The sequence below is a fragment of the Amblyomma maculatum genome, chromosome 6, assembly GCF_055883805.1.
Source record: "Amblyomma maculatum isolate TAMU_Amacu chromosome 6, ASM5588380v1, whole genome shotgun sequence".
Classification (NCBI taxonomy): Eukaryota; Metazoa; Arthropoda; class Arachnida; order Ixodida; family Ixodidae; genus Amblyomma; species Amblyomma maculatum.
Window position 1 is genome coordinate 6,638,662 of NC_139349.1, and position 60,948 is coordinate 6,699,609.

Below are 60,948 nucleotides of genomic sequence, written 5' to 3' on the forward strand. Positions count from 1 at the left end.
ACTTGCCGGATACTATTATGAGACATCAATACCGGGGCTGAAATGGGTCTTTTTGCCATTCTATTAATTTCAGTTTGGTTTGGTCTCAGGCTATAACCGAAGGCGTAGTGGGGGTCTCGGGAAATTTCGACTGCCTGTCAGCAAGTAAATTTGCGGAGTGGAAAGGAAACAAATGAAACAACATAACAAATGAATGTTTATCAGCGTAGCTGTCGTGGTATCGTCAGTCTATTACAATTTAACTCTTAATTTTAAGCAAAAGTAGTAGACACATTTGTGGCGCCTCCGCTACCTACGCCGTTTCTTACCATTCAGCAGTCATTCATTCCCCGCTGACAACTATGGTTAACGATATTGTCTTTGAAATTAGTGGCATGGTTAAGCCGGCGACGTTTCTCCAATGTGTTTCATGATCGACAGTTCCTACAAACTATAATCCGACCAAATAACTATTTAACTAAATTCTGTGATCAATAAGCTGGAATATTCTCATTCGCGAATCCAAAAATCCATTGCAGTGTTTTCTTACTCACTGGTATTCATTTGATGTCGCACGTGACACGATAGCGTATCATGACTACAAGGACACACACTGGGACTGCACACCTTTTTATTGAGGAACGTGCAAATCGTAGGGACTGGCACATTTAACCGTACAAATGTAGAGAGTAGCAATGCGTCGATGTTCTTAGCAAGTGAACGGAAAACACACTACTCTGTGCCCCGTAAATTGTGATGTTCTGTGCACGATTATGCCCTCACGTATCCCCCTCCCGCCTTGGTTATTTACATCACCAGTTTTTACATTCTTGTAGTCAAAATTATGGATGTCGTTTCGTGTGTAGCTTCCTTTCACGGTAAAAATGAGAACCTTTACGAGGCCCAACCTCACCGTTGGCCGCATATATAAGAGAAGTCGCGCTTTTGAGCCACGCCGTCTCTTCACAGTAGCAACACATACATAAATCTGATCAAACTTGTTCTCACGAATAGCCTTCATTTCCCATAAAGAAGGCAGTTTATCACAAATACCACATTTTAGTCGTTTTTTATATATCGTACAAGTCAAAGTAAGTCGCTTCAAACGTTTCGCGAACATTTTGCGCCATCCTCGAAGCAGTGCTACCCAATGGCCTTCAAATGTTACGGAGATCTCATGGATAGGCAGGCAGCGTGAGCAGTGTGTTCGTGCCTTTGCGCGTTATTATACGACAAGTTGTTCAATGCTGCTTCCTGTGTGCTCGTTTCCGCGTCTCAAAATTGTTAAATGCTGATCCCTGGGTGAACTTTCCCTCGTCTCGAAGTTGTGCGGCAGAGTATGCTGTAGCGAAGATGCGGATAGATTGGATGCGGGTTACACGGACTTAGCCGCTCGAAGGCTGCTTCCCACTAGAGGGTGGTTTCACATTAGAAGACATCTTCCTCAGCTCGGTCTCGATGGGTTGGAAGATGGTACGCGCGAAGTTGAAGACGTCAGTGGCCGTCTTAGAGATGCTGTCCTTGTTCTCCTGGGCCCAGCCCTGAAACCGCGTGGCGGCCATGTTGTAGCTCACGGGAAACTTGTCCGAAGCGTGCTGCACCTGGCCGCCTACAAAGGAGAGAGAAAGAGACAAAGCAATGTATGAAAATATTGCTGCCGAATCCCGCAGAGGACATAAGACTTCAGTCTATCTCATTCAAGACATCTTGAATGAGCGTAGAGATGAAGACACGGGCTGCATTCGTGTGGTAGTAGTGGTTGATACTGCACAGCTTCTGATGCGTGACATATTCTCGAATACCTGCCCTCGCACCGCGAACCGAGCAAGCATAACAACCAGCCATTAGCTATCACAGTTTGCCAGCAAATACAAACGTTGTACTAAGGCGGCGGTAGATTGGCACATCTCTAGTCTGGCTCCGGAGCAGATTGTTAATTTTATCTTATTTCATAACTTATACCACCTGATAACATGAAAGGCTTGACAAAAATTACAATATTTGTATCATGGTGGTATAAACTATGAGGCAGAAACTTGGAGACTATCGAAAAGGTTCGATTTTACATTTACGACGCCGTGAAGCGAGCGGGGAAAAGTAACATGATAGGAATAACGCTGAGGGACAGGAAACATATATATATATATATATATATATATATATATATATATATATATAGTTCGAGAACAGCCTGTCGTTAATGGTTTGATTTTCTATGGCTCAAGTCGGAGAGAAGGTAATGCGGGTAATAGATAATTAGCAGGTGTTCTTGTTTGGGGTACTGAAATAATTCCAAGACAAGCAAACGTAGTAAATGATGGCAGGTAGTACAGATGGGTAGATGAGATTAGGGCAGAAAATTAAGAAAGTTGAATGTGATAAGCACACAGAAGTACAGCAAGAAAAAAAATGGGGGGCGGGGGGGAAGGAAATGCGCATTTTATTCGCATTGACAAGCTGGTCATAGCACGGGAAGGGCAAGTAGAATTGGTGATTAATGAAAGTAGCCATTTTCCTACATTGGGCGTAGATTATGATCTACTACAACTATTTTATAAACATAACTAGCGATTGCGCGTAATACAAATAGCTTTCCTCTTTTCGTCCTCTTTAACTCGGGTTTTCTGCGGCGAGCGCTGTGACGAGACGAAAGTTCTTTGACTTACTGGCCGTCTTGATGGCATCGAAGAAACCTCCGGATGTCTCTGGCAGAGGCGAGGCTGCTGCGCCCTTGGAGGAGGCCGAGGAGGAGCTGCTAGAGGACCTGGAGTTGCCGCCCTTGGGTGGCGGTGCCGCCCTTACCGCCGCACACGCAAAAAGCAGCAGCACGAACAGGGCAGTCGTGTTCAGCGCATGAATCATGCTTCCGCACTGTGAAGGACACGGATACCAGTCTGTTAACTACAAACTACCAAGTGCAGCGCCTGGAAACGATTACATCGATTACATATGATCAAACTGCAGTGCTTAATCTGAAGTCGTGCACTCTTTTCTTCTCAGCAGTAACGTTAATCAGCAGTCGATCCAAACATCACAGATACAATGCAAACGCGTGGCCGCACATTACTTTCGTTCCGTTCACGCTAGGAACCACTCAGGGTATTTGAAGTTTGTGACATATACTTTTCGTGCCCAGAAAACTGAAGGGAGTGTGCTCAGCAATAAAACTGCATGACCAAATGATTTACAAGAGAAAAATATTCAAATGAATGAGACAGAATCTCGCAGCTTTGAAATTCAATCTTGTGAGCTTCCCCGCGATGGTCAGCACTCAAAGATTTTTTCGCTTTCTAACATAATAATCAGGGTGTATTTAGGAAGTAAGCGTGCGCAAATTGGAGCGCTATTTCCAATCAGCGCTACGCTGGCGCACGTTTTAGTTGTGATCTGGCACGCATTTCTCAGCTCATGTATCTTATTGGCACTGTCACTAAGCCTGTGCACGAGCATCTTTCCTCAGCACTTTATATAGATAATTTTACTAGTGGTAATGCTTTACTATCGACGAATACACTTAATGAGTCGAAATTAAACGTAACTACCAAGTTATTTTATTACAGGATGGGGAAATCAGCACCAAAAAATAAGGCATTAACTAGAATTTCACATGGTGAGCATGCTCACCGTGAACAAAAAATATTTTCGGTTCAGAATTACATACGGAAAGATGCAACTCTTCTTGCTAATTTTTTAAGTTCTAACATGAGAAGCCTCGGCTGGGCGGTCGAATGGTATTAGTCGCAGGTTACTTAGTTAAAACTGCTAAGACCTGTATATTGCTGACTTACGTTTCAGATGAAGCTGTCCTTAGAAAAAGCGTCACCGTACGCAACCGGAAAACGCGAGACGCCCACCGCAGTCTCTGCCTAGCTTCCACTTCGGCCTCAAGGCTTGGGTTTTGTGTGGTCGCCCTCCTCCCCTGCGTCCCTGTGACGTAACGGCTACCAGTGCCACTCTTGGACGCCAACGCGGGAACAGCAAGTGCGCGGTGCCCTCTCCACGAGCGGTATCTCTCCAGTTCGCCCTGAACTCATACATCGGCCTTCGCGTATTTAATCAAGAGAACATAACTTGATGAGGGAGCAGAGAGGTCCAGCACCGGCTCTTCCAAACTTTTCGTATGTGCAAAGTTATCAATGGGAGGAATGGTGTATCAGGGGAAAAGGTGGAATAACTGTTTCCCGTCAATGTGCCTGAGCGCAAGGACTCTTGCTTTAAAAAATCTTACCTGTGGTGCTCACTGAATGAAGTGATTACGAAAGCGTACAAAATCATATAAAAATAACATTGAGAAGGTTAACATTGCACTACTGATTTTATCATCAATTGGCGGTGAAAGATCAAGCGCTGCCAAGTTTTTTGCGGTTTCTAGATACGACAGAAAAAGAGAGAACCATGGAGATGCGCAGAGACTTGCCGGATGAGCATGCGTTTCCGGTAAGAGATATGGGAACGACCGAAAACGGGTGGGTCGAAATTAACAGGGGATGCTATCATAAAAAAAATAAAAGAAACCATGAGGAAGACTTAAGCTCCTTCATTAGGGCTATTACGCAACGTTAATGGCTCCCATCGGCTTGCCTTGCGAAACATCATTTTCGAACGTGCATTTTGCTATTCGTTTAATTAATAATCCTTTTCTTTGTGCATCTGTTAGCCTACCCATATTAATTCACATACGGCCATAAACTAATACATTAAAGAAATGCCGCCCGAAAAATATAAATTCCCTCTTTAACAAAACCATACGAATTAAAGTGTCTGCGTACCCTACGCATGCCGTGTACGACTCAGTATCCGAAGGTCCCAGGTTCGATTTCCTCCTCCCTCTACCACCTGAAGTTTCCCGGGTCGGAGTCCCCTGCCATGTTTGTCGGCCCTACCAACTCGGCCACGTCATACGGTTTCGTGGCCACGTGACATAGCCATGTCAGATATCATCTGTCAAAGGCATGCTCGATTTCTCCTCAACACCGATACTGGAACGCCGGAAGCTGCATAATCATATGCGAGATGAATTAGGGACGTGTACGCACATGAGTCGGTCAGTCTGTTCGAAGCAGCAGTTATTTACCAGGCTTTCATAGTGTTACAAATAAAACTATTATGTTGATTGGGCCTGCTGCAATGCCTGAGCAAAAATTGTGGCTTGGCTCAATTTGCTACTGAGTGTTGGGTTCCATGAGAAGGTGTTCAGCCTTAAATTTCTAACTGCCATCAACACAGAAACCACGTAGAGCTCTGTACTGTCTGGCAATGTAGCGAGGCAACCAAAGATAACATGACGACCCAGTTCTTAAGAGCAAACTTGCCATTGAGTTGTTTGCCGACTATTTTCTTGAACTTCATTACATATTAAAAAGGATAGCAATTCCTCCTACAAGCACAGCTGCCTTCTTTACCCAAAAGCAAAATGCTCATATAAAACAAACTCGCCAAGATAACATTTGGACCGCAGAGGATCTCCATATTCAATTCCTGATGAAAAAAGTAATTTAGTAATTGAAAATACCATATTGAAAGATAAAATCACTTCCTGGATTAACCATCAAAAAATTTCAACTCCATTGTCAAGCAATCACAAACAAAGAATTATCAACCCCATATATAATACATAATCCAGCTCATATATATATTTTTATATATATATATATATATATATATATATATATATATATATATATATATATATATGTATATATATAAAAAAAAAATATATATGTATTATTTCTTCAGTAATATACTGCGGAGCCGTATGACTCCAAGCAGGTGCGAGCAAAGATACAATCAAAAACGGTACAACAAAGAATCCAGTGTGTGCCACAAGGCATAAGTTGAGAAAGAGAGAATGGGGTGCAGGAGATAGAAAGTTGAAAGAAGGAGTGAAGTGCAGTTGCGCTTAAGTATTCGCAGAGGCTGGCGGTGTAGTGATTGTCCATTGTCCACGTCTCGTAATCCCAATCGTGGTTCCACCTTCTTGAGTAGCCGTTGTCTAACTGGAGTCGTTGCTGGACACGTCCACAAGTGACGCACATCACAGATCTCAGGTGCAGTGTCACAGTGAGGGCACCTGTCAGTCACTGGCAGATCTTTATCACGCCGTCGATGTCGTACAGATAGGGGTCAGAGCTGCCCCTGTCCGAATCCGGCGCACTGATACCTCCTCCTGCCGAGTAAGATTACGGGGGTGAGGGTGCGAACCCGAATGAGAGCGCGTGTTCGCTGGCGCAGAACTTGAAAATTGGAAACGTGGGACAGGAACGGATCTGGGGGAAGAGGGGAAGGGGGTGGATCGCCTGGTGTGTTTATGTGCGTCATAGCACCCGCCTAAATATTATGTGGATTGCGAGCATGGCCGCGAATCCAGTGTATGCGCACATGACATGGGTACTTTGAACAGAGCAAATGAATGGACTGTGTTATTTGGAATGTGCGTCGAACGGCCTTAAGCTGTTTAAGGGCAGTGAGAGAGTCTGTGCAAAGATGTTAACCATGGCGGTCTCGCAAACTTGAGGTTTCCTCACGCGACTTAGTTGTCGTGTTCCTCAGCTAAAGTTTTAGCTCTACAGGCTCGGTCTTGCCAGCTCCCCTTTGTGGCAATACTGTGCTCTGCCAGAAACAATTGATCGTTTTATACTCTTTTGTCACCGATATACATCGCTCAGGAGGCGGTTAGAAATTCCACTACAGAAACTTACTTTGCGCTTGTCTGCAGCAATTATTCTGTCTCTTGCCGCTTCTATGCTGTGATATGCAGATGGGAATGTTTGCTCTGTCATACAAAATTTTCTTCCAGAATCAAAACGTTTTCCATAATAACTGGTTGCTATAATTCTTCGTCCATTATTTTCGACATTCCTCTTGTTATTCTTAACTATGTTTTCCTCTTTTTTTATTTCACAGATTTAGAGCTCAGTGAGCCCCAGCACCACCCTCAATCATCTCTGTCAGTGAACTTGATTTGCTCAAAATGTCTAATCTCAATCCTGCAGTATGGAATCTAAGAAACTGTAATCCTCGCCTGGTCATGGCCAATCCACCTTGTGGGTATGCGCCATTTTGCAACAACAAGTGAAGAAGGAACCGAATAGACACAGAAACGTGAGAAGTTTGTATACTGGTTGTTTTAAAGCTCTCTATGCTTTTTAGTTTTGAGTGGCCGAGAGTATATGTCCAGCTTCAGTATTAGAATAAGCACGCCATGTTTACATGTTCACTAAATGTGATAACACTACTAGAGGTTTCTGACTCAGAGGACCAAAGGATAGAACTTGCCCGAACACTAGCACTTATTTTTTTAATGTTCCTACAAGTGCGGAAGTATGTAAATAGTAGCCGGTCGTTTCTTAGCATTTTATCTTATCGTAATCAGGTAATATTAATAAGCTTGTTGCATATTTGCTCCCTACGTTTCCAAGACGTTACAGATTTTAGCTGAACACTACCTCAGAGCTAGTAACACAGCGTTGCACTTTCAACGTTGGTCAACCCTGCACCACAATGGCAACCTCTCTGCAAATGTACATTAATTACTGCTGCTATTAAGGTAGAAACTAACAGTGTTAACATGCACCTGCCGCGAGCGGAAACCCTGGTGCAGAGTTATGGCTTTCTACGATGTTCAAAGCGTTCTTCACGAATGTTCTTCACGACATTCGCCTTGAATCTGTTAACTCTTACAAATACCTAGGTGTTCATATCTCACGTAACCTATCATGGCATAGACACGTCGAACATGTCACCAATAACGCCAACAGGACTCTTGGATACTTGCGTCGAAATTTCTCTACCGCGCCTCTGCCGATAAAACTAACCCCTTATAAAACATTAGTACGACCAAAGTTAGAATACGCATCTGCAGTTTGGGATCCTAATATAATCCCACTGATAAACACACTAGAATCCATTCAAAATCGTGCGGCACGTTTAATCTTATCTAACTTTTCCCGTCAAGCTAGCATTACTTCCATGAAAAACACACTTGCCTTACCCGACCTTTCTTTGCGCCGAAAGTGTTTTCGACTGTGTATTTTGCAGAGAATGTATCATCATAACCCTCCGTTAAAGAATCATCTTTTTGCGAGCCCTTCATACATTTCATCCCGTTCCGATCATGTATTTAAAGTTGGTGTTCCATTTTCGAGAACAAAATTGTGTCATTATTCTTTTATTCCTAAAACTAGCGTTGACTGGAACGACCTTCCTCCCTCCATCGCTGCCATTACTGATGTTGCAAATTTCAAGAAAACTGTATTTTCCGCCATCATATAACTTCATTATTGTAGAGCTATGCACTGTATATTTTTTTTTGTCTGTACCACTCCTTTCTGTAATGCCTTCCGGCCTGGAAAGTATTTGAAATAAATAAATAAATAAATAAATAAATAAATAAATAAATAAATAAATAAATAAATAAATAAGTGACATCTATTCAACCAGTAGCGGAACGCTCTACACCCAGAGGCTGCACGAGAGTCGCGGCGTCGCTGGAACAAGCCTGGCCGCAGTTTCCCGGCCGGCAAGGCTGCCTCCACCGGTCTCATCGAAGGCGAGGCGGTCTGCACATGAAGGTCAGTGATAGCGCATCGTCGAAGCGTTCCTAGATAAAGATCGTGATCGGATCTGTTCAAGAACGTTCTGACGACGCGATGCTTGTTGATCATCGGAACGGAAAGGCCATGGTTAGTGTTCATTTATTATTTTTGTAATGATTCTTGTTGCCAGTGGGTTGCTTAGCTCGGAACGAAAGCTTAAAAACAAAACCAGCTTGTCTTTTTTTTTTTTAACAGCAGGCATTATTCGGTCATTTTAATGCAATTGTGATTTCATCTGTCAGATGCAGTTTATTGAAATATTTTACTGCCTTGCATTCAGCAAATTATGCGGCAGCACTCCTTGCAGTCACTTATAAGTAATAATAACTTCCTTTTGCAGTTCCTCCTTTTCATCTTAAAATGATCATGTTTAAGCTATGGTCCCTAGTCTGTCCGCTGAGCAGTTCTGGCACATTGTCAGGCCTTGTCTGACACTAGGTTTAAAAGAAGTTAAATCACAGCAATTTTTGGGGAACAGAAGGAGCCTTATATTTTTGAGTGGACGCCACGGAATTGTGAACACCTAAACCTAACCAGGTCAATCCCATGTTTTCATATTTTTTTCTTGTATATTGTAAATTGGTTTTATAAGAAAGAAAAGGAAAGGCACTGTATACGCCAGACTTGAGAGAAGGAAGATGGAAGTGGAAGCGGAGAGAAAGAGGTCCCGTAATGGATGGCTACGGGGTAATTTGGCCGCCGCTTGACCTTTAACACGAGCGAACATCGCACAACCCAGGCCTGCCTCTCCTCAATAGAAAAAGCACCTACAAGGCTGGGCTAGGTCTGCCCAGATACACTACAACCGAAAAACTCTCACTTGGGATACACAACACTGTCGAGGAGCTGATCACAGGACATAAGACAGCACAGCTACAAATACTAACCAATTCTAAAGCAGGCAGACAAATTCCCAATCGCATGGGAATCAATTCCGAACCACTAGCCAACTACCCAGGCCCACTACCAAGAGGAGTGTGCGACAAAATTGTCTCCAAATCTTTGCACAAAAAAACATGCGTCCCTCCTTCCATAAAGGCAGGAGGAGAGTTAGGGCTAGGGCCTGTCAAGGATGGCGACGAGTCAAGCGCGGGAGATACCGCTTCCAATCATCAAGGCAAGAATTACCGACCGAAGGAGGTGGAGTAGTCAAGATCGGTGACGGCGCCGCAGTAGGAGACAAAGGATCACTCCGCCGCCGTCGGCGCCGCTTCGGTGCCTGTGGTCACGGTCGCTCACCGGCGTCCGCAAGATGCGTAGGGCGGCGTAGAGCGGTGTAGGGAAAAAAAACGAGGTGCAATAAAAAAACCAAAACGCTCCTGGACCAATGTTCAGCTCCTTCTCTTCGGCGCATAGGAAGAAGCGTGAAAAGGGCGAGGGAGTACCACTAATTGAGCTGCTACAGCACGGTGAGGATTCGCAAAAGGCACGAGAAAAAGAAAGCCCCAAAAGAGAGACACAGGCGCGCCAGCTTCGCTGCCGCCGAGCACCTTCGCCTGCGCCCGCTACCGTCCGTAGCGGCAGGCGTACGTCCTCGCTCGTCGCGCGCTCCCCATCGCCGGCGAGTTCCTTCTACTAGGAGGTCTTCCCAGCAGTCGGCCGCGTCAGCGGCCACCCGCTACCTCTCCTAGAGGCCTAGCTCGGCGGGCCGCTTCGGCGGCCGCGGCGTCCTACTCCTCGAAAAAGGATTTCCTCGGGGCCGCCGTCGTTTGCTGCGGCGGCGGCGGCCCCCTCCCTACTTCATGGACAGCAGCCTGCAGAACCGCCCGCGGCTTCCTGCATCTCCTTGGATCTGGGACGCACCCTGGCTAACTCTCGCTGCACCCTCGTGGCGCGAGAACCCTGCCTCCCCCCATCGCCACGGACCACGTGTTGCTGTGGATCCGGCGACCTACCCGCCGCGCTGCTGCTGCTGCAGCAGTTCCCGGCGCCCCCCCCCAGTTGCCGCCCGACTTCGTCGTCGCGGTGACTCCCTGCTGACATCTTTGTGATGCCGCAGTCCTCGCTGCGCTCGCGCTTCCAGCCAAGCCAGCATGCTTGCCACGTGCAAGCCACCCGCCGTCCTCGCAGCACCACTTGTGTGCACCGAGGCGGCTCCACCTCGCCGCCATGGACCACGTGTTCTCGTGAATCCTGGCACCCCCTCGTGCTGCTACCTGGATACTCTGGGACAGCTCCCCGTGGGCTCTCTGCTCGCGGGCCTCGGCGCGCTGTCTACTGACGGTCACCTCAGCGCCACCCGCCGCGCTGCTGCCTTGGCAGCAGTCTATCGCGGTCCCCTCCTGCTGCGGCGGTTGCTCCAATCGCCGTGGCGTCCTGCTGTCAACAGCAGTCCTTCCTGTGCCTCGCAGAGGCGCAGTACCAGGCTTCGTCTGGAACAACCAGAAGCGCTGCTGCACCGGAGGCTGCGCACCGGACCACCGACCTGCCGATGCTCACCGGGCTATTTGCTTGGTGCGGGCCACAACGACAAGGCGATCTCCCCACCCCCCCCCCCCCCCCACCCCTCCCAACATCCCACTTCCCCACCCCCCGGACACCAAGATTGCCGCCGCGATATTAGGCCGGCATAACCCGTGTCCGGTTCCCCCCCACCCCCCGTGAATATCCCAAAGTTCCCAACAACAACAACAACAACACAGGGATTTTGAGGAAGCGAGGAGTCGAAGGCGAGGGAAATACCGCCCTTGAAACACTGAGCGGGAATGGAAACCTGTCTTGTTTCGTCGTCAATCCCCACCCCCACGGCCGGCGCGAGTTGACGCGACGAGCCCGCTCGCTATCTAAACGCCCTTGAAACTTAATTAGTGTTGGGAAATGGTTCCTGGCTTTACGCGACTCCGTCTGCATGGGCGTTGCTACGAAATGTAGCCCCCAAGTTCGTAATGTTCGTGCCGAAATGTATTTTCGAACGAACCGGAAAAAGATGTAGACAAAACCCAGAATGCTTTCGAGCGCCGGTGGTTGTTTTGGTCGGCGGTGCATGACAGCACGAACACATTTCGGGGGGGGGGGGGGGGGGGGCGGGGGAAGCCCCATACCCCCCCCCCCCCCCCCTGGCTAAGCGCCTGCATGACCTGGGTGGTCATTTATTACAGTATTCACGACACGTGGCTATTTTCACTGATGCCTCACAACGGGATGAAAAAGCAGCAATTCCCAGGCACTGGATTGGAGTTTCTCTGCACGGATCCCAGATTACACACTAATATTTACTGCTGAATTGCTTGCAATTAGCTTGGCCCTTCAAAAAGTTGCCGATAACCACGTAATTATAATCTCTGATTGCCTGTCAGTCTTAGCAGCGCTGGAAAGCATAAAGGGGCGTCTCTTGGAACAAACCCCGATGTTTTTCCTTCCCTTACATTTAAAGGAGGTGCGTTTTCAATGGGTTCCGGAGCATAACGGCATTACTTCTAATATAACGGCTAATTACTTTGCGAATTCAGCGTTCAATGCGCATGTTGCCGATTTTGTACCGAACATTATTTTGCTAAATAGATCCCATTTTGAATGGTTTCAAATATTACACTCCTTGAGCCATGAGCCAGTCCTTGCGACTACGGATTTCTAACATTTAAATTTCCATTGGAATGTCCGGTATTGTAACTCGAGGTAATTTGAGGTCTCCATCACCGTCATGTACTGTAGAATTTCTTGCCTCAATTTTTATTTATGTCGCTGTGGATTTACCCCGTCTAATCTTTGTGCGTCATGCGATGATGGGGAAACAATTGAGCATTATATCCTCTCCTGCCGCAGGTATGCTACTCAGAGAAAAAAATTATTTAGAAATTCCTCTTTCTCGCCTAGGACTGCCATTTACAGTTCCTTCCCTCCTCTCCTTTCATGCAACTTCAAAAGGTATCCCCTAAAACCGGTGTGTGAGTTACTTCACAACTATGATATTGCTACCGGAAGATTTGTGTGTTAGCTCTGGTTTGTCTGAATTATACTTTATTTTTGTTTTACCCTTCTTTCATTAATTTCTATACTATCACCTCAAAATTTTCCAAATTATTTTAGCAACACTAATTCCTAATTAATAAGTTATCTGTCATTCAGTCTAAATCGACATCGGTAATTCTATTCTTACACCTGCAATGAACTCTAGCCACTCCCCCACTGTGGGTATGTGCCATATGCACCGAAGGAGAAGAAGAGGAGCTAGAGCGCAGGCTAGCCGCAAAGAAACAACAAGAGTGGGAAGCCAAATTAGCGAAGACCGGAAAGAAATGGAAATACTAGACTCTGAACTAGAGGCGCTTGAGCTCAGACATGAGATGAAGTGAAGGGCAATCCAGAATGGCAGAGCTGCAACCTCGGGGGACAGAAATGGTGAGAAAGTAGGGAGCCAAGAACAAGGGGGTGAGGGGATAGTCGTGATCTATCAAATGAGGGGATTAAGGACTACTCTGTAAGGACTACTGCTCAACTGCGGCGCTTCAAAGTAAAAATAGAGAGCCAAAATTGCAGTACGCACTTCGATGCTAGAAGCGCGACCGACCCCTGTTCAGCTGAGACCCGCTCCGCTTCAGACCGTCGGCGAGTTACCAGCTTCAAAAGCTGCGAATAAGAGCTCCTAATCGTTTAAAATGAAGAACGAAAGTGAGAACTCTACATAGAGATGTGGTAGAGGTAAAAGAAACAGTCGACCAGGCGAGTCGCCGCGTTGACAGGATAGGGGATTCCGTGCAATTGTCCATCGGAGAGGTAGGTAGAAAATGGGAATGTGTGACCCAGTCCGAAGGAAAGCGGCACACAAGACCGAGTTGGACAAGCGTGACAACGTGAGAAAGAATTCAGTGCTAGCATCCAATCGACATGGTCACAGAAAAGAAAGTGTAGAGATGCCCAAAGGCACAGGTCTCGAACCTGAAGTTGAGGTTGCTCTTGGAAAGTGTACACAGGGCAGTGTGCAACAGTGCCGTCGCATGGCTGGTGACACGGGGGAGCTAGGCGACTGGAAAGGCAATCGGGGTATTGTGCAAACTGCTCAGAACCACCCTAAAAGAAGTGAGCTGCCTAACTCTAAGGTTGGGTGTCGTTGTTCCGTCGACGTTGTCGAGTTGGCCTTTGGCTGGGATGCCAGTGAGAACGTTCGTGAACCGGGAGAGCAGCGTACCTGCAGTGCGCATGGAAATCCCAGAGCGGTGATTAACAAACAGGAAGTGTACGTGGAAGGCTCGCAACCGCGAGATGGGAAAGACGCACAAGTGATTCAAATTAGAGAAAAGAAAAGCCCTTGTCTTGATTTAGCAGCGCTAATGAACACTGATAAAGGGAAGGGTGAGGTTCTTTATGTAAAGCCGAAAGGAAACATCCACAGCTCGTATCAGGGACAAGGCAGAATAAATTATGATCGTGCGACATGTGCGGATTGTTCAGAGGCTAAGCCCAGAAAGAGGGAAGGGCAATTGTCTTCTGAGGGCACTAAGTTGGCATATACTTAAATCCTAGCCAGTGTGAGACAGTCGAGGAATTCGGCAACAAGAGCGTGCCGAATTTGAGCCACGCGGATGCTGACAGTGAGAGGTCATTAGTAGTTGAGCTGCACAGGCCAGAACAGCTCAGTGTGGAAGACGGTAAAGTAGAAGCAACGGAGTACACGGGCCAACGAAATGTGAAAGTGGGATCGTCAATAGACGAAGTATACAGCTAGTCGATTCAAGAGCAATGACGTTGCGCTGTGAGGGCCGAGAGGCCATTTTGGAAAATGAAGAGGCCATTTTTGAAGTGTGGAGAACTAGGTTTGGTAACTCAGACAGCCACCTGTAACAGTAGTAGCAGGAATGCCAGAGGACCAAAGCTAAACCCTCATCGAAGGGCGCCTCGGAAACGCACGAAAGCAGTACGTAATCAGGTGACGTTTGCGAGAGGTCTAAGCGCTTTCCAAATAAACGTGAAAACTTTTGCGAACCACAACAGGCGCGAAGTCCCTGAAAATACGGCAGGCCCCGGAAGGAATAAAAAGTTGCCGTCCTGAGACAAAAACAATGGGATCGCAGGTAAAGCAGTCTGAGATGTCTAGAGCGAATAGGCGGCCCGGAACTCGGAGTAGACTAGCGCGCAGTTCAATAGTGAAAGGACAAATGCGGGTTCACCACATTCCAGTGTCTGGGATGCAGACACGCTCACGATCATGCGCACCTGTGGTGGTAGGCGCTGCAGGAAGAGTTCCCGCAGGAGCTGTCGTGTGAAGCAGCGGAGTCTCCAGCCAAGGCGGTCATGCGACGCAACAGCTCTGTAGGCTTACAATTTCCTAGCTCTTCTGAGGTAAGGAGCTGCTGTAGACGACGCGGCTCTGTTTCAGAAGTTCGCTGGATCAGCGTCGCCCGAAGATGATCGTAAGGACGATCGGCAGGCGGAGAGCGCAGGACGTCGCGAACAATCGCAGCAGTAGTAGGCGGGAGTACGCCAATGACGTGGTCGAACATGGTCACCTGCGAAGTGATTCAGTGCCGACGGAACAAGGCCTCGACGGTGAGGAACAAAAGTTCCGAGTCCGATGTCCAGAAGTCAGGGAGCTTGAGAGCGGAGACCGCGGATCATGAGGTGGCACCGTGGGAGGCAACGGAGACGGTACATGAGTGGCTACACGATCAAAGATAGGCGGGGTCTCCAGCTCCAGGCGCTGGTAGGCCCAGTGAAGCGGCGGATGCAAGCGCAGGGCTGGAGCAGAGAGCGAAGACGAAGTCCGGAGTCACCAAATCTGTGGAGATGAACCACAGACACACTCGTTGTCGGGTCTCCACAAATATATTTGACAGTGTTGTGGTGGTAACTAGCGCCGCCGAGGTGTTGTGTCGGTAGCCAGTGGCACTCAAGTGACTACTCCAAGTGGCGCACGCGCTGCCCATGTTTTCGGCATTAGGGCTAATAGCTGGTTGGACAACCGCCATGCTGACCGCATGTAGTTGGGGATAAACTCGCTGTTGCATTTGTAACAACTGTCGACGAGAATTAACCGGATTAATGTCGAAGTTGGAGCCGTTTGTGGGCGAAGGGCATGAATGGGAGGAGTACGTGGAGATTCTTGAACACCACTTCATCGCCAACAGCGTCCCGGAGGAAAAGAAGTGTGCTGTGTTCCTCAGCTCGTGCGGAAAGCCGACGTATTCACTGCTTCGTCGCTTACTGGCACCCCGACGGCCAAATTACGTTCCCCTCACCGAGAGCATCCAGCTGCTGACCAACCATTATGTACCTAAACCGTCAGTGATCGTAAAACGCTATGATTTTCACTGCCGAGCTCAACGGGACGGAGAACCTGTCAAGGAGTTCGTTGCCGAACTGCTTAAGTTGGCAGATCCATGCGATTTTGGAAGGGAGCTGGAGAACAACTTGAGGGACCGGATCGTGCATGGTATTCGGGATGATGCAATGCGGCGACGGCTGCTGGCTGACGCTGGACCGAACTGTCTAAATCATCACTAGCATGGAAGCTGCCGTTTCGGGCGCCAAAATGATGACCGGGCAGGCTGATGAGGTGAACGTTCACTGCGTGTCGAAAGGCAGCGAGGCGGCCATCGATTACCATCGCTGAGGCGGAAGGCACCACGAGCATTCGTGCAGGTTCAGGAAATTACAGTGTTTTGCTTGCTAGAAGAAAGGTCACGCAGCAAAAACTGCACAGGCGGACAGGAACCTGGGAACAGTCTGCAAGGCGCGGAACAGAACAGGCAGCAAGAAGCAGGACTGGCCAGATATCGACCTCGCCACGAGGTGATGGCCGTAGACCCGGTAGATATGCCACCTAAAGACGAGAACGGAGAAACGGACGTCGGTAATCTGTGGATACTGGAGAGCAGACCAGCGAATACCGCCGTCAGGCCACAGCCAGACATTGTGAACGTCCTGGAGTTGAGAGTCCCACCTATTTGCGCTATAGTTAGCGTCAATGGTCAGTTGATACGCATGGAAGTTGACGCAGGAACAGTCTATTCGGTGATGGATGAAGCGGAATTCACGAGACGTTTTCCGAGGATGGCTCTGCAGAAGTCTGATTTCAAGTTAAGAGGCTATTTCGTACACCAATCGGCGGACGCGGGGAAAACTTCAGTACTTGCCAAGTTTGGAGGAAAGGTTGGACAACTGCCATTACTCATCGTCAGATGTGGTTCACGGGCCCTACTAGGCAGAAACTGGACAAAAGCTTTTTGGCATGCCGCTTGAGAACCTGCTCAACGTTAACGCAGTCGAAGATATACAGGACTGGATAGGTCGGTTCCCTAATGTGTTCGCAGTTTCGAACAGTTTTCAGGAGTGAAAGCCAAGGTAAGAGTACCCGAGGTTACACAGCCACGGTTCTTCAGGCCACGGTCAGTGCCTTTGGTTCTGCAAGACATGGTGACCCAGGAGCTACAAAGGTTGCAGACAGAAGATATCAGACCAGTGCGGACATCGGAATGGGCGGCACCGTTGGTTCCCGTTTTCAAGAAGGACGGGAAAGTAAGGCTATGCAGAGACTTAAAGGTCACAGTGAACCGGGCAGCCGATATTAGGACATATCCAGTGCCACGGGTCGAGGAAATCTGGACGCAGCTGGCAGGAGGCGTGCTGCTGTCGAAGTTGGACCTTCGAGACGCATACCAGCAAGTGGAGCTGGATGAGGATTTTAAGAAATATTTGACTATTAATACTAAGCAGGGACTGTTCCGTACAACCGACTGCCATTTGGAGTGGCGTCAGCACTGGCAATATTCCAGCGCGAAATGGAGAGTTTGCTTTGGCGGTTGCCGAAAGACTGTCGTATACTTCGATGGCCTACTGGTTGCTGGGGTGTCGGCAGAGGACCACCGTAAGAATGTTGAGGAAGTGTTACAATGACTGAGTGATGCAGGTTTAAAGCTGAAGGCCCAGAAATGTGTATTCGCTGCAGCAAGCGTAGCGTACCTGGGATATGTCATCGACAAGAATGGTCTGCATCCAGCACCGGAGAAAGTTGAAGCCATAGTTCGAGCGCCGGCACCGACTGGGATGCGTGAGTTGCAGAGCTTCCTGGGTCTGCTTATTTTTTACCGGAGGTTCCTACCACTGTTGTCAACAGTGCTACATCCGCTGCACCAAATGCTTAAGAGCGGAGTGCCATGGCTCTTCGGACCTGAACAGGAAGCAGCATTCGCACAAAGCAAGCAGTTGCTGGCACCAGCAAGAGTGTTGGTTTATTGCGATCTAAGGTTGCCCTTGTTGCTGTGCTGCGATGCGTCGCCGTATGGCATTGGAATTGTACTGACATATTAGCTGCCGTACGGAGAGGAGAAGAGCCTTTGCTTCTGGGCGACTAACAGCTCCTGAGAACAATTACAGTCAGTTGGATAAACAGACACTAGCAGTTGTTTTTGGCGTGTTAAAGTTCCATCAGTTTGTGTGGGGAAGGCCATTTGAAATTTTCACCGACCACAAGCCGTTATTGGGACTGTTCAGACATGAGAACCACATTTCATTTCAAAGTTCAATGAGAGTGTTGCGCTGGGCCCTGACGCTGAGTGGATATAACTACCGGTTGCGCTTCGGACAAGGGACGAGCTTGGAAAATGCTGATGCTTTGAGTTGCCTGCCCCTCGCTAAGGCGCCGCCAGAGGAACCTAGGCTCCAGGACGTCTTCATGTTGGAATGTGCATATCTCACAGGTCCTAGCTCTCAGCCTCGGCAGTGGAGGCAGCAACTGATCATGACCCCGTGTTGGCCCCCTTGCATAGTGTGTTGTGGTCGGGACTCGGGAGGCCACTTGCCACCCGGACAGGAGTTTCGGCCATTTGCAAACCGAATGAAGGAGTTCTTTGTGATGGAAGGCTGTGTTACAGGGAAATCGGGTGGTAGTACCTGAGTCGCTACGGGCAGCTGTGCTGGATCTGCTGCATGAGTGGCATCCTTGTGTTGAAAAAATCAAGTTAGTGGTCCGCAGTCACGCGTGGTGGCCAGGGATCGATGCGGACATTACTATGAAAGTGGGCCGGTGCACAATTTGTCAGGTGCATCGTAGGGCTCCCAAGGCAATGCAACTGGCACCATGGCCATTCCCTTGAGGGCGTGGCCCCGATTACACGTAGGTTTTGGAGGACCTTTTAAAGGCGTGTACTTCTTGGTACTTGTGGATGCATACTCGAAGTGGGTAGAGGTGGTTCGGGTATCATCGCCATCGGTGGAGGCAACAATTGCATGTCTACGCACTATCTTTGCAAGCCATGAATTGCCTGATGTTGTGGTGAGTGACAATGGTCCAGCGTTCGCAAGCGCACAGTACAAGGCATTCTTGGCTCGGAATGGTGCCTGGCCTATCCTGATTCCACCATACCTTCCTGCGTCAAATGGGGCCGCATAGCGGGTTGTGCAAACCATAAAGGACAAGCGTAAGAAGGTATAACGAGGGGATTTTGAGTGCCGATGTGTCGAGGCACCTCATGCCCTCACTGCTCGTTCCCCTGCACAACTGATCATGGGTCGGTATTTGAAGACTGCAACAGACCTGCTGAAGCCATACTTGCGCACCAAAGTGGGCCTGCGGCATCTACAGCAAAAGGTGCGTGACGATCGATGCTGAAGCCAGGAGGGAGCCAGTGCCCGTGGCTGGAGACACTCTGGGCCAGGAATTTTAGACCGGGGCCCCGATGGGTACCAGCAATCGCCAGAGCATCGAGCAGTTCATCATCAGCCGAGGTAGTATTGGAGGATGGCACGGTGTGGCACCGCCATGGAGACTACTTGCTGCACCGGCTCGGAGGCTAAGAAGAGGGGTCATAAGTAAACCGCGGTGAGGAGCAACTTATGCAAGGGCCAGAAATGGACTGCGTTGACAAGCACCCAACGCCAGTCTCTAGACCGCAGTCGCTGGGGGAGGCAGATGGATCAAGTCCAATGGAAAGGGAGGCACAACAGCATATGGCGGCCACAGTGGAACCAAACGTCATGAGTCCTGCTACCTCTTCACCTGCTAGTGAGCTCACCGCTTTACAAACACCAGTTCAATGTTCAACGTATACTTTCAACTTTTCAACTTGGGGCAGGAGTGTTGGGGTTGTAACTAGCGCCGCCGAGGTGTTCTGTCGGTAACCAGCAGCACTGATGTGACTGGGTACTGGGTGGACTCCAGGTGACGTGCAGAACTTGGACTGGACGCGGTGCCCATGTTTTTGGCATTAGGGCTAATAGCTGGTTGGACAACTGCCATGCTGACCGCATGTAGTTGGGGCTAATAAAAAACGTGCTGTAACATTTGTAACAGACGGCACCCGCTGAGCCAGGCGGGAACAGGGCAACGAATCGCCGGCATTCAGTTGTTGTTGCTGTCCAAATAACTTATGGCACATACCCACAGAGGGGGATCGGCCAAGAATTGGGTAGCAAAGGAATTTTTTGAAGTATACTTGCATAAAAAAAAATGATTTGAGGGGTAGAGGAAAGGAAACAAAACGGGAAATAAGTGAAATATAAAATGAAAAGTGGTAACACACACGGGAGATTGACACCGCAATTGTAGAACAAGTGATGTTTAAATATTTAGCAAGGCAAACGATTTGATTCCAGTAAAAAATTTTGCATGGCGGTGAAAACAGACCTGTGACTGTGCCCAAGGATGGTAGCGCCAAATGATAACAATGTCGGGCTGCTTAAACTGAGGCCAAGCTGTTGCAATGGCCTTTCCATCAACTGTCTTCTCAACATAGTGAAGCGGCGGCAAAACAATAAAATGTGATCTAATGATTCCTGTTCGCCGCAAAATGCGCAGACTGGGGACAAAGAACAATCTGCGCGCGCTGGCACGATGACATGCCACATATTCATTGTTATTGTGCCGTTTAACAGCACTTGAAAAAATTAGTTGAAAGAGCATTTTACAGGGTCATTTTACAGCTCATATGTCGAGCACCCCAAAGCAAAGAATACGAGAATAAAAAAATTCAGAGAGCACTGGGAATCTACACAGCAGAAATTCGAAAGCCTGAGCGTTGGTGCTACACACGGTGCATCACGTTTACTCTCATTATCATTATGTACTAAATGCACCATCATTATCACTAATTGCAGCGCCATTGCCATCGCTACTATCATCCTCACGGTAGACAACGAGAATTATGATGCGCGTTTCACGATTCCGGGGGTGGCGCAGGGCTCGGCTGGGGATCCGGGATGGAGGTTCGATTCCAGCTGGACTGGTGGAGGCAGGACTTTTATATTTCTGGTGATGTCATCAGGATTATTGACGTGTAATTTCCCTCTTAATACATCCGTTATTAGCAATGTGTGACACATCAGCGCAGATTCGTGCACAACTCTCGCGCACGGGAATTTGTTCCATGAGCGTAGAAAGGTTTTCGCCTTAAAATATGTCTGCCGCAAGTCTTTAAAAATCTCACGCTTAGCGGCGCTAGGTTAGCGCAGCCGCAGTCGTCAGTGGTCACCGTCAGCCGCATGAAACCACCCTGCATATGGAGAGACTCCGTACAGCGCTGAAAACCGGGGTGGAACAGTTATGATACTAACTGTTCCACCCCGGTTTCCAGCGCTATACGGAGTCTCCCCATATGCACTTGGTGCTCCCACCCCAAAAGCCACCCTTACCCACATTCTTTTATTCTGCCCGGCGTCTCTCCCCGGGCAGGTGCCTCTTCGAACCTGGGAGACCTCACTGAGGTCAGCGGACCCGGCCAGGCAGAAGATCGTCGTCAGTCGGGACGCATATGGATCAACATCACATGGACGTTGAGATCGCGAGTGGGGTCGTGCGGAGACCCAGGAGGCCTGCGTGCCTCAAATTCTTCGTATAATAAAAAATTAGAGCACTGCAGAATCTACATTGGAGTAATGCGAAAGCACAGATGCTTCTGTTGGTTGCTGCTGGTTGCTTCTAGTAGCTTAATTCACTTCTTGTTTGCGTGAGTGAGTGAGTGAGTGAGTGAGTGAGTGAGTGAGTGAGTGAGTGAGTGAGTGAGTGAGTGAGTGAGTGAGTGAGTGAGTGAGTGAGTGAGTGAGTGAGTGAGTGAGTGAGTGAAGACTTTATTTACACCGACATGGACCTCGGGACAGGGGCTCAGCCAGGGGGAGGGTCTCCTTGCCGGCTTTCCTGCACCGTGGCCGCAGAGAAGGTCTTGGAGTAAGCCTCCTCCGCCAGGCGTAGGACGATCTTTTGTTCATCCACATTTGGGCTGCGGATGTAGGACTCCCAGGTAATTTGATCAAGGGGATCAGTTTCTTTAACTCCCGGAGACTCGGGGCATTGATTAGGTGATTTTGACTCAGAGGTATGTTAAAGAGATTGCAAGCCTCTGGCTCCCCTGTCAACTCATTATGCAGAGTAACATGAGGAAAGAAACGATTGGCCTGAATTTTTCGCCAGGCCCTGCATTCTGAGGGTATTAGGGACCTATCTGGTGGTGGATAGATCCTTCTGTTCAGTCTAGGAGTCTCAGAGAGCTCCTTGTAGGTGATGAGGGGGTCATTGTCTCCTGCCCATTTTTGTCTTTGATACTTTCAAATCGCGCGCCAATCCCTTCCTATGACCTTTTTCGGCTTTACTTTCGGTTGCGTGACGTCCATCCTCCACCTCACATTAATTCACTTCTTGTTCACCCCTTTTAGTGAGAGATTCTCTCTTGATCGTGGAGCGAGCAGACGCATCTCACATGAACTCCGTGATTTCGCAGCAAAATTTCGTATTTCTTGCCACTTGCGTTCACCAACTTTGCCCTGGACGTTCGTCTATCGCTCCGGACCCGGTGTGGTGATTTCCAGACCAAGGCAAGCAGTTTGATGATTTTTCGACCAAACTTTTTTGGCCGCAACAGCTGCGACAGCTAAGCCTTTCAGCTGCCTCACGACATCGGCGCGTTCGCGCGCAGCGGCGGTGGCGACGTCGCGTCCCGCCAAGCCCAACACCGCCATGACTATGCCTTACACTGTGGAAGGCACCGATATTACTGCCGCGGAGTTATCCGATGGCTCATGGACGGCGTTCGAGATGCAACGCCGGTACCGAAGACCATCTCCGCCCCAGAAACAACCTGCCGAGGCCCAGACGCCAGCCACGACATCGACTCCACCGAATCCGCGGCCACGCGGACGCCCACCACCTTTGACCAAAAAGCGTCCTCTGTCCCGCCTGCCCTCGGAACACCTCAAGATCGTCCTCCGTCCACAGGGCACACTGAACCTCCACACCGTAGGCCCCGCACGACTTGCACTTGCTATCTACGCAGCCGCCAACGTCGACCACCGCCTAGCGGTTACTGCCGACCAAGTTCGCATACACCCCACTAACAACACCATCACAGTGAGCACGCCCGACAATGCCCGTGCCGTGTCTTACGCCAAGATCGGCACCATCACCATCGGCAAGACAGTAGTCCCGGTTGCCGCCTACGCCCCAGCCCCGGACAATTCCATACGGGGGATTTTGTACCGAGCCTACAGTTACGAAAGCGATGACGAGATCCTGGCAGAGCTCCGCGCTCGTAATCCCGATCTCCCCATCGTTGCTGCGCGTCGTATGGGCAAGACGCAGCACTTCGTCGTTACGTTCGCCAACACCGAGCTGCCTCGATACGTGCGGTACTTGGGGTTTACTTTCGAAGTCTTCCCTTTGAAGTCTCGCCCGGAGGCGTGCTTCAACTGTCGCAAGCTGGGTCACCGAGCGGACGTGTGCCCCCAACCACGAATACCTACTTGTCGCCGCTGCGGCGTCGCTCACGACTCCCCACCAGCCGGCCAACCACCTACCTGTCAAGCCATGTGCATCGTCTGCAAAGGCTCACATCCAACAGGCAGCAGAAGCTGTAAATACCGCTTCGTGTCTAGCCACAGGCTCGAATCATCACAATCCCCCACGGACACTGCCACTGACCCAGGCAGTTCGCCAAGCGGCCGCCAGTCCCGTCCCCGAGAACGCGGCCACCAATAACCACCCCCAAGGGATGAATCCTTCCCGCCACTGCAAAGCAGCAGTCCCCCAACTGACTCCGCCACAAGCCAACCACTTCAGCCGCAGGAACCAAGAGATGACTCTTTTCCCCCTCTACGTGGACGCAGTGGGAGCAGAGATATAAGCAGGTCGTCGTCCCAGAGACGCAGCTCACGGATCAACTCCAACTCCGGAGAAGAAGGAAGACCTGCCAAACATTTGGCATGGAAGACGCCACTTACAGACGACAAGCAACGCCGAGCACCCGACCCACAGGTAAGGGAGCTGGCAGAGTTAGTCCGACAACTGCAACAACAGTTAGCTCAGTCTAACGCAAAAATCAAACAGCTAGAAACTGAAAATGCGCAATCAAAAAATGAAAAGTCGTCTGTAGCTTGCGCTCGCATTGAAGTCAGCCGCAATGAGGACATGGAAGTAGATCAAAACCGCCGTAACAAACGAAAGGCACCTTTGTACGTACCTCGGCCAGATGCAGATGACTTAGAGAGTAATTATGAAGAGAGATTTGCAAAAATAGACCAAATACTAGCCAAGGTGGAGGAAACTATCCAGAAATTAATTCCACAGTTTAACAAAGTAACTGACACAATGGAAAAGTTTCCAACTACTTTCGAAACTGTCCTAGCTAAACTCGACACGCTTACAACCAGGGTTAACGCACTAGCATCCCCCAGCAATCTGATGATATCTCCAACGCCAAATGCAGGCTCTTTGCCTCCCGCCCACACTGCATTCTCACGCCCAGCTGACGGTGCTTCGGCGCGTCCGTCCCCCAGCAGCATTCTCCGACCCAGCGTATTGCAACTCGCGCGAGCGGAACCTCAGGTTCCGCTCGCGCGGTGTACTAGGTGTACAGGTGTACTAGCGCGGTGTACTAGGTAACAGGTGTACTAGCCATCGCGTATCGGGTAGTACCCGATACGCGATGGCTAGTACACCTGTTATAGTGTGGCAATGGAACTGCAGGGGATTCCGAGCCAAGCGCAAGGCTCTGGAATATGCAGTTTTGGCCCAAACAAACTAGCACTTCAAGAGATGAATACAGAAGTAAAGCTTGCAGGGTATACAGCATACAATGAGAAAGTGTCGGCTGAGTGCCGGCCGATCACAGCTACACTTATACACCGTAATCTAACTGCAAACCAACTAGATTTGGAAACACCGGAGGTCTCTCATACATTTATACAAATCCTGCCGAACAAACGAACACAATCTCCCCTTTACATTCTAAAAGTATATAGTCCACCTAAAGACAACAGCACGAAAATAGCCACACTCTTCCGTAAGGCGCATGTAGCCGCTCATAATAGGATGTTGCTGACTGTTGGAGACTTTAACGCACCCCATGCAGAATGGGGCTACTCAGTTAACAGTAGAAAGGGAACTAAATTATGGGGGACAGCCCAGGCGCTAGGGCATACCTTACTCGTCGACCCTGATAAGCCTACGCGCATTGGTAAAAGTTTAACCAGGGATACGTGCCTTGACCTTACCTTTGCCAGAAATATCCCCGATGCGAGATGGGAAAACCTATAATACAAACAAAGGAAGCGACCACTATGTACTATGTACCACTTTCCGAGCCACGCATTGCAAAATGCGTCGCCAGGAAGTGAAGCACTCGAACTGGGACGCCTTTAGATATGTCCGCTCGCAAGGGCCAGCGGAAGGTATAGTAGATTTAAGACAATGGACGGAGCGTCTGTTGCAAGACGCCGCAAACACTTCAAAAACTGTTACCCTGGAGGACAGCAGTCCCAGCCCGGACGCTAAGCTAGTGCACATGATTGAAGCACAAGAAAGTATCCATGCTCGATGGCGTAAAAATAAGCACTACCGAAGTTTAAAAATTAGGCTAACCCGGCTTGAAAAGGAAATCGAGGCTTACTCGTGGGAACTTAGCCGAGAACAGTGGCATCAGACTTGCGACCGCTTTAATGGGCAACTGGGCAACAAGAACACGTGGTTTTTACTTAGACATTTACTGGATCCTACGAGAACTAAGGCCGATTCCCACAAGTACCTACGTAGGATCTCGCAATCTTTCCAAGGCATCGACGAAGAGCTCATGACCACATTAAAAGATAAATACATTAACACCTCCCAGGATATACCCACGCCAGATGGGTACTCAGGATTGGATAATCCTCGCATGAATAGCGTCTTTACCGTAGCAGAGATTAGGGCTGCTCTTAACCAAATTAACACCACCTCGGCACCGGGGGAAGATTGCATCACCAATAAGATGTTGCGCAATTTAGAGGACCAGCCAGTAGAGGCTCTTACGGGCCTCTTCAACATGTACTGGACAGAGGGTAGCGTCCCTGAAAAATGGAAGCACGCTAAAATTATTTTCATACCTAAACCGGGCAAAAGACTCGAGATGGAGAACCTCCGCCCAATCTCGCTAACGTCATGTCTCGGGAAGGTAATGGAACACGTTGTCTTAAACAGGCTCCTTATGCACACCGATGCGGAAGGCATGTTTCCCCCGTCCATGATTGGGTTTCGAGCAGGTCTTTCGACTCAGGACATTATGTGGCAAATTCAACAAGACATTCTAGATACAAATCAGCCACGCGAACCATCCTGGGACTCGATGTGAGTAAGGCATTCGACAATGTGTCACACGCTTCCATCCTCACTCACCTCTCACAGTTAAACGTAGGCAAACGGGCATACGACTACATCGCCGCCTTTCTGAATGCGCGTACGGCTACGCTCCATTTCGTTGACAAAGCTATAGCCACAAAATTACACTTGGGACGAGAGGAACACCGCAAGGCGCCGTACTTTCACCTTTCCTCTCCAACATCGTTATGAGCGGCCTCCCGCGTCTGTTAGATGATATCCCACACATACATCATTCCATATATGCCGACGACATCACCATATGAACCAATTCTGGCTCCGATGGAGATATTAGTCATATCGAGCTATCGACACGGTACAGTTTTATGTGCAGGAAAACGGCCTTACCTGTTCACCGGCTAAATCAGAACTATTAGTTATAAGGAACAAACAAGCTTCACAGGCAGAACCAGATTCTCGAGAACCTATCCAGTTACACATTGACAACCATCCGATACCTCCGGTAGCCACGATCAGAGTTCTTGGAATGTTGATTCAGAATAATACGCAGAACACAGAAGCTATACGCCGGCTACGCGTCACGGCGCACCAGATAGGTGGGCTGGTGAGACGCATTGCCACACGTCGCAGGGGTATGAGAGAAGCCGACCTGTGCAGGATCATTCAAGCCTTTATGATAAGCAGAATCATGTACGCTTGCCCGTACTATCATCTGCGTCGTAGGGACGAAGATGCACTTAATAGCATAATTAGAACAGCATATAAAGCGGCCCTTGGCTTGCCAGTATACGCTAACTCAGATCGACTACTGCAGTTGGGAATTTTTAACACGCTATCTGAACTAATTGAAGCCCATAAGACAGCACAAGTGACCCGCTTGTCACGCAGCCTTGCGGGACGCGTAATTCTCGACCAGCTCCACATACACCCCAATGAGGAGGTGTGCGCAACACCCCATTTATCGGCTGACATAACTAGTAGACTAGTTGTTAAACCAATAGCCAAAAACATGCTACCAGGCAGACATGATGCCCGCAGGAAGACAAGGGCACAGACCCTTGAGAAACAGTACGAGGACGATCCACAAGCAGTGTACGTGGATGCAGCTCAACACATCAAAAACGGAGCATACGTGGCATGTATGGCCACTCCAAAGTCAACCTTCATTAACGCCATAACATTTCATGCTAGCTCCATATGCGAGGCAGAGGAAGTAGCTATCGCACTGGCCATCGCGGATCCCCGCGCCAAAACTATTCTAAGCGACTCAAAAGCGCCGTTCAAAATTTCGCCAAAAATTCTGTAAGCGCACTTGCGGCGCGAATTCTGCGCAACCGATCTCTCAATCACAACATCAATCTCGTATGGGTTCCGGCTCACGCGGGTTACTCCGGAAACGAAGGGGTCGACCGTCTAGCCCGAGGCTTAACCAACCGGGAGACGGGAGATCTATCGGGAACGGACGCGCCTGTCGAGGCGCCGCGCACATAAGCGGAGATAACGAACTTTTATGGCGAGCTAGATGCACGTACCCCGCCCCTCACCCCGACCTCGACCGGGCGCAAGCCACGACACTCAGACGCCTACAAACAAAGGCCATTCTTAACCCCTACCGATTATCGTTAATTACGAACGGAGAATTCAACCCTGCATGCCGGCACTGCGGTGACGGGACGCAGGCCACTCAAGAGCATATACTGTGGGAATGCTCCAGCAAACCCCCTCCAAATACACTCTTGCCAGCTCCCTCAGCGGAGGAATGGGACAAGCTGTTGGCCAGCCCAAGAAAAACTACGGAACTGGCCCTCGTCACGCGAGCTCAAGAGGTCGCTCCCGACTGGAGGCCACCCTAGACTCGCCCCAGCCCGAAATAATTCCTTTCATTTTGTGGGAATAAAAGTTGTTACCACCACCACCACCACCCCTTTTAGTCTTTGGTACTTTCAAATTGCGCGCCAGTCTCTTCCTATCCCCCTTTTTTTGGCTGAACTTCCGGCTGCGTGAAGTCAGATTCTTGACGTCATATTGTTGTTGTTGGGAACTTTGGGATATTCACGGGGGGTGGGGGGGAACCGGACACGGGTTATGCCGGCCTAATATCGCGGCGGCACTCTTGGTGTCCGGGGGGTGGGGAAGTGGGATGTTGGGAGGGGTGGGGGGGGGGGTGGGGAGATCGCCTTGTCGTTGTGGCCCGCACCAAGCAAATAGCCCGGTGAGCATCGGCAGGTCGGTGGTCCGGTGCGCAGCCTCCGGTGCAGCAGCGCTTCTGGTTGTTCCAGACGAAGCCTGGTACTGCGCCTCTGCGAGGCACAGGAAGGACTGCTGTTGACAGCAGGACGCCACGGCGATTGGAGCAACCGCCGCAGCAGGAGGGGACCGCGATAGACTGCTGCCAAGGCAGCAGCGCAGCGGGTGGCGCTGAGGTGACCGTCAGTAGACAGCGCGCCGAGGCCCGCGAGCAGGGAGCCCACGGGGAGCTGTCCCGGAGTATCCAGGTAGCAGCAGGAGGGGGTGCCAGGATTCACGAGAACACGTGGTCCATGGCGGCGAGGTGGAGCCGCCTCGGTGCACACAAGTGGTGCTGCGAGGACGGCGGGTGGCTTGCACGTGGCAAGCATGCTGGCTTGGCTGGAAGCGCGAGCGCAGCGAGGACTGCGGCATCACAAAGATGTCAGCAGGGAGTCACCGCGACGACGAAGTCGGGCGGCAACTGGGGGGGCCGCCGGGAACTGCTGCAGCAGCAGCAGCGCGGCGGGTAGGTCGCCGGATCCACAGCAACACGTGGTCCGTGGCGATGGGGGGAGGCAGGGTTCTCGCGCCACGAGGTAGCAGCGAGAGTTAGCCAGGGTGCGTCCCAGATCCAAGGAGCTGCAGGAAGCCGCGGGCGGTTCTGCAGGCTGCTGTCCATGAAGTAGGGAGGGGGCCGCCGCCGCCGCAGCAAACGACGGCGGCCCCGAGGAAATCCTTTTTCGAGGAGTAGGGCGCCGCGGCCGCCGAAGCGGCCCGCCGAGCTAGGCCTCTAGGAGAGGTAGCGGGTGGCCGCTGACGCGGCCGACTGCTGGGAAGACCTCCTAGTAGAAGGAACTCGCCGGCGCTGGAGAGCGCGCGACGAGCGAGGACGTACGCCTGCCGCTACGGACGGTAGCGGGCGCATGCGAAGGTGCTCGGCAGCAGCGAAGCTGGCGCGACGGAGCGAGGCGTGACGATATCGCGGGAGGCGAGCAGGGACACATCCGCACACCTCGAAAGTCTGAACTATGGCACCCGTTTCTCTTTCCGCTTTCACTCCCACCTTCCTCCCTTCCCTTACGGCGGGGTCAGGTGTCCACAAAACAAGTGTGGCAGATACTGCGCCTTTCTTTCCTTTCCTGTGAACCAGTTATTCTAATAATTTACCTTTTTTGGCCTAATTGTTTTTTCTGCGGCAACCTTACGTCAGCCTCTATTGATTGACAGCACTCATTAACCTCTAGCACTTCTTAATTACCCGCAACTGCTGCGGACACGATTTTGTGGACGCGGTCACTGCGGACACGGTCTGCGGACAGAAATCTGCGAACATAGCGAAGTAACGCTTTCGCGTTAACTCCTCCTCGCGTACTTTTGGTATTGCAGTTGAACAAATCAGAGTTAACAACACTTACCTTCAGACGCTCCAGAGTAAAGTCCAAATGAGCCTTTGGTTCATTAGTGCAAGAAAACAGACTGGAGGCATTGGCCAGGCTAGATTAATATATTATGATATATTTATTCTCGTTACAGCAATTTTATAAGTTATATTATAGGGCTATTAGCGTTGAATGAAAAAATAATGTTAACAAATAATACATGCCACAATCGAACCCGCGTCCTTCGGATCAGCAGTTGAGCGCAGCAACTGAATCACCACGGTGGGCCCATTTTTGAGAAAGTTGCTTTTGTGTTACGCGCCTGGGACATCTATATTGTTACGACCAAGCAGCCGCATTTGCGCGCTCTATTGTTCGCCTGTGGGCATGGATAAGTTTTGTGAATATGTGGTGATGGTCCAATGGCTCTAAGTGAGCCTGTTTCCAGGAATCCTGTTTTGTAAGCATGTTTTGCTTTGTGGACAACCTGCAAATGCCAAATTGACCCTGTCAAGAGAACGTCTGGAAAAACACAAAGAAACGTCCCCCTGCGGGAAATAGCAGGAAGTGCTTTCTTTTGTTTACCCTTCCAGTCGAGAAGGGCTATCCTCCAGTGATGAATGCCTCCTATCCAAAGGAGACGACAGAGTGACATGTCCGCTGACGTGCAGGACAAGAAAGGAGCATGACTCATACGGCCATTAAGTGATTTCCCGGGAATGCAGGAAAGATTTGCAATTGTCGAAAAGATTTGCAATTGTCGAAAAGGGACAATGTTGGGAGCCCTATGCGGCGCCACGTGCACTCGGGTTTCTGAGAAGTAAAACCCCTTGTCAGAACCAGCCTGTGGTTTCTTTGCTGAAGAATAGAATTACCTCCTCTCCTCGCCGTTCCCAAGCTTTTCCCGCCAACAAGTGATCACGCCCAACGAATGAATGCCGGACCAGTCAGTGCTTCAGACCATCAGTGCAGTGATGTGTTCGATTGGATGCCGATACCTGAGGGGCGTGCCCTGGATTTGGTTGGTCAGCATCTTCAGAGAGGGGCTGGACATAGGGGGTTTTAAGGACGCTGCAGAGCACGAAATGTCGCTCTGGGCCCTGGGTAAACGGCTCATCCAGTCGCTTCTCGCTATGAACTCTTAACGCTTGTCATTTTGCTGATGTACCCTTCTTCTTCATGTAAATATTCTTGTAAATACGTTTTCTCAAAGTGCCAGTAAACCTGCTTGTACATATTTTACCAACTTCGAAGATTCAGTCCTTCTTCAACCCGGAGTCTCTGCACGCTACCAAGTGAAGGGCGGGTCGCCATAGCCCCAGCGTCACGACAACTGGTGACTAGCGGTGGGATCTGAATCTACAAGCCCCAACACTGGTGACCAGCGTTGGGATCTGAATCTACAAGCCACAACATCTGATGACTGGAGGTGGGATCTGGATCTGCAAGCCACAACATCTGGTGATCTGACGTGGTATCTCAAGCAACAAGCAGGAGCAACAATCGGCCAACAAGAGAGCAGCTCGGAACATCGATCGCATGTGTGGGTGAGTGCTTGGCTTTTCTTCTGATGTGGACCAGGTTCTAGAACAGGGTTAGATTTTAGAACTGGTAAAAAGTGTTGAAACGCCTTTAGGTTTGGTAGTTTGCACTGTTGTTTTGGAAGTAGCCGACACTCGGAGCGATCATGGACCTACAAAAGCTGCAGAAACCGGAACTGTTGCAATTGTGTGAGGAATTGGGAATTGATACAAGTGGTTTGGCACGAAAACCTTTGATTATAAAGGCAATCACAGATTTGGGAGCCGATGATGAGGAGCTCACTGAAGCATGGAACCTCATCGCCCAAAAAAAGGAGGAGCAGCTCAGACAGCAGAAAGAGCGGGAAAAAGAGGAAAAGAGGCGTGAGCGTGAACTTGAGAGGGAAAAAGAGGAAAGGGAGCGCGAACGTCAGAGGGAAAAAGAGGAAAGGGAGCGTGAACTTGAGAGGGAAAAAGAGGAAAGGGAGCACGAACGTGAGAAGCTTGAAAGAGAAGCAAAAAAGCTGGACCAAGAAATTGAGCTCCGGAAATTAGAACTAGAGTTGAGCAAGAGGTCGGGCGATTGTCCCCAGCTAGCGGTACCTCGTCTCAACAAGGAGGCAGATTTCAAGATGTCAAAGTACATGCAGCCATATGTGATATCAGGGGATATCGGTCTGTATCTGGCTAACTTTGAGCGAACCTGCGAAAAACTGTCCTTCCAGCGAGACACTTGGTCTCAGAGATTATTGACGGTTCTGCCCAGCGAGGCAGCGGAGGTTGTCGCGCGGCTAAGCAAGGAGGACGCGGACAACTACGAGAAGGTCAAAGCTTGCCTTCTGAGAAAGTATAGGCTTAGCGCCGAGGCGTTCAGACAACGTTTTCGGAACGCTACTAAGTCCAGGGGACGAGAGTTACCCTGAATTCCTGTACAATTTAAGAGTTAATTTGGGCGAGTGGCTAAAGAGCACTGATTCCTACAGTGATAGGGACGCTGTAGTCGAGCGAATTCTTTTGGAGCAGTTTTATAACTGCCTCCCAGAAAAAGAAAAAAAATTGGTTACAGGACCGAGGCGAAATTAAGTCGGCAACTGAAGCTGCCGAACTTATTGAGGAGTATGCTTCGCGCCGACAATTCAGCAACCCAGCAGTGGATAGGCCCCGCAATCCCAAGTTGAGAGTGAATAACCGTCAGGAAAGGCACTTTGCTAGAGTTGGAAACGAAGAAATGAAGGTTTCTTCAGGCAAATTCCCTAGAAAGGACGGCAGTGAGAAAAGTGGGGAAGTGACCAACGCGCAGAACACAAAGAATAAGCTTGAGGCTAGGAAGCCGCTCACATGCTTTAGGTGTAATGAGCAGGGTCACATTGCCGTCAACTGCCGGAAAGAAAAGATTGCTTTCTCGTATGTCAGTGACTGCGATGAAAATATGCAGCTTTTGGAACCTTACATGCATGACCTAGTAGTCAACGGGAAGCCTTGCAAGGTACTGCGCGATTCGGCCGCAACGATGGATGTTGTCCATCCCGCGTATGTATCGCCTTCCGACTATACAGGACAGTGTGCATGGATCCGACAGGTAGTTGAGGAACAGAGTGTGTGCTTGCCGATCGCGAACGTGGTCATCGAGGGCCCTTTCGGCGAATTAACAACCGAGGCTGCCGTTTCAGGAAAGCTTCCTAAGTGCTATCCGTATTTGTTCTCCAACAAATCGGACATGCTGCTGCGAAAGAGGGGCATCCTTTTCGGAGACAGAGTTGTGCAAGCCTTAACACGTTCAAAGGCGCGAGAACTAGCTACACTGCTCATTCCAGAAAAATCCACAGCGGAGGAAACGGCAGTTAAAACAGTGGTAAATGCGGAAGATAGCAGGTCAGAAAACTTTGAGAGCGAGGCATCTCAGATATGTCAACTTGAAAGTGAGCTTGATGAGACGCGGAATGAGGACGTTCTTGAGAGTAACCTCTTGCCGCCAGTGTCTAGTAATCTCACGAGACTTTTAAGTGGAACCCGAGAGGACTTAGCTATGGAGCAAGCCAATGATTCAAAGATACAGGAGATAAGGGAACGCCACCGCGCCACTAAGACAGGAAACAATATTTCTTTCGAGATGAGAAAGGGAGTGCTGTATCGCTTATTCAAGGATAAGCGCGGAATAGAGCGGGACCAATTAGTTGTTCCCCAAAAGTACCGCGAAGACTTACTGCGACTTTCCCATGGCAGCTCGTGGTCATGTCACCTTGGAATAAGGAAAACAAAGCAGAGACTGTTGCAAGAATACTATTGGCCTGGATGTTTTAAGGACACGGAAAATTTTGTACGGTCATGCGACACGTGCCAGCGGGTTGGAAAGGCGCAAGATAAGTGGAAAGCTCCGATGGTGTTAGTACCAATCATTACCGAGCCGTTTCACCGGTTAGTAATAGATGTAGTTGGGCCACTTCCTGTGACAGAGTCAGGGTACCGTTATATCCTCACTATGTTATGTCCAGCCACAAAGTTTCCAGAGGCTGTTCCGCTGCGCGAGGTGACGTCCGAGAGTGTAGTGGATTCGCTGCTGTCAGTGTTTGCACGAGTTGGATTCCCTTCCGAGGTCCAAAGTGATCAGGGTAGCGTTTTCACGAGTGTCCTCACCACCTCATTTCTCGAGCGATGCGGCATTAAGGTAGTGCATAGCTCGATCCATCATCCGCAGAGCAACAGCGTAGAAAGATGGCACTCTGTTCTCAAACGAGTCCTGAGGGGACTGTGCTATGAAAACAAGCGCGAATGGGATACCTGCCTGCCTGCAGCGCTTTTCGCTTTGCGGTCAGTGCCGCACGAATCCACTGGATTTAGCCCAGCCGAGTTGGTGTACGGAAGGTCACTGCGCTCACCTTTGCGAATGGTGCGCGAAGCCTGGGAGGGGCGCGGAGAAGACCCAACAGTAGTAGAATTCATTCTGAACCTCTTGAATCGCTTACATAACACTAAGGAACTCGTTGAGGCCAGCATGAAGTCAGCCCAGGCTCGTTCCAAGGTGTACTATGATAAGACAGCCCGTCAAAGGACGTTTTGTATCGGGGACCAGGTGATGTTGCTGAGAAGTTCAAGGCAGAATAAGTTCGAAGTACAGTGGGAAGGACCGGCTGAAGTCGTTGCAAAGCTTTCTAACACTAACTACGCAGTGAAAATTCCCGGTAGGCGTAAAGAAGTGCGCATTTATCATTGCAATCTTATGAAGCCTTATGTGCAGAGGGAAGCCGTGGTAAATCTAACGTTAAACCTTCCCGAGGAGATGGGGGACAACTTGATTTGCCTCAGCGGAAAAGGAAGCAACGCTCAGGAGCTTCTCAAAAAGACGGAGCAGAGAGGAGAACTAAAGAAATCCCAGCTGTCCGATCTGGGCGAGATAATAACAGAGTTTGAGGCCTGCTTCGTGGACAGGCCAGGCAGAACTGATTTGACTGAGCACGATATTGAGCTGACTTCAGACGTGCCAGTGCGATCAAGGTGCTACCGATTTTCTCCAAGGCAAAGAGAAATTCTGGATAGGGAAGTAACTCGCATGCTGGAATTGGGAGTAATAAAACCCTCGGAAAGCGATTATGCTTCGCCTATGATCTTAGTAGAAGCTCCAGGTAAAGACCCTAGGCCTGTGGTAGACTACCGAAAGCTAAATTCTCTCACCAGGGATCAAGTGTATCCTATTCCGAATATTGAGGAGAGAGTAGAACAGATCAGTAGAGCGGCATATGTGACTACGCTGGACCTTACTCGAGGATACTGGCAAGTACCGCTCACTGAACGCGCCAGCAGATACGCGGCTTTCGTCACTCCGACGGGCAGCTACCAGCCAACAATGATGAGTTTCGGGCTCAAAAATGCTCCATTTTGTTTTTCCCGACTCATGGATAGGGTTTTAAAGGGGTGTGAAACATTCGCGGTGCCTTATTTAGACGACATTGCGGTTTTTTCCGACTCATGGGCGGACCATATGGTACATCTAAGAGCTGTACTGAGCCTTTTGCGTCAAGCTGGACTAACCGTAAAGGCCGAGAAATGTTGCCTGGCAAGGGCGACCGTGGACTACTTGGGTCACAATGTAGGTCAGGGTTTCAGGAAACCCAGCGAGATTAAGATTTCTGCGGTAGCAGACTATCCGCGGCCGAGCACGAAGACGGAAATTCGAGCATTCCTAGGTCTGACGGGATACTACAATCACTACATCCCTAACTATTCAGCTTTGGCTAGCCCTCTGACCGACGCTCTCCGCAAGACAGAACCGACAAATGTAGTCTGGGACGAACAAAAGGAAGCCTCCTTCGTAAACCTGAAGGCTGTGCTGATTAGCCGTCCGGTATTGCGAGCTCCAGACTATGACCGAGAATTCACGGTCCAGTGTGATGCCAGTGATCGAGGGCTAGGTGCTGTTCTCTGCCAGAGAGATGACGACGGTAATGAGCACCCGGTGCTCTACCTGAGCAGAAAACTGAGTTCTAGAGAGAGGGCTTATTGCGCGTCAGAGAAAGAGTGCGCTTGCATTGTATGGGCCATTCAAAAATTGCAGTGCTATCTTGGAGGGGCCAAATTCACCGTAGAGACGGACCATTGTCCCCTGGCTTGGCTGCAAACTGCGACATCGAAGAACAGTCGCCTTCTTAGGTGGAGCTTGATTTTACAGCAGTACAATTTTGAAATAAGATACAAAAAGGGGAAGTTAAATGGGAATGCGGACGCGCTTAGCCGCTCTTTCTAAGCGGTCCGAGATGTTCCTCACCATGTATCCAAATTGATAATCAGGTTTTTATTTTTTTTTCGTGCGCTTGAATATATGTGACTATGTAAAGCAGCACGTTTGGTTTTCGAGGCATACGTGGGTCCTGAACGTCTTGAGAGTGGGCTTTTCTCCAACAACAATGGCAGTTTTCTTTTAACCTGGTCTCTTCAGACGGGAGCCGAGTGCTTGCTTCGACATGTGGTTGAGTTTCAGACAGCTCGAGCAATTTGGCCTACAACAATCAAGACAACGCGACAAGCAACAGCGAGCTTCAAGCGTTCACGTGCAGGCCATTAAGTCGTCTCTTCATGCAGCAGCTGGGACTGCTGCCCTCCGAGTCTCTTCTGGCGGGGGAGGAGGCTGTTACGACCAAGCAGCCGCATTTGCGCGCTCTATTGTTCGCCTGTGGGCATGGATAAGTTTTGTGAATATGTGGTGATGGTCCAATGGCTCTAAGTGAGCCTGTTTCCAGGAATCCTGTTTTGTAAGCATGTTTTGCTTTGTGGACAACCTGCAAATGCCAAATTGACCCTGTCAAGAGAACGTCTGGAAAAACACAAAGAAACGTCCCCCTGCGGGAAATAGCAGGAAGTGCTTTCTTTTGTTTACCCTTCCAGTCGAGAAGGGCTATCCTCCAGTGATGAATGCCTCCTATCCAAAGGAGACGACAGAGTGACATGTCCGCTGACGTGCAGGACAAGAAAGGAGCATGACTCATACGGCCATTAAGTGATTTCCCGGGAATGCAGGAAAGATTTGCAATTGTCGAAAAGATTTGCAATTGTCGAAAAGGGACAATGTTGGGAGCCCTATGCGGCGCCACGTGCACTCGGGTTTCTGAGAAGTAAAACCCCTTGTCAGAACCAGCCTGTGGTTTCTTTGCTGAAGAATAGAATTACCTCCTCTCCTCGCCGTTCCCAAGCTTTTCCCGCCAACAAGTGATCACGCCCAACGAATGAATGCCGGACCAGTCAGTGCTTCAGACCATCAGTGCAGTGATGTGTTCGATTGGATGCCGATACCTGAGGGGCGTGCCCTGGATTTGGTTGGTCAGCATCTTCAGAGAGGGGCTGGACATAGGGGGTTTTAAGGACGCTGCAGAGCACGAAATGTCGCTCTGGGCCCTGGGTAAACGGCTCATCCAGTCGCTTCTCGCTATGAACTCTTAACGCTTGTCATTTTGCTGATGTACCCTTCTTCTTCATGTAAATATTCTTGTAAATACGTTTTCTCAAAGTGCCAGTAAACCTGCTTGTACATATTTTACCAACTTCGAAGATTCAGTCCTTCTTCAACCCGGAGTCTCTGCACGCTACCAAGTGAAGGCCGGGTCGCCATAGCCCCAGCGTCACGACAATATACAGACCGTGAACTACTGCATATATGTCTCAAACGCTTATTGTCCCAGTTCCGACACAAATTAAAATGCACTCACTTTTTTATTTACCTAAAAAAAAAAAGAAAAAAAAAAGCCTTCTCTCGGTGCGGTTTTCTCAAAGGTACCAAAATGAGCTGAATAATAGAAAAAAAATCTCTAAGGACATTTGTACAGTCGCATTCAATATGAAGGTGATCGCGGGAGCTTCGACCGGTGGGCCTTTCAAGCTGCATAGCGGCCGATTTTGGAACTGCGAAGATAATGATTACGCTGCCTTCTTGCCCTCCTACGCTCTTCCGGGCTACAAGCATCACCTCCCTGACTAACCAGCCGCTTTTTTTGTACTCAACTGCTGCGGACGGACACGGTTTTACTGACGCGGCCTGCGGACGCGGTCTGCGGACGCGGTTTGCGCGGACGCGGTCTGCGGAGAGAAATCTGTGGACATAGCGAAGTAATGCTTTCGTGTGTCATCGCACCCTGCTTGTTGAAGCGCGAAAGAAAACTGTTACTAGCTAGCGAGGAGTGTAAGCTGTTACAGGAACAGCGAAAAGAGAGAGAAAGGCTACCAAGATGTTTCCCTCGCCACGGAAGGTGATGACGTAACGTGGCGCTGCGGTTGCGGGTTGCGGCTCGAGCGATCACCTTCATATTGATCGCGACTGTACATCTGGTCCATCTGGCTCCAAAATTAAAATTAATGCTATTGCTGGACGAGGCATATGGGCAATACGTACATATATATACGCATATATTCATGCACATATTCATTCAACTCATCTCTCGTGGCCAGCTTTTCTTGATCCCATATCAGCCACCACTGCTAATTTGTTTCCCTGTTCTGAAAACCTGCCACTGTGATGCATTGGGGTCAGTGTGGTTGAGCACTCGTGCGAGTTCAGTAGCGGCTGTGCGTTTCGATGGTGGTGATGGTGGTAAGAACTTTAATTTCTAACAGATACAGGGTAGGGTGTGTTTCGATGGAGCGAAGGTGCTGTTTACAGCTTTTGAAGAACTGCTAAAACAAAGCACCGATAAATAATCAGAATAACCAATAAGATGTTACAAAATTAAATCTAAAAGATCCGGCAGAGCCTGAAACTTCCCCTACGTTTTGGATTTCGATGTTTCCTTCAATACGCTTTCCAATGTGATATCACGAGCCATATGGCTCGTTCTCCTTCTCTCCGTCTTTCATTCCCTCTCTTCCTAATAATGCGATGAACACGTCAGCACTCGCATCGACCGCTCCTTTTTTTCGAACATAAACTGGACAGGAATGTTAGAATGCAGGCATCAGTTCTCCTGACATCAAAAAATCGTAATGGGTTGGTGCGTTTTGATCACTAGAAATAATGCTTTTTCCTTTCCTCAATGGGTTTTCCTGTCGCAACGTTACTATAATATAGAACCAGCCGGACTGTGACATGGCTTGTCGTTTATCCGAAAATGTGTTATGGTTTCTGATTCGTCTGCCGTGATCACTTCTTGATACAAGCCTGGGGCGGTACTACAGAACTGCGTTCAGTTGGCGTTCAGTTCCGGAACGCTCTGTGATTGGTTGGAAGCACTTCCGCTGAACTGAACGCTTTTACTGCTTTTACGTCATGGCACCTTCTGAGAGCTTTGAGCGGAAGTGCTTCCAACCAATCACAGAGCGTTCCCAACTGAACGCAAACTGAACGCAGTTCTGTAATACCGCCCCAGCGAGAAATTCACAGCCCAGCAGACTACTGCAAAAAGTAAGTGAAGTTGTGTGCCTTTGTTCTGGGTTCTCGCAGATATGATGATTATGACGTGATAACAAAGGGCGGAGGACAGCCGGCTGCCTACAGTGCCTACAGCGGGTAGTTGCGGTAGTTTGGTTTTAATATTCTCATGGAGATGATACAAAGGTGCTTTACACTTTAGACAATAGTCTTAATAACTCACATGATGATTTAGGGCTATCAAAATGTGAAAGATAAAAGGTGAATGCCCTGGGATATGGGATCAGTTAGGTTAACATGGTGACTATGGCAACCCGCAAGCACTGCAAGCTGCAAGTACCACGGTTGGCAACTCTGTGGTCAGAAATGGACGCTGTCTGTGGGGGAGCGGCTAAAACTCGCCATGAATAATGCCAGTGTTGCCTGGATTTTTGCTGGACAGCCGCCCTGAATCCCTAGCAATCCCTAGGTCGGATTGTCCCTAGTTGGGGGCACGGCGTGCCGGCGGGCCACCGCTCATCGCCCGCCACCCACCCTGCTTGGGGATGCCGCCGGTGCCGCGGCGGCGGTTTGGTGCCGTGGCTTTTGTTGTAGTAAACGAGACTGTGCCTGTTGCACGGACGGGTGCGATCGAACTGACTGGCGTGCGCGCCATGAACAACCCTGGCACATCTGCTGCGGCTTCGGTACAGAAAGGTTAGTGCCCGGTCTGTGAAAAGATTTTAGTTGTGGACAAAGCATGCCAATGAAGGTGCCGCCATGTTCAAATTTTAGCTGCCCGTTTTGCGTGCAATGTTCGTGGTTATATGCTGTCCGCTTACCGTTCTTATTTGTCACATACTGCAGGGATTTGTGCCAAGGTATGCACTTGCAGCACGCGCCAATTTAGCACTGTTGAAGGCGAGCACTGCACTGTCTTATGATGCTGCTAACTGGCGCTTGATGCTTTGTCTTCTATCAACCAGATACTCACGGCACTCGTCAGTGATTAGCTGCTTAGGGCGACGAAGCTCATTTTATGCTTTTTACGTTCTTGGCCCCGATTCTCCATACGCTGTTCGTTTTGATCACATCCTGGTAAAGTACTTGCCCATTATATCGCTCGAGCATCACTAGCTTGAAACTAGTGATACATATTGAGCACCAAAAGCTCGAAACTAGCACTGAACCTTTCACAGCTAAAAGCGGCAGCTATATGGATGATATTCTGCGTACCCTTGATGAAATTTTGCCTAGTTTGCGTCGGGTACGACAAAAGGATAAGCTCTGTTGAGACAACAGAAATGGTAACGTAAATACCGTTTAGACAACTCCATTGTAGCACGGAGACCACGTAGCGGTGCTTCGAAGTAATGAACTCGCTACTGAGCTCCCCTTTTGTGTGTGTGATTTTTTTTTTCCTGTACCTTTAGTTTCTTACACTCCTCACTAGAGCCCTGCACGGGTTGGATTTTCCAGCCCCTTCCCTGGCCCACGTTTGAAGACCATCCCGGATCCATGGTTCCAAGCCCATCGGCAATGATTACATGGCCCGGACCCGGCCTGCGCTTCCACGACAGGGCCTGTGCCAAACCTGCAAAGTAAGTCTGAACAGACGCCTTAAAAATGTATTGCTTAACTAGCACATAACAGTAAATCAAGATGAGAGACAAACCTTGCAAAATATTCTTGGTAGAGAAGGGCACAGCTAAAGCACCGACAGAAGCAAAGGCATGGTGAAGAATATTTTGACAAGACATTTTATGTAAAGCTATCTAGCACAATGTACATTTAAAAGGTATGGATTACGGGCATTTTAACTATGACTCCTTATAAGCAATTGGCTCTTGGTGCAAGTTCTTTGCTTAATCACCTACAAAAAGACTGCCCCTGGCAACTTTGCCCCAGGAACATGAGTGGGCAAGGGCAGAAAAAAACAAAATTTACATATTCATTGAAGAAATCACAGCCACATTGTCACATCTCTGTGGAGACGAAAAGCGGTAGTGTCTGTTCATCTGTTCATTGTGCATGTATATGTTATTGGATATGTAAAGATTCCTAAAGCAATAAGCTGTTATCCTACAGCATTTATTATAGCGTAGAGACATTCTTTGGGGGGGGGGGGGGGGGGGCAAAGCAGACAGTCAGAATTTTTATGAACAGATGGCTGCCTGCCGAGCAGTCAATTGAAGGTCCTTGTCCAGGGGCTGTTATGAGGCTTCAAATGTCCAGCCGTTAGCGGTAACACAAAGGTTAGAAGCTACCCTCTTGCTCACTGATTGCTGAGAAATCCTAAGCTGATGGTGTTGAGTACTTCAGTAGGCACGTGCTTATGCAAACGGGCTGTGTCATGCATGAAGCGGGAAACGCATGTGAGCGAAAAAGTGAGCGAAGCGACAAGGCGGCGCGGCGTAAGCGATCATGGTTCGCTCCGTCGCCTACTGGGGAAGACGCATGCACGCGACAGCGCGAACCGAGCGAAACGGCGACAACGCTCTGTGTAGGTTGTGTGGCTGGCATTTGGCTGGCATAGTGGCTTAGTAGCTGGCATTTGGCTGGCATAGTGGCTTAGTACACCATCAAAACTATTGCCAAATCCAACAACGGTCATAACGATTGCAAGAATTAACGTTATTTTGCGACAACATGGCAAAGTAAAATGTATTTACAGCAAACAGTATCGAATGTGTGTGAACTTGCACTGCTTGCACTGTAATCGGCACGAATAGTCACGTGACCCCTTGTTTCTATTGTTGTTTCGGTTGCGATTAGACGTTCTTTGAATCCTTGGCTATCCACCATTGTTCGTACAAAGCGAAATGTTTACGCGGTAATGCACAGTCACAATGCAACACAGCAAAATAAAGAAAGCATGCGAAATGAGCGGCAGTGACGTACGCTCACTTCCGGGCGAACGAGCGAAATTTTCTATTTCGGCAGATCCGAGCGACGAGCCAAGCGACACATGCATTTCTGTTCGCGCGAAGGCTTCGCGCGACGCGTGCCGCCGTCGCGTTCGCGTTCGCGTGAGTTTTCGCGTGCATGCGATTCAGCCTTGATAGGTTACAGCACTTCATAACACCTCCATTGTAGTACAGTTCGCTATCGAGTTTTGAGCCTTTCCTTTTTAACTTTTTTCACTTGTGTCATTGAATGCAGCCCGGCATGTTCGTACTAAATTACTTGGACAAAACACCGAGTGTCACTGATTAAACTCTGTTTACAAATGAGCTTTCTCTCATTCTCTGTCAACCTATGTACTAGTAGTGGTTTATTCATAAACCACCGGAATGATTTTAGTGCTGGAATTCCATCTCCAAAAGAAGCCATACACAGCTTTACCCAGCCTGGCCTCGTTCCGCCACTGCTAGCTGCAAGCCCAGGCCTGCATGTCAAGGCCGAGCCAGGTCCTGACCCATAAAAACGGCAATTTTCCAGCCCGGCCCAAGTTTTCGGGCTGCCCGAATTCATGCTCTGCTCCATACACTGTTGAAATTATTTGCCGAGAATAAGTTCTCAGCAGGCAGTACTTTGGTAATCTTTGTTAGGAAGAAATTACATGCCATAATTTTTTTGCCCTGGAAACTTGCTTACACGACTACCTCAAAAATATCACCCAGACGTGTCCCTTGCCTGCAGTCGCTTGCTGTACAAACAGCATTGCAATTTATTTGCTGACACTATGGCGCATGTAGTACGAAACAAAAGGAGGTCATTATTTGCTAGAAGATGATTGTGAAAGTATGAAAAATTTCAGTCACTGCTATTTTCATGGGAAAATGTCGCATGGCCTTGTATAGCCAATTAGGGCCAATTGATGAGAAATTTTTGCTCAAGATTTCTGCCAGCAGAGTAGGCACTGCTGTCATTTCTAATAGCTATTTCGTTGTTCATTCATTTGCAGCGGCACCAACATGTTCTGTTGTCTGTGTTTTGTGTGCCCATATTCTGTTCGTTGCTTTAAAACATTTCTGGGTAAGTGCAGTCGAGACCGCGAGCATAGTGTTGGGTGAATTCACCACGCGGCATGACAAAAGGAGGCAGTGTGGTGTAGAGGAATCCACTTGCGCCAAAGACAGAGACTGCAACCATGCCAGACAGGTTGCCAAGACATCGAACGAGAAGCCAGACTAGCCTATTGCCGAGAAGCTTACCAAAAGCGGAATCAAGCCAAGACTGAAGCGGCAGCTACAAATGCGGCACCGGCCGATGGCTAATGCTTTTGACTTGGTTCAAAGAGAGCTGAACCTCTGCAATATTTAATATTTCATAACAAAGGCTTCAAGGATTTGCCTCAAGTGATTCCAGGTAGCCCTGCATGCACAAACCTTTGTCACGGATACACCTGCAAGAAACAAATAGTGGTGCGTAATTGCTCCAAGCGATGTTCTCTTTGTTTTCCTTTTTAACTTGATACCATAAAAAGCACCCTGTGTGGCAGCACCTACTGACTTGGTCATGTCATGTGGCCTTGTGATGTCACACAACCTGGCGGACAGTCATTGCAGTGCTGCGTCACCTTCCTGCCACTTGCCAGATACATGCCCATAATTTTTCATGGATGCCAGATTTTCTGCAGTATGGGACCCATCACAATATTTTTTGTTGCCAGATTTCAGTAGTGCAGTGTTTCGTGACTTTTTTGTCACTTGTCCGGCAGCAAGACACATTTATTGCCGAGATATTTCGATTTGAAGTTGAAGAGGTCTGTTTTCCTTCCAAGGGATTTAGACTTGGGAAAATGATGCAAACGATGGTGTAAACATAGACTCCGTGATTCTTGATGCATAGCGAGCAGCGCAATCTAGCAGCAGCTGAAATTAAAGCTACAGTTCGCCAAAGCCGTCTATTTGTTTGCACCAGGCATAGATCCTGAGCTTGACTGCAAAGTTCTCGCAGTGAATCTTGACCTTTGCACCCACAGAGCATGCGGTGCTTTTTAGAGTTGAGGTCACTTGACTAACAGGATAGAATGTACGAATGCCGGCGTGGCGGCAAAGTTTGTAGCTAGCGAAGCTATGGATGCGGCCACTAACATTGCCGAGCTACCATCACGAGTGACGAGTAAAGACTGCTACAGATGGTCTTTTTTGAATAGCAGCAAGGCGTGAACAATGCATTGTGGCAGAAAGTTAAAAGAAAGAAGGGGTACACAGGGCCTGTTTTGCTCAATTTATTTCGTTTCCTTCACTATTGTATTTCTTAATATGAACCAACTTAGCTCCCTTTCGTTCAATGCTTCCTTGGGTGCCTGCACCTTATGTGGTGTACTCTAACGTCGCTGCCCTGCAGATGGCAAACTGATGTGCCAGTAAGGTCTGTGCATGCACGCTGGGACAGCAGAAAATAGAGAAATAGAAATATTACGAGATAGTTTGGCAAACTCCTATGCTTATCATAGATATGAGACATTGGTGACACTATTAACAGCCAGCAAAAGCATTCAGCACACTTGGGATGCAATTGCACTACACAAGTAATGTAATGCGAGAGGTCTCAGCTGTTCGTGTGGCGCAATGGCTAAGACATTCAGTTAAAACTCCAAAGGACTTAGGATTAAATCCTGTTCGAGGCCGTTTTTTTTTTTTTTTCTTTTTTTTTTCGCTTTTTTTTTTTTTTTTTCCCTTAAGCACCCATGCAATTTAAATCTTACTTTTTCTAGCCTTTCTTTTCTTTCCCAGCTCCACTCGGGTCTGTGCAGGTTTATTCTGCCCAGTAAGTTGTAACTTAATCCTGTGTGCATTTCATACCAGATTTTTCAATAGAGAAGCGCTTACTGAGGCATGAACTTCATCAGAGGAAAACTCTGATGCTCCGCACTTGTAAACCAAAGCATGTATATCAAAAATGAAACCATGTGGTGATGCCAAATGCATAGCTGTGACTTCAAAGAACCAAAACACCAAAACGAAACTGACTGCCTGTGGCACTGCCAAGCGCAAATTTATTTTTGGCTCCCATTATTTAGCCTGTCTTTTTGCCATTTTTGAAACAAAAGTTAACAATTCAAACATGCAACCATAATACATGTTAGGCAGCCTCCGGGATCCCTTACATGTCATTGTGCATGCATTTGCGATTTCTGTATTTCTGCAATGCCTGCATTTCTGTTCTCTTTTTTCTACCTTATAAGAGTTTTGTTTTCAGTGAAAGTGGTGTTTTTGTGATTAGGAGCCAGTATACCATCGCTGCAAGCCTACTTTTTCTTTCAGTGTTCCTTTAGCACTACTTGCAGGTCTACTGCAGGTCTTTCGTATTGCACTCTGAACAATTTTTTACCCATGCTTTTCATTAAGATTTTCGAAGCATGATGGGTTGTAGCGAATGGATTTGATTGCACCTGAAAACTTCAAACACAAATTGAGAGCGTGTAATTTCTCTCTTTTTTTTTTTTTTTTGCTCACTGCGTGTTCTTTGCGAATGATGAATTTGACCACTTGCTTCACGAGGGAGGGCTCGAGGACGTTGAAGCTACTTTGATTGCCCGTCACTAGGCACAGTTATAGCAGTCTCGTAGCTCACTGGGTGCATGAGGTATTTGAGGTTACTACTCCTTATCGCCATAGACACCAGCAGGCTCAGCATATGTATCTAGGCATGCGGCTTCTTGTTGGTTGACCCCTATCATTTATACTGCGCAGTTTGTTGAAAAATGGAAGCGTACAAGTTGACACAGGAAATGAAACGCCATGCAGTCCTCATCGCACTGGCCGTGCGCCACAGCGACTTGGAAATTGCCAACTTTCTAAATGTTGCGAAGCCTTTCGTTAACAAAGTGCGGACAGAACTAGTGTGCTGTGACGGTGACGTGGCATCTGTGGCGAAAAGGAAAAAGCACAGTCAGCGGTCAGACGTCGTCAGAACACCTGATTTTCTTCAGAGGCTGCAAGTCATCGTGAGTGACAACCCAGAGAAGTCAATGTGGGACATTGCAAAGGAGCTCGATGTCGTAGAGTCAGCTGCCAGGCTTGCTGTGCACGAGGACGTGAGGTACCATTTCTGTGTCATGAGGAGGCCGCAATTCTTTTCTGGTAAAGCTCGGGAGAATCGTCTGCTCTGGTCCAAGCGCTTGCTAGGCAAGCTGAAGAGCCTGGAATGCTTTTTTTTTTCTTTCAGATGAAAAGAACTTCGATCAAGACCAAAAAGCTAATTGCCATAATGAAAGATGGCTTTACGGAAGCGCTAATGAGGTGCCGACAGCATTGCAGACAAAATTTCTGTCTGTGATGGTGTCAGCAGCCGTCGGCAACAAGGGTGATGTCATGCTGCCACACTGTTTTGCAGAAGGACTCCGCGTTAATGCTGCCGAGTACGCAGAGGTGCTTGCCACCGTTGTGAAGCCCTGGACTGATACTGTTTCGAAAGGAAAACCTTGTATCTTTCAGCAACATTCGGCTCTCGCCCACACCGCCTGCGTCACCCACGAGTGGCTGGCCAACAACTTCCAATAACCACATCACTCCCAACTTGTGGCCTCCTAGTTGTCCAGATTTGAATACACTCGGCGTCGTTGAGAGAGAAGCCGACAAAATGCCACATAACACAAAAAACTCTTAAGGTCGCCACTGCGAACTCAATGGGCAGTACCTCTAAGAACCACCTGATCCGTGCATGCAGCCATTTCCGAAGCCGAATTGAATTGGTTATTGCTGCAAGTGGCGAATTCATTGAGTAATGTGAAAATAAACAGTAAGAGAAATATCTCCTAAAGTTTGGTGAAAATATATATATATTTGCTGGAGATATTCTCTGCCTGAAGCCAACATTGCATCCTCAAATGCCTCGTGCACCCGGTATATTGCAAGATATGTGGCTCGAAAGTTCAGGCACAAATCAAAATGTAGTACTTATTCTGTATCTAATTTTGAGCAAATTATGTGTGCAAAAAAAAAAAAAAAAACAAATTCATCTCAAATTTTGACCACCGAGGTCTTCTTTATACGTCTGCAGAGCTTGCAAAGCTCGTAAACACGCTGGAAAATTCGATTTCTTTAAATTATTTATTTCATTTCAATAATTGAGATTAAGACAAGCAGCATTCATAATTTTGCGATGTTTTTGAAAAGCCCAGAGGTTCCCGAGCCTGGACAGAAAAATTGAAAATGACAGAAAAATTACTCTTCGCATAGAGAAGTTCTACGTCCAGATGAGGTTCTGTTTTTATGTGAAGTCACTAAACTAAGAGCAGAGCTCTAAACCAGAGCAGATAATGCACCTGAAGGTGAGGAGATGGAAAAAATTATATTCTAGGGCTCTGTTTAATGACTCTGCCCGCGTCTTGTGTATTATTTTCAAATTTAGCAGCTTAATTCATTCACGTGCTCGTAGTTCAGTGACATTTTCATATAATTCTGTAGTGTTTCTTATGTTGGTACCATATGCTTGAACTATTTATATTCACTTAAAGGGGTCATGACAGCTAAAATTTGAGCATAAACTGATTATTGCATTTCACTCCATTCACGTTAATTATAAATCCTCCAAATTTGAGATTTCAGTGCAGTAGATAGTTTATAATGATTTTTTATTATTAATAGCGAAAGCAGCTTTATGGTTTGGCAACCTTGGGCGCTGACGTCACACGATATCATCCCCATGTTTTCTGCTATTCATGGTGACTGCGGCACTCTTGCATGCATGCCGTGGATTGTGGTCACTGAGAGCCTTTTTCTTTCTTCAGCAAAAATATTTCATTCGCATATTTTTTTTTACTTTGGCAAGCCTTCACTATAGTGCGCAACCTTAGCGATCCTTGGACTTGTTTTGGGCTTCGTCTAGAGATTGTCGAGAAGGCCAAAATAGATGTGCTCATGCTGTATTATTTAAGCATACAATCTGAAGCACATTATTCTTACGTTTTGAGAGTTAGCTTGTTTAGCAACAAGCGCTCCCATATATAAAAAGGTACATGTCCAACGTTTCCTTCCTGGTCTTAAATCGGTAACCAATCAGCAACACAGTTGATATGAATCGAAGTTCGGTTTACATCCGGCTTCTGTTTTGGTGAGCAGTCAAGGTCGACAAGTCTCGTTCTGAATGAGGCCAATTTGGGAAAGCGACCCACGGTTTGCCTTTGCAAGTGTGAACATCGGTCAGTCTGAGCGGTTCCTTAATCGCACACCCTTTGCAATCCTCAATCGTGAATGGGCCTTTAAATTGCACACTGGTCACATGTTGGTTACAGTCAGTCTGCAGTAAAACATCTTCAGAACACAGCGGGCCTGTTTGTAAGCAGCACAATTTCTGCTGCCAAGAAGGGTAGAAAGGCCTTTATGACTTATTGGAGATTTAATTGACCACATGCTCTGAAGTTTCTTCAAAAAGCCGATATTTCTGCTATAAAACATTAACATTTCTGCTCCATAGCTGTTTCAGAACGTCTGTCCTGCTTTCTGCTCCATTTAGCTGCTCCAAAAAGCATATTTGCTTGCTCCAAGAGCTGCTCTAAACACCTATTTTGGCCACGCACACATGGTACTGCTTTTCACGAGCCCCTGTCCAAAAGTGCTGGAAGAAGACAATAACGATGCTATTTTGGGGCGTACTTCACGCAACTTCAGCACTCAGACTTCGACTACCTTGAAGGAAAGTCATCCTTGCCACTTAAGAGTGTTCAAACGTGGACTAGCCTCCCTTGCGCTTTATAATGGCGTTCGCACCCTGACCGCCTACTTACTTGTCCCTGTGGGCCTTCTCGATGAAATCCTACAGGCACTTCATGATGAGCCCACAGCTGGGCGTCTAAACTTTATTTTACTCTGAGTCGCATTCAGGTTAAATAATATTGGCCCATATTGGCCTCGTCTATCTGCTAATGTCACGCACTATGTCAGGAGTTACTGCGACTGCTAACGCCACCGAACACTGCTAACAAGACTGCAGGATATACAACCAAACCAATCACTTGTGAGGCCATTTCAACAGATCGGCATGGACTTACTAGGTCATTTCCCGACATTGACATCTAGCAATAAGTGGATAATAGTAGCAACTGACTACCTGACTCGCAACGCCGAAGCAAAGGGCCAAAGGCTTCTTCAGACTAATTATCGTTGTAGAAAGCGAGAAGCACAGCATAATATCTGTCGTGTAAAAAACCCACTTCTCGTTGTCCGTGGCATTGTCCTCCTTGCATGCATTAACAGTCAGTCGGCCTGAAAGTTAAGCCGATGTAACTAGTTTCTCGCTTTAATGTCAGCACAGTAGCCTGCCGCGCTGTTGCTGCCGGCTAGGAGCGGAGAAGCAGGTCAACTCTATTCCACCTTGTGTATGGCAGGGAGCCCGAAAATTCCAAAAGCACTGTGGAATCTACACTGCAGAAGTGCGAAAGGCTGAGCGTTGCTGGTGCACACGGTGCATCCGTTTGCTCTCATTATCATTATCAACGAAATGCACCATTATCATTGCTAATGCCGTCATTGTCATTATCACTAATTGCAGCGTCATTGTCAGCGCTACTATCGTCGCATGTGAGACAACCGCAAGCTTGCCTTGCAGCGCCGGCTGAGCACTTCGCCATAGATGGTCCAGCGAGGTATACAAGTACATCGTACTCAAGTGCTCCAACACCAGATGGATGCTTTGAACGCGAAGGTTGGCATAGGAGTACGGAATTCCACAAGCCGGCCTGTTGGAGATATTCCAGCTTGCGTGGAGAGAGCAGATCCATAACCAGGTTTGAGAAGCAGAAATGAAGAGATGGCACAGCGAAGCACGGGCGAAGTCATCCCTGGCGGTGGACTCCAGCACAAAACACACGATCGCTAATGAGAACATCTATGACAACACACGAGACAGCGGACGGCAACGGGTTACTCTGCGAGGCACGGAGTGGTTTTCTGCGCACAAGTGCTCCGAGTGCGACGCAGCCGATAAAACCATACAGCATGTTGTGATCGAGTGCCCGAAACTGTGGCCCTCCCCCCTACAACTGCGACATCAGCACTGATGGAGACTCTTTCGACAGCACTTGGTCTGCAGTCGATGTCACCACCCAAAGAGCACACCCTGGGTAGGGCAGTAGAGATGACAAAGCACCGCCTTGACTGGTGGCGTAAACGAAAAGTTGAAGGACTCCCCCCTTTTCCTTCCTCATTTCTTTTTTCTGGACTTTTGACCAATGCACAGCAGTTGGTATAGTTTTTGTTCTTTTTCTACTCCTTTATTTATTGGCCCAATGAAGAACTCTGTGATCCCTCGCTACAAAGGGGAGTGGCCGCATTAGCATCACGCAGACAAGGAGAATTATGATGTGTGTTTTAACTCATCCTCATGATAGACAAGGGCCCGCCGGGGTGGTGCAGTGGTTACGGCGCTCGACTACTGTTCCGAAGAATGCGGGATCGAATCCGGGCTTCGGCGGCCGCTTTTCAATGGAGACGAAAGCAAGGCCGCCTGTGTTCTATGCGATGTCAGTGCACGTTAAAGAACCCCAGGTGGTCGAAATTTCCGGAATCCTGCACTACGGCATCTATCATAGCCCGAGTCGTTTGGGATGTTAAACCCCGCAAACCAAACCAAATCACTGTAGACAAGATATATGTGCAGTTCACGATCCCGGGCGTGGCGCAGTTGGTTAAAGCTTAGGCTGGCGATGCGAGGGATGCAGGTTCGATTCCCGGTGGATGCAGGATTTTTACCTTTCCGATGACATTAGTTTCGGTTTCAGGTGATGTAATTTGATTGAAAGCTATATTGTGACCGAACGAACGCCGACAGCATGAGCCATTAAAGCGCAGCTGCATCACTTTTCGAGAATTCTGCGACATTCAAGAATTTGACTCTCCATAAGCTGTCGGTAATGCTTGCAAAGTGTTTGTGTGCTATCTTTAAAACTGATGAAGTAATCAACGATTACAATTCGAGCTTCTCCTCACAGCACTGAAGGACTGCGTAGAAGCTAGATGATGACATCACGGACGGTAATAATTTTTCTTTACGTTACCTTCGCCCACATCATGCGGTGCCTTTTTTGACGCCATCAAACAATGTTTCTGGGCCTTCAATTTTGGTAGCCTTGTTTTTACTTCTCCCAACCAAGCCATTCTATGCGGGAAACATACTGGTGCCGTCAATGATGTCATTATGTGCCCCCCAAGCGTCGCTGTGTGGTGAGGAGAAGCTCGATAGCTGAAGCGGTTTAAATCGCTATTTGCGCCATTGTTTGAAACGCTAGCGCGAAGATATCTTGCATGCTTAACCTGGAACCTGTAATCGTTTGATTCCTTGAAACTCATCAAAATCTACAACTACAAAATCTAGCAGTTTCCCTTTAAAGGCTTTCGCCTTAATACAGTGCTCAATGTCATGCTGATGCCACATGTAACGGAAAAGGAAAGCCTCAGTGTCACTGCCCACCTTCAGCGTGCAGAAGTAGCCCGACGACTCGCCCAGCTGCGCATAAAAAGCCAGCAAGGCACCAATGCCTAACGTAACCTACAATGACAATGAAGATTACAAGCCAGCAGACCGATTTTAGGTTTGGATGCTGAATCACCATCGTGGATTTAATGAAAACCATAAATTTTATGCTGCTGTTTCCGCAAATCAAGTTCACTCATCTAGATGAAATGGGCTATGGAATTGTCCCCAGATGCTGCTGACAGCACCCCAGGGATGATACATGTCCAGAAATTGTATGTTGTGTGCCTAAAGCCCTATTATAACTGATGGGCACTGTGTTTATATTTTGCTTGATGTTTATTTTTGCCTACCTTTCTATTCAATGTAGAGCATTGGGCCGATGCTTCTTTGAGAGGGAAGTCATACCGTAAAGCTTTTCTTTTTTTTTCACGCTTTACGCCACCTGGACGCAGCTTTTACTCTTTTTGTTGTACAATGATGATGCACAGATTTACCTCGAATAATTGCCACAACACAACACTGCTTCTACATTGTTCTTGATCATTGTACTTGGCAGGTTTACCTCTGTTTCCTTGCTGCCTTTAAACTGAGCACTGAGCATTCTGTTGTTCAATGACCAGTGCCTTTGTCGTGATTGGCACCTTGTTGCAACGAAATAAACTCTGAAAGTGAATCCAGTGTGCAGATAATGCTGTCAAACAAAGTGCTGAGTTCTTTTTGGCTGATAGTAAATGATGGAATAAGAACACAAGGTTGCAAAGAGCATATGTAGGCTCTTGAAGAAGTTACCTGTGCTCCTTCTGCCATTAGCTTGTTAATCGGTGTGATGAACCACTAGTTTAAGAAACACTATCACCAACCAAATTATTCATTAGAACCCAACATTTCGCGACCAACTCGGTCCCTTCCTCAGGGGCGACGAAAGTTCGAGGCCCGCAGTAGCAGGCAGCGGCCTATGCTTGGCCAATCTGAAGAAGAATGTCTATACACGCGCCTTTATTCCAATGTGCTTCCCGCCGTCGAGCTAGCAGGACAAGAGGGTCGGTCAGCACGGAAACGACGAAGCGCCCTCGCATTGTGCTCCCATACGTGGCGGGCACCAGTGATGCGCTTGCACGCATCCTGCGCAAACACGTCTGTGTGTCGCACAAACCTACCTCAACAGTCTGCCGTTTTCTGCCGCTACCACAAGACCGTATTCCCAAAGAAAAATAACCAGGCGTTATTTATAAAATCTCGTGCTCCGAGTGCTCTGCCTCGTATATCGGCGAAACAAAAAATCTGTCGGCGCATATTGCAGCACAAAAATGACGCCCGGCAATTGAACTCGAAAAGCAACCCCCCTCGCCGAGCACTGTGAATGTGCCGACCACAAAATCACCTTTGACGAGGTGAACATACTTGATGTGGAGACCAATCCTTTCAAAAGACGTCGCGTCTTTTTTCGGTTCATCCGGCTGACAGCTGCAGCAGTGAACAGGAATCCGGGGACGCTACCCTGGCTCTGCTACACAATTGGACTTCGCCACGTGTGCCTGCTACTGCGGGCCTCAAACTTCAGTCGCCCCTGAGGAAGGGACCAAGTTGGTCCCGAAACGTCGGGTTCTAATAAAAAATTTGGTTGGTGATGGTGTTTCTTAAACTTTTGTTTCAAGTACCCAACCAGGCAGAGTTCCATCGAAGACGTTGTCGTTCAAATCAATGAATCACTAGGAAAAGCTTTAGGCCTTTCCAGTGGCGGCATCGTAAAGAACCGATGAGTGTGGAGGACAAGTCTATTTGCCAAGTCTGAACCTAGTCAGAGCCTCTATAAAGGCACACAAAGGACAACTTATAAGAAGTTATCTAGCTCATTTTGGATATGTTGACATTCATCCAGCAGTAGTTATGGCTGACTGCATGGCAGTGTAGCCTAGCCTCTGAAATCTGCTTCCAAAAATTGATGTCAACATACGCAGTTTACTTGTGCAATCTGCTGGTGTTGGCAATACCTGTACTTTTTTTTTGTATTTTGTATTTTCCAGTCTACAAGAGTTCTGTTTCTAGCTGTCTTTTTTTGAGACTCACTTTTGACAACTTGGAAAATCTTTCTTTTTGCAGAGTTCAAAACCTGGAAGGACCATATGGAAATCTGTGAAGTGGCTCATTTTGTTAGTGGCAGGAATGGCTCATCTGCATACCATGCAGGTTTTTGCAAATGCACATCTGTTTGTTAGCCGACTCTGAAAAATATGAGGGCTAAGGAACCTGTTCCACGTCATGTTCAAAATAGGCTGTGCTTATATGCCTAAGCTGCTTCTGACATTGCCATGGTGCTTTTGATTTTGTATACAAATGCTATCTGAATAAAAGGTGCCTACGTATTTTGTATGTTTAATGAACTCAAGCATGTGATGGCTCACATGCATGACATTGTTAATGATGGTCCCCAAGATACACAGCATTTAATTGATGCTAATTATATGGAGTTAGCTGCACGTTAACCCTGTAACTGCCAAATTAACTCCCGAAAAACATACTAACATCGCCAGGTTTAGTTGTAATGTTTTTCATACCATTCTAATTCTAAAAAGTTTCCTTTATTAGTAAAGCATGCTGTCATTTCGCCATCTTTGTTTTTTTTTTTTTTTTTTTTTTACCAGTGTATGCACATCGCAAACGGGGTCAGAGTAACTGTCAGTTACAATACTAGATTGTCAGCAAAGCTGCTGTCTGAACTACTTTACGAAAGAGCTCTTTTTTTTTTTTGAGGCATCACCGCCACCGGCACTCTTTGTGTGTGGCACTATCATAAAGTGACTTTTGTCATGCCAAAAATGTGTGCTAAAGACTGAAATGCGCATTTTTTTTCCATGGATAACTATGGCTCTGTAGAGTTGAAAATGCAATCAATGTATTTACCAAATCTATTCCTTTTTCATTGGCAGTGCAAGCAATGTAAGAGCAGGTTGGACAAGTGCCACTTGTCACTGGCAATACTGGCACAATTGCCAATGACAAATGAAGCTCCAAGATAAAGGACTAAGCCAGCATATGGTTTTGTGGATGCGGAAAGTTATGTGTAGTTAGTCAAGTTTGTACACAGTCGTCTGAAAGATTCTCAACATTTTTACAATGATTATTGCAGACCTGCAATGAGACACTAGAATATTCATTTTTACATAGAAAAGTGATGCTGCTTCAATAGAGGCAATATGCGAAAATGGCCGTATGATATGCAGCAGTATTAGTAGTGCACAATAAAGGTTCCCAAGAGGCTAAAATTGTGGCCCTCCTACAGCCTGGAAATAAAACCCCATATACTTTGCTGATATGCACAGAAATACTGCCTGTTGATAACTAGACATACGCTGCACCTACCTCCACCATCTGTGCTTGCCTTGGATTGCAATGCCTTATGTAACATGCACAAAGGGATTGTACTTTATTTTGCAATTAATTTTGCATGTACATTTTGGTGAACTGTCTGCAGCCACAGGGCCTGCTTTTGAGCTGCATAGATTGTTTTCTCCTCATGGAAGTTTACAGTTGACAAGTGTTCTGTTTGGTTTATGGGGTTTAATGTCTACAGGCTATGAGGGATGCTGTAGTGGACAGCTCCAGAAAATTCTGACCACCTGGGTTTTTTATGTGCACTGACATCGCAAAGTACAAAGCCGCCTTGCATTTCGCCTCCATCAGCTGCCACTGCAGCTGAGAGTAAACGTGTATCCTTGGGATCAGCAATCAAACTCTCTTATCACTGAGCCACCGCAGCAGGGTACAAGTGAACATGGCTGAAAACAGATCCACGACATGAAAAGTTTTCCCAGCTGGTGTACCTGTAGGCATAAGTTCAAGTGCAGAAACATTTTCTACAAGATTCTGCCTTGCAAACAAGCAACATTTGTGCACAACCTGCAAGGAGGCTGCAGTGACAAAGCTAAGGTAAAGCTTGGCCACAAAGCTGCACATGCAAAAAATGAAATGATGCATTTTGAAAAGCCCAATGCTCAGCTTCATTCAAAGATGTGTACAAAGCCAAAATTCCTTTCGCCAAACATGAAATCCATGTTTCCTGCACAGCTGTTGTGCATAAGATGCCCATCTGAAAACCGATAATCAAAAGTTTCGCACCTTGCTTAACTGTGAGGAATCCATTTTTATTGCATGCTTCATGCTTACTCAAGCTGTTGGGCTGTTCCTAATTCGTTAGCATTGTGCAAATTATTGCAGTGCAAGTTTGCCAGCTGGCTAATGTGCATCATTTAAAATGATGCACTCTAGCCCGCAACCAAGCTTGAACAAAACTAGCCAGGGTTCTTCAATAAATTTGCATTTCGGAAACACCCTGGAGCCTGAAAGTTGCAAGGAATGGCGATTGCTAAATGGCTTTTTTCAGCTGCACAGTGCCTTCAATAAGCTCAAGCTTATGACACTATTTGGCAGTAAAGTCTTCTACTGGCCTGATTGGTGCACTATCCACAAAAAAGCATTGGCACACGTGCTGAGCAAGTCTAGATTAGGAAATGTTAAATGGTTCACAGGGCAAAGCACAAGCTGCTTTATTCTAGGTGTAGGAAATTACCAACATTACAAAATAGTGAGAGGGTACGTACACAGGACAGGAAAGGAAATGGCTGACTAAATATTCTCAGCCTGTGGAGTCATCTGCCCGACTGTTGGGTCAAACGCTATGCAACCACTAGATAATTCCATTCTTAAAAGCTTGGGCTCGCCTCATGACAAAGGCATTAATATTTCTCTATTTTGCTGCATTAAATAGCCGTATTGCTGACACAAGCTGCAAGTCTGCGAAGTGTTCACTAGACAAACTGCTTTCAAGCAATGTAAACCGTGAACGCCACTACTTCTACCGTTCCACTAGCACAAGCAGCAAGCATCGGTGCCGGAGAGCTTCTAGCAAAGAACACTCAGAAGCATAAAAGTCGCACATGCGGTGCCGTTTCGAATGTCATCAGCAGAGCGAGGGGTGCAGACAAGAGTAGTAGCCAAAGGAGAAATCTTCCCTACCGTGGTGGCATTCTATGCCATCAAGAGCAGCTCCCTCGAATACCGCGCGATGGGCCCTACGTAGCCGCAGTGCTCATCAATGTGCTGGGCGAGGAAAAAAGGTTAATAAATTATATTAAAAGCGATGGAATTCGGGCAAAAACGGCGGTAAGCAGATCAGAATAGAGTTTGGACAGCCAGAGAAAAGCCTACATTTTTTGTCCTGATTCAACCTCCTTAGTCCCGGCGTCACCCATTCCTTGGCACTTAGGTGCACACTTCTGAACCTAAGCACAAAGATATAACTTTCATAAAGCACAAAACAACCGGCGCAACAAAACGCAACATCTCGTATAGCGGGAACAATCGCGCCGTCGCGAGGACGTGCGGCGGCCCTTTGACGTCTTATGTCCTTACCTGCAAGAAAAAGCAGCACCTTGGATGCGGGACGTGTTATTTATTAGCGAGGACCGTGAAACTTTGTAATGGGTAAACATTCAGGACGAGAAATCTTCAAAAAAGACGGTCACTTATGCGTCTCAGCGCAAAACATGGAAGCAGCCATCTTGAATGTTTTGGTTTTTTTCTCTTTTTGGTGTACATACACAACAGATGGCGCGAGACGCTACAAAAACGATAATGATGATAATGGCCGCGAATTTTGAAAATTTAATTTGCGCAGAAGGATGGCGTTTTTCGCTTAAATTAGGCGCAAATTCGACGAGTTTATAGGCAGACGCCAGGCATGAAAGGGAGATTCAGTTTGGCCACGAAAAAAAATTTACGCCATACATAGCATAAAAACAAATCCCACTAATAGTCATTTTCGACTTGAATTACACTCGGAGACAACTTATGGCAGTGTGGCCAAGGCTAGGCAGAAAATGCAAGATAGGCCAATGTTCCCTAGCCTTGGAAAAGGAGCCAACTCACCCCTAGTGACTTTACACTTTCTCTTCAATTTATCCCTTTCACCCGTCCCCTCGCCTTCCACAAGGCAAGAGGACCATGGCCTGTCCTCTTTCCTTTCCTGTCTGGCCTTGGCCACAGTGAGAGAAAAAAAAAAAAAGGGGGGGGGGGGGGGGGGGGGGGATCCCTTAGTATATACATAAAATATACTGACAATGAAACATGAACTGATCGGGCAGCGCCTAGCTTGTCTGTGCGACCCTCCATAGCAGTTGCAGATCCTGTATGGCCCGAGAACTCGTGTTCCGTCCAAAAAGCAAGGAAAGGCACAAGCTTTCTAAACTGGTTTATTTTATTTCATACATACTGCTAGCCTCCTTTTGGAGGCTGTTGCAGGTTTGGGGCATAATATAGAAACAGCAAATGACAGGAATACTGACAATCCACACTTGTCTAATTTTTATATAGTTCTATATGGCAGTATGGAACAAGAAATGGAAAAGAAGGATATGATACAATACAATCACGCTGAAGACACATGTTTCACTATATTTGTACAGAGGTCAGGCTACACATATATAGGGTACTCAAGGAACAATTGCCAGCCGTGAACTGAACCCATCTAGTGATGAGCAATTAACCACTTCATCGGCTAAACCTTTCCATTCGCGGACCGCCAGGGGAAAGAAGGAGAACATGAACATATCACAGCGTGCTCGATACTCGACTAAATGCTTGGAATGACGCATTCTTTTGTTTCTCTGTGGTGACAGTTTAATAAATTTGGAAGCTGTATGCAATCAAGAACATCCACACCGCGCGTGCTGCATAGCAAACAGCCTTCGGATACTTGCCGTTGAATCAAACTATAATTGGAGTCTCTATAAAAGTCCTGACCATGAACTACAGTACTTTATGTTGCTTTTCACCTCATCTTGGTTTGCAACTTCAGGTTTAGGTTCATTGCACTGGCAAGTTCTGAGTGTAACTATAGGCAGGGGTGTTGGAAGAGGAGGAAAGGCAGGGAGGTTAACCGAAGAAGAAACCGATTTGCTACTCTGCACTGGGGGAAGGGGGTAAGTGGATATAAAAGTGATGTGTAAAAGAAAGTTACAGAAATATGAAGTCAGTACTGTCACATCACAGCCATATCACGTCGCATCGCAGCAAAATCACAGTCTACCGATCAGGCCCGTGGTTTTCATGAAGCAGAGCAGTGCCTGGGAGGTCTTCACCGCAGACGATCGCCGCAGCCAATGGCATATAATCTTGATTTCTGTCAGCGGGTGTCCATATAGACACTCTAGTGCAGGGCAGAGAAATTGTTTTTCCGCATTGTATGTGGTCCACTCGCAAAGAATGTGGCCTATAGTCTCGTCAGACCCACAGGTTGCACATGCAGGGCTATTAGCCATATCTATCACAAACGAATGAGAATTTGTGAACGCTACACCAACCCACAGGCAGCACAGCAAAGTTGCTTCACGTCGGGGTAGGCCGTGTAGAATCCGGAGCTTCAGGTCAGGAGCAGGGGTGCCGAGAGGCCTGTTCTGCTTATGATATAATGACAGCACCACATTTAAGCTGCAGTGAATATGTTTTGTTAAGAATGTTGCAATAAGTGGGTACCGCACGGTTGCTGATTTATCTATACATAGGAGAGTGTCCCCCTTAAATGATACAGGGAAAGAAATAACCACATAGCAATCAAAAGGATGGAGGAAGGAGAGACTGATGACAGCATGCTTTCTTGCCACTGAAAAACTGTGGAATAATAGAAATCAGGCTAGTGCCAAGAGACGGTTGGTTGGTATCTGGTTTATGGGGTTTAATGCCCCAAGCATCTCGAGTCGTATGACATCAAGAGAAGTGGTTATGGAAAAACCAAGCACATATAACAGTAGGACAAAAAAAAAAGACATAACAGAACTTGCCCAGACATAACAGATAAACAAATAAACAGACAAGTGTAGCAGTATAACACCAAAGCATTGTGCCTTACAACATATTTACAAATTTGCTTCCATGTGAATGCAGGAACTTGTTATAGCCTTTTCAAGATCATGGAATCAAGCATGTTGCATGCAAGGGCAAAAGTGGCTGTAAGCGTGGGAAGGTAACACAAGCCGCTGACAAGGAGAAAGCTTTGAAACAGTTCACAGGAATAGGGAACGTAAGGCACAATGAGCAGGTACAGGTCTGGACAGTATCAAGGAAGTGACAGTGGCTGCGCACGATTGCGTCGCATGAATGTGAAATGTGTAGCCTCTCAAATGACGTCAATGTATCCATATGCATTTGCATTTTAGCGTGCTGTTGCTGTTTGTTTGCTTTTCTTTTTTTAGCGAAGTGGGGGCTTGACTATGGCAGGCCTGAACTGTTTGAGATCAAGTTAAATATTTATTTAAAGCTTTCCTGAGGCCTAAAACTCCATTTGTGTTGTATCTGTGGAAATACGATTTCCCATCATCATTCTGTTGTTCTGTAAACTGATGTCCATTTAAAGCAAGAATAACATCAGGAGGATGTGGCTGCTAATATTTAATTTCGCATCAGATGCTTAAGCTAGGGCAGCGCAAAATGCTGAATCCAGTCTAGTGCTCAATAATACTGGGTGAGAGAGAGAGAGAGAGATATATTTTAATGGCAACAGGAGATGTCTGCCTGGTGGTAAGCCTAGCATGCTACTCCTGATGAGGGTTGAGGGATGAAGGTGACAGTGTGTGGGAGGGGAAGGGGAAATAAATGAGAAAAAAAGAGAATCGGTGCTGGGTGAGGTTAGAGCATTGAAGGATACTGGTTTATATCTACGGCACTCACACGCCATGCACGACTATCCTACGAGGGTGTGAAGGAGCAAGCAGTCGGAGGTTGTAAGCCCAAGCCATGGATGACAATAAGGACAAGTGAGCGGATGTCTATACTATGAGGTAATGCTAATTTAAGCATCTAGATCGTCATCATCATCCTCAGCCTGACTATACCCACTGCAGGGCGAAAACCTCTCCCATATTCCTCCAATTAACCCGGTCCTGTGCGAGCTGCATCCACTTGACCCCTGCAAACTTCTTAATCTCATCCACCCACCTAATTTTCTGCCGCCCCCTGCTACGCTTTCCTCCCCTTGGAATCCAGTTTGTTGCCCTAAGCGACCATCACTTATCCTTTCCTCGCGCTACATGTCCTGCCCATGCCCATTTCTTCTTCTTGATTTCCATTAGAATGTCAGTGACTTGAGTTATTTCTCTGACCCACTCTGCACGCTTCCTATCTCTTAACGTTATCCCTACCATTTTTCTTTCCATAGCCCTCTGCGTTGTCCTCAACTTTAGTAGAACCCTCTTTGTTAGCTTCCATGTTTCAGTCCCATAGGTAAGTACAGGTAAGATGCAACTGTTGTATGCTTTCCTCTTGAGCGATACCGATAAACTGCTAGTCATAATCTGGGAGTACTTGCCAAATGTGCTTCATCCCAGTCTTATTCTCCTTGTTATTTCCCTTTCATGGTCCGGATCTGCTGTTACTACCTGTCCTAAATAGATATATTCGCCTACCACTTCCAGTGCTTCGCTACCTAATGTAAACTGTTTTTCCTTCCCTAGGCTATTAAACATTAGCTTAGTCTTCTGCATATTGATTTTCAAGC

At 47.8% G+C, this 60,948-nt stretch overlaps 2 protein-coding genes across 4 annotated transcripts; one reads left to right on the forward strand and one right to left on the reverse strand.

Moving 5' to 3' along the window:
* Positions 1 to 604: 604 nt before the first annotated feature.
* On the reverse strand, positions 605 to 2,844 carry LOC146184990 (uncharacterized). Its single transcript, XM_084605461.1, has 2 exons — positions 2,646 to 2,844; positions 605 to 1,588 (listed from the first exon to the last, which is right to left on the reverse strand). Exons 1-2 carry the CDS (start codon positions 2,839 to 2,841, stop codon positions 1,365 to 1,367), a joined length of 420 nt encoding a protein of 139 aa, XP_084461587.1. The 5' UTR covers positions 2,842 to 2,844; the 3' UTR covers positions 605 to 1,364.
* A 36,641-nt stretch (positions 2,845 to 39,485) lies between these two features.
* Positions 39,486 to 53,764, forward strand: LOC146184991 (uncharacterized). Of its 3 annotated transcripts, none has more exons than XM_084605934.1 (3): positions 39,486 to 39,752; positions 40,489 to 40,636; positions 53,502 to 53,764. In XM_084605934.1, the coding sequence occupies exons 1-3, from the start codon at positions 39,602 to 39,604 to the stop codon at positions 53,536 to 53,538; spliced, it is 336 nt and encodes a 111-aa protein (XP_084462060.1). In that variant the 5' UTR covers positions 39,486 to 39,601; the 3' UTR covers positions 53,539 to 53,764. The 3 variants fall into 3 exon arrangements, 1 of the variants encoding a protein (XP_084462060.1); XR_014707958.1 differs by having other exon boundaries at positions 39,496 to 39,752; positions 40,469 to 40,636; XR_014707957.1 differs by having other exon boundaries at positions 39,530 to 39,752; positions 40,515 to 40,636.
* The last annotated feature ends 7,184 nt before the right edge of the window (positions 53,765 to 60,948 follow it).

What these genes read in the sequence shown, in the direction of transcription:
- LOC146184991 (XM_084605934.1), top strand. Translation starts at nt 39,602, where the DNA reads ATGCCGCCGGTGCCGCGGCGGCGGTTTGGTGCCGTGGCTTTTGTTGTA. An exon ending in TGCGGCTTCGGTACAGAAAG is followed by an intron (nt 39,753 to 40,488) that starts GTTAGTGCCCGG and finishes ACTCCTCACTAG; the next exon opens with AGCCCTGCACGGGTTGGATT. An exon ending in GCCTGTGCCAAACCTGCAAA is followed by an intron (nt 40,637 to 53,501) that starts GTAAGTCTGAAC and finishes TTCTTTTTGCAG; the next exon opens with AGTTCAAAACCTGGAAGGAC.
- LOC146184990 (XM_084605461.1), bottom strand. Translation starts at nt 2,841, where the DNA reads ATGATTCATGCGCTGAACACGACTGCCCTGTTCGTGCTGCTGCTTTTT. An exon ending in CGATGCCATCAAGACGGCCA is followed by an intron (nt 1,589 to 2,645) that starts GTAAGTCAAAGA and finishes TCTCCTTTGTAG; the next exon opens with GCGGCCAGGTGCAGCACGCT.